Source organism: Scyliorhinus canicula, chromosome 19 (assembly GCF_902713615.1).
Source record: "Scyliorhinus canicula chromosome 19, sScyCan1.1, whole genome shotgun sequence".
NCBI lineage: Eukaryota > Metazoa > Chordata > Chondrichthyes > Carcharhiniformes > Scyliorhinidae > Scyliorhinus > Scyliorhinus canicula.
This window is the reverse complement of record NC_052164.1, coordinates 105,098,662-105,170,750: the sequence shown is the minus strand read 5'-3', so window position 1 is coordinate 105,170,750 and position 72,089 is coordinate 105,098,662. Positions and strand designations below refer to the sequence as shown.

The window sequence follows — 72,089 nt, the reverse complement described above, 5'->3', positions numbered from 1 at the left end:
TCAGGTACCTCCTCTGATAGTGATGCAACACTTCACTAGCCCTATGTACCAGCTTTGTTTGAATCAGTAACACCCACATGTCCTGTGGCCATTTCATTTGTTTAGCTACCTTCTCAAATGAAATAAAAAAGGCTTCTACCTCCTTCTCATCAAACCTTGGCAATGCTTGGACATATTTAAATAGATCCCCACCAAGCCTTTGACTATGGCGCTCTTTCTCACTCTCCTCATCACTATCATCCAACTGTATGTTTCCCTTTACGCCTGCCAATTTTAACTGACTGTTTCATGGCCATTTTCTGAAGTTCAAACTCTCTCTCTTTATCTTTTTCCCTGATCTGTATCTCCCTTTCTCTTTCTTTTTCCTCTCTCTCTTTTTCTTTTTCCTCTCTATCTCTTTCATATTCAAGCTGCTTTAACTCTTTCTCATGTTTCATTTTTTTAATTTGTAATTGAATTTTTGCCATTTCCAATGAGTCAAACAGTATCCCAGCCAACTTTAAATGCTTAGCCACCACCATAATTACCTCATCTTTTCACATTTTGTCAGGTAATGTTAACAGCAATTTTTTTGCCAAATCTAACAGTCTGCTTTTAGTCTCTGTCCGTAAGGTACTGCGTGTGGCCATCTCCACCCCCAAAAACTTCTGAGCCTCTGAAAGAGCCATTGTCACAACACACTCCCTACTTAAACTAAAATACCGCACCTGAAAAGCAACCATAATATGCTCAGCCCTCACTGTCTTTAAGTTCACATAGCCAATCCAATAGATAGACTTTTATCCCCCTTGAGCCTCCAATTTGTTGTGGTCCAGGGTTAGAGAACCCTAAAGTGTACCATGGAGTTCACCTGACCCACAACTTTTAATAGATTGTGGCTTGTGATGTAATATTCAGTATATATTAAACGTATCTTATTCATAGTCATAGTTAATGAAAAGGCCCAATTTCACCCTTGTAGCCCCCTCAGCTGAAGGAGGGTCTGTCATGCGACCCACTCACAGGACAGGATTCTCCGGTTGCCGACACCGAAATCGTGGTCGGCGATTGGCCGGAGAATCTCAGTTCCCGACCAAATCGGGGGCGGCGCCGCTTTCACGATGCTCCGCCTCCTCCAAAGTGGCGTCCCCAGAAAGTATCCCGTTCGATGTATCGACGGCTCAGGACACTGCCTGAGCGCCCCCCCCCCCCCCCCCACCATGCTCCGCCCCCGACCCACCGAGTTCCCGATGGTGTCGCTCTCTCATGGTCTCATCCATTGGGAACTTGGCGTGGTGGCTGCGGACTCAGTCCAGCACCACCACAGTTGGGGGAGGGCCAATCCTCGGGCGGGGGGGGGGGGACTTTATTAGGAGCTGGGGGCACTGTGGGGGGGTGGTCTGGGCGCGCAAGCCAGTCAAAGGGGGTGGCGTGTTTTGCAGGCCGGGTCCGTAAGTGGCCGTCACCATGTTGCACAATGCGGCCACTGCAGGCTGCCACCATGCACGTGAGCGGCCATGGACCCGGCAATTCTCCGGGCGTATCGGCAGCTGGAGCCGGGTGCTTTACGCTGCCGGCCTGCTACCCCCCAGCAAAACAGGGAATCGGTGGAGACAGAGCCCCAGAATCGGAGAATCCAGCCCACGATCCTAGATTGGCCATCACTGGAATAGAGAGAGAGAGATGGGGGGATGTCTGTGTGGAGTTTAAACATCGCTGCTGCGGAGCACATATGATTTGTCTAAAGTCATAATGAAAACAGCTTCTGGGAGTTGACTGTGCAAAACTGAAAAGGAGCAATGGTGGAGGAGGACGAGGAAGAACAGACAGGAGAGAGAGCGTCTACGTGCCGGGCAGAACGGAGAGTGTCTGAGACGGGAGAATCAGCAACTAGAATATTTCTAAAATAAATAAAGGGCCAGCAACGTTCATACAAAATCCTCCATCAATAAAATCCCTCAATAACAAAAGAGGGATTGTGTCAAATCATCCATGCAAGTTCACCTACTAGGTTATCCATCAATTTGTAATCTCTCAATCTAAACTGTGCCAGCAAACATTGTGTTCCTAATCTCCGGCTGCTGGCAATGCTCCCTGAGTCAGAAAGTGTTGGTTGGTGAGTTGCTAAGAGTGGCTCTCAGATCAGAACAGCTACTCTCCAGGGGGTCAGCTTCTGGCGAGGAGAACCAAGCCCACATCCAGAGTCTCTCCTTCCAGATCAGGCCGCATGACCCGAAACTCAATAGCGTTCCCTGGAGAGTCAACCATATTTGTCCCACTGGACTCAGGAGTGACACAAATTGGCTCCAATGTAGACCGATTATTCCCAATTGGATTCTAGAAGGTTCATGACAGGGTTCAGCTCAAGGTCCAGTAACTGCGGCCGCAGATACCTCCTGATGTTGTTTCCTGCTTTCTCACTTTTTCTGTCTCTCTCTCACTCTCTTTCTCCCTCTATCTTTCCTGCAAGAGCTTTGTTTGTTTTGTGTTTGACCCAGTGTAACTCTCACAGGGTTTTTGCCCAATCTGAAGCGGTTAATGCGAGCAGTCAGCTGTTGAGTTTGTGATTTGAAATGGAGAAGTTGTGACCTCTTCCTGAAAATGCTCAAATGCAAATTGTGACACTTCCTTTTGAAGGCACTTGCGACAGTTAAGGTTTGCAACATTCTCATCTCTGAGTTGGAAACTTGAGTGTTTAAATTATGGAGACCGTGGCTGGGATTCTCCGATCCCGCGGCCAAGTTCTGACGCCGGAGTGAAAAGCAGCGGGAGCGACTCCGGAGTCAAAGGGCCTCCAGGCCCTGGCATTCACCCCTTCCTAGGGGGCTAGTACGGTGCCGGAGTGGTGTCCGCTGCTCCGGCTCTCGAAAACCGGCGCGCCACAGCAGGCGCGGGTCCGGGTTGCCGTCTCCATGCCGGCCCCCGGGGAAACATGATGGACCCCGACAGGGGCCCGGCGCGGAGGAACATAGGCCCCCCACGGAATTAGCCCGCACGCCGATCGGTAGGCCCCGATCACGGGCCTGGCCACAGTGGAGGACCCCCCCCCCCCCCCCCCCAGAGTCGGATCCCTACGTGCAACCCCGCCCCCCCCCCCCCCCCCCACCATACGTAACCCACGGCAGTGGGACTCGGCCAAACTAGGCGGGCACTCGGCCCATTGAGGCGCGGAGAATCAATGGGGGGGGGGGGGCGGGGGCGCTTTCAACGGCCGCCGATTCTCCAGTCGCCGGAGAATCGGCGGCCCGGCATTGAGCGGCGTGGTGCGATTCACACGCCCCACCCCTCCAGCGATTCTCTGACCCACCACGGGATCAGAGAAACCCGGCCCAGGATTGTGCTGAGGGCTGTGACTGTGGTCCTAATTGAGCTTCTATCAGGTTTAAGTCCACCCCTCCGCCCTCTCCCAGGTACCATCATTAATCGCAGGCTAGCTGGTCAATTAGCTTCAGTACCTTGGAGATCTTTAGTTCTGAGTCACCATTCTGTCCCAGATTATAGTCCCTGGACTCTCATCACCAGGCTCGAGACCCGTCTTTCTTCCATCTCGAAAAGACAGAAGGAAAGGGACAGATGTGGACATCAGAACAGGCAAGGGAGCTTCCCGGAAACTTCCTGGGAGTCTCCCCCTCCACCTCACTTCTCATTTAACAGATTGAAAAGAATTCAACTCCAAATGGAGAGGAACATTTGCCAGATTACCTCGACATCCCAAAGTCACCCCTTGTTGCACTGAAGGAACAGCAGCAGTGGGGATTGTAAAGATGTTGGTAAACGGGGGCCAATCAGTTCTTGTTTAGGAGGAATTGTCGTTTCCAGAGGAGAGATCAGAATAATAAATAGTCATAGAATTGACAGTGCAGAAGCTGTGATCCAGTGTTTCTGAGAGCTTCGCTGCTTCACTGTAAATGGGTCCAGGTGAAGATGCGAAGGTTTCTGTTGTCACCCTCTCGGGAGGGGGCGGAGGGGGGGGGATATTTGCGACTTTGCCCTTCCTCCCAACTCTGAAACAACGCTGTCTGGTTTATAAGGACAGAACCATGTCAAAAATAACATGCACTGATTTAGCACAGAAGGAAGCCATTCAGCCCGTGCTCGACATTTGAAAGATCTATTCAATTAAATGCACTTATATTAGGATGCAGCCCAGACAATGGGTGAGTTGCTATTTTTTTAATATAAATTTAGAGTAGCGAATTCTATTTCTTTCCAATTAAGGGGCAATTTAGCGCGGCCAATCCACCTACCCTGCACTTCTTTGGGTTGTGGGGGTGAAACCCACGCAGACACGGGGAGAATGTGCAAACTCCACACGGACAGTGACCCAGAGCCGGGATTGAACCTGGGACCTCAGCACCGTGAGGCTCTTACCACTGGTTGAAGAGGTGCAGATGGGGCTGCTTGTTTACATGTAGAATTGTTCTGTGGCGGTTGGAGGGTGGGTAGAGGATGGGTGGAGGATGGATGGGGGGTGGGTCTTGTTCACTGTTAATATTGATCTCTTTTGGAATTAATAAAGTTGGTTTGGGCGGGGAGCTGGTTTGGTGTTTTGGAATTTTGGGATTATGAATGGTTGTGTGTGTGGGGCCATCCCGCTAGCTAGATTAGTTAGTCAACGGGAGTGAAAGCATGGGGTTATCCGCAGCTCACACAGTGGGGCGGGGGGGGGGGCTCATTCGGCATGAGTTTAGGGGTTACAGTTATTGGGTGGTTGGGGTTTGGTGAATTTGGGGACCTGATTGTGGTTTACTTGGTTGTTTGGGTATGATGTTGGTGGGTGGTGCTGGTGGGGGGTGGGGGGGGGGGGGGGGGGTGATGCTGTGAGGGTGGGTAGCTTTCTGACGGTGACTGGGGACTTCTCTTTGTCGTGTTGTGTGGGGTTGCCTGGTGGCCATCTTGGGTGGACCTGGTGCCGACCCTTCTCCGGGGAGTTGCTGGGCTACCTAACTAGGCAGGAATGGCTGACTCTGCGAATAGTGGGGGATCAGCCCCTCCCAAAATAATCTGGCTGGTCACATGGAATGTAAGGGGGCTGATAAAGAGATCACCAGGAGATCCATTTCCAGGTTAGAGATCAGATAAGGTTCTGGAAAGACTGGATGGGACAGGGGTTTGATAGTAGGAGCCGGGGGGGGGGGGGGGGGGGGGGGGGGGGGGGGCAGTGATCCTGATTAATAAGAAGGTAGATTTTGGTGGTGACGATTTTGATGGATCTGACTGGAGGTCAGTGGGTTGTTAGCAGATGCACCAATGATGCTGGTCAATGTATACGCCCCAAATTCGGACAATGTTGTTGTCCTTTATCCCGGATTCGGATTTGCGCTAGCTAATAATGGGTGGGGACTTTAAATGCAGATTGGATCCCTGACTGGATAAAGCAGGGTGGGGGGGAACGGGGAAGTTTGCCCTTTCCACGTTGTGGGAGGTGTTGAGAGCAGTTGTTTGAGGGAAGATTATTTATTTTAAGGCGCACAAGGAGAAGAGTGAAAGAGTGGCGAGGCAGAGGCAGAAGCCATTTTGGAGGTGGACCGTCGATACTCAAATCAACCAGACACGGAGTTACTGACTAATAGGAAGAAGCTACAGTTGGAGTTTGGGCTGCTGTCAATGGATGGGGGCGATGGGGGCAATGGGGGGCGATGGGGGCGATGGGGGCGATGGGGAGATGGGGGCGATGGGGAGATGGGGCGATGGGGGCGATGGGGGCGATGGGGCGATGGGGCGATGGGGGCGATGGGGCGATGGGGGCGATGGGGCGATGGGGCGATGGGGGCGATGGGGGCGATGGGGCGATGGGGGCGATGGGGCGATGGGGCGATGGGGGCGATGGGGCGATGGGGCGATGGGGGGCGATGGGGGCGAGGGGGCGATGGGGGCGATGGGGGCGATGGGGAGATGGGGGGCGATGGGGAGATGGGGGCGATGGGGCGATGGGGGCGATGGGGCGATGGGGGCGATGGGGCGATGGGGGCGATGGGGGCGATGGGGCGATGGGGCGATGGGGGCGATGGGGCGATGGGGGCGATGGGGGCGATGGGGCGATGGGGGCGATGGGGAGATGGGGGCGATGGGGAGATGGGGGCGATGGGGCGATGGGGGCGATGGGGGGCGAGGCGATGGGGGCGATGGGGCGATGGGGCGGATGGGGCGAGGCGATGGGGGCGATGGGGGCGATGGGGCGATGGGGGCGATGGGGGCGATGGGGGCGAGGGGGCGATGGGGCGATGGGGGCGATGGGGGGGGCGATGGGGCGATGGGGGCGATGGGGGCGATGGGGCGATGGGGGCGATGGGGCGATGGGGCGATGGGGGCGATGGGGCGATGGGGCGATGGGGGCGATGGGGCGATGGGGGGCGATGGGGGCGATGGGGGCGATGGGGGCGATGGGGGCGATGGGGCGATGGGGGCGATGGGGCGATGGGGCGATGGGGGCGATGGGGGCGATGGGGCGATGGGGGCGATGGGGGCGATGGGGCGATGGGGGGGGTGGGGGCGATGGGGCGATGGGGCGATGGGGGCGATGGGGCAATGGGGCGATGGGGGCGATGGGGGCGATGGGGCGATGGGGGCGATGGGGGCGATGGGGGCGATGGGGCGATGGGGAGGGGGGCGATGGGGCGATGGGGGCGATGGGGCGATGGGGGCGATGGGGCGATGGGGGCGATGGGGGCGATGGGGGCGATGGGGGCGATGGGGCGATGGGGGCGATGGGGGCGATGGGGGCGATGGGGGCGATGGGGGCGATGGGGCGATGGGGCGCTGGGGGCGATGGGGAGATGGGGGCGATGGGGCGATGGGGGCGATGGGGGCGATGGGGGGATGGGGGCGATGTGCCTGTTGTGATGTTCAAAGGGAGCGTTTTATAAGCATGGATAAAAGCTAGTCACTTATTGGCGCCAACAGGTAGCATCTTGGGAAATTGTGCAGGTTAGGGATGGGGGATGGGGGCAGGGGCGGACATGGTGGGGGTTGCCGGCCAAGGTTAATGTTTGCGGTGTTTTATCGGAATCTTTACAAGTCAGATCCACTGGAGGATGGGTTGTCAATGTTGGAGTTTTGGACGGTTTGGTTACTCTGATGGTGGAACAGGAGAGGAGGGAAGGATTGGAGGCGCCTGTGACTTTGGAGGAGGTTATGGAGGGAATGGGTCTTATGCAGTCGGGGAAGGTGTCAGAGCTCCTGATTCAAATTGGTAAAATGTTTGTCGGGTTGCTGGCCCCAGAGCATCTTGGGATGTTTGAGGATTCAATGGCTCGGTGGACGTTGCCGGCCTCATTAGCGCAGGCAATGATCTCCTGGATATTACAGAAGGATAAGGATTGGAGGGAGTGTGGGTCGTACCGTCCCATTTCATTACTGAACACAGATATTAAGCTGTTGCCGAAGATCTTGGCTTGGTGTATGGACCCTTGCCCCCCCAGGAGTCATATCGGAGGAGCAGCCGGGCTGTGTTAAGAGAAGACAATTGTTGGCCAATGATCAGAAGATGTTTCATGTGATTTGTTCCCCTCTCCATCTCTTGACACAGAGGTGATTATCTCACTGGATGTAGAGAAGATGTTTGAGAGGGTGGAGCGGGAATATTTGTTGGGGAGGTTTGGCTTTAGGCTGAGATTTATATCTTGGATCTGGCTCTTGTATTGGCCCCAACCACAAACTGTCCAAAATACTTCCAACTGAGTAGAGGCACAAGGCACGGGTGTCCGCTCTCCCCACTATTGTTTGCCTTGGCAATTGAACCTCTGGCATTTAGGTCATCCCCGAAGTGGAGGGGGCAGAGTGAGCGGGCAGAGAACATTGGGTGTCATTGTATGCGGACGATCTGTTGCTGTATGTGACGGACCCTCTCTCCAACACAATGAAGCTGCTCTCGGGGTTCAGATTGAACCTGGGTAAAAGTGAATAGTCTCCTGTGAATCTGTCAGGAATGCGAGCAAACCAGGCAAAGTTGCCTTTTCACCTGGTCAGTTTGCTGGAAGCCGGGAAGGGGTTGGCGGGGGGGGGGTGGTTGGGGGGTTTGGGGGGTTGGGTGGCTGGCGGGGGGGTTGGTGGGGTTGGTGGGGTTGGTGGGGATGGGGGGCTGGCGGGGGTTTGGGGGGTTGGGGTGTTGGGTGGCTGGCGGGGGGGGTTGGTGCGGATGGGGGGGTTGGTGTGGATGGGGGGCTGGCGGGGGGTTGGGGGGGTTGGGGGGTTGGGGGAGGTTGGTGGGGGGGTTGGGGGGGTTGGGGGGTTGGTGGGATTGGGGGTGGGGGGGGTGGGGGGGTGTTGGGGGGCTGGTGGGGGGTTGGGGGGGTTGGGAGGGTTGGGGGAGGTTGGTGGGGGGGTTGGGGGGGTTGGGGGGTTGGTGGGATTGGGGGTGGGGGGGTTGGGGGGGTTGGGGGGAGGTTGGGGGGGTTGGGGGGTTGGGAGGGGTTGGGGGGCTGGCGGGGGGTTTGGGGGGTTGTGGGGATTGGGGGGGGTTGGGGGCTGGCGGGGGGTTGGGGGGTTGGGGGGTTGGTGGGTTTGGGGGGGTTGGGGGGGTTGGGGGGGTTGGCGGGGGGTTGGGGGATTGGGGGTTGGGGGTATGGCAGGGGGGTTGGGGGTGTTGGGGGGTTGGGGGGTTTGGGGGGGTTAGGGGGGGTTGGGGGGTTGAGGGGATGGCGGGGGGGGTTGGGGGCGGTTGGGGGGATTGGGGGGATGGCGGGGGGTTGGGGGGTTGGGGGGTTGGGGGGGGTTGGGGGGCTGGCGAGGGGGTTGGGGGGGTTGGGGGGGTTGGGGGGATGGCGGGGGGGTTGGGGGGGCTGGGGGGATGGCGGGGGGTTGGGGGGGTTGGGGGGGTTTTGGGGGGCTGGTGAGGGGGTTGGGGGGGTTGGGGAGCAGGAGGGGGGTTGGGGGGCTGGCGGGGGGGGTTGGGGGGTTGGGGGGTTGGGGGGATGGCAGGGGGGGTTGAGGGGGGTTGGGGGACTGGCGGGGGGTTGGGGGGGTTGGGGGGCTGGCGGGGGGTTGGGGGGGTTGGGGGGGTTGGGGGGCTGGCGGGGGTTGGGGGGGTTGGGGGCAGGCGGGGGGGTTGGTGGGGTTGGGGGGTTGGGGGGCAGGCGGGGGGGTTGGGGGTTGGGGGGTTGGGGGGAAGGCGGGGGGTTGGGGGTTGGGGGGGTTGGGGGGCAGGCGGGGGGGGTTGGGGGTTGGGGGGGTTGGGGGGCAGGCGGGGGGTTGGGGGTTGGGGGTTGGGGGGGGTTGGGGGGCTGGCGTGGGGTTGGGGGGTTGGGGAGGCTGGCGGGGGGTTGGGGGGTTTGGGGGGGTTGGGGGGTTGGGGGGTTGGTGGGGTTGGGGGGTTGGGGGGGTTGGGGGGCTGGCGGGGGGTTGGGGGGTTGGGGGAGGTTGGTGGGGGGGTTGAGGGGGTTGGGGGACTGGCGGGGGGTTGGCGGGTTGGGGGAGGTTGGTGGGGGGGTTGAGGGGGTTGGGGGGGTTGGTGGGATTGGGGGGTTGGGGGGTTGGCGGGGTTGGGGGGCTGGCGGGGGGTTTGGGGGATTGGGGGGTGTTGGGGGGTTGGGGGGGTTGGTGGGGGGGCTGGCAGGGGGGTTGGGGAGGTTGGGGGGATTGGGGGGGTTGGGGGGCTGGCGGGGGGTTGGGGGGGGTTGGGGGGATTGGGGGGGTTGGTGGGGGTTGGGGGGATTGGGGGGGTTGGTGGGGGTTGGGGGGCTGGGGGGGGTTGGGGGGTGTTGGGGGGTTGGGGGGTTGGGGGTGTTGGTGGGGGTTGGGGGTTTGGGGGGGTTGGTGGGGGTTGGGGGGGTTGGGGGGTTGGTGGGGGTTGGTGGGGTTGGTGGGGGTTGGGGGGGGTTGGGGGGGATTGGGGGGTTGGGGGGATTGGGGGGTTGGGGGATTGGGGGGGTTGGGGGGTTGGGGTGATTGGTGGGGGTTGGGGTGATTGGGGGGTTGGGGGGTTGGGGGGGTTGGGGGGTTTGGGGGGTTGGGGGGTTTGGGGGGGTTGGGGGGTTTGGGGGGGTTGGGGGGTTGGGGGGGTTGGGGGGTTGGGGGGTTTGGGGGGGTTGGGGGTTTGGGGGGGTTGTGGGGTTGGGGGTTTGGGGAGGTTGTGGAGTTGGGGGGCTGGCTGGGTGGTTGGGGGGGTTGGGGGGTTGGGGGGGTGGTGGGGTTTGGGGGGGTTGGGGGAGTGGTGGCGGGGGGGGGGTTGGGGGGGTTGGGGGGTTGTGGGGTTTGGGGGGGTTGGGGGGTTGGTGGGGGTTGGGGGGGTTGGGGGGGTTGGGGGGCTGGCGGGGGGTTGAGGGGGTTGGTGGGGTTGGGGGGCTGGTGGGGGGGTTGGGGGGCTGGCGGGGGGGTTGGGGGGTGGTGGTCTGGCGAAGGTGGGGGTTTGTGTTGTTTCCTTTGGGTTTGTGGGGGAGTTGGAGTGATTGAAATATTTGTTAACTTTTGTCCACAAATGGATCTAAAGATGTTATGTTAAAAAATTTGTTAATAAAAATATTTTATTTTAAAATGTTCTAACCGCTGAGGTTAGCTTCAGCATGAGCCCATCAATTAGTGATGTTTCAGTGAACAATACCAACGTGTGGCGTAGCCGGCTCTTGGTTGGCTCCACAATGTGGTATTCTAAGAAACTATCCCAAAAACATTCTGGGCGCGATTCTGCGCTCCCCATGCTGGGTGGGGGAATCGCGGAAGGGCCGGGCGAATCACGCCACGCCGCCCTAGCACCCCCCGCGATTCTCCCACCCCCCAAAATGGCGTGTCGTGTTTTGGGACACGCCGCTCGGAGAATCGCCGCTCGCCGTTTCTCACAGTGACCGGCGATTTTCCGGCCGGATGGGCCGAGCGTCCTGACGAACCCGACCGGTTCACGCCGGCGCCAACCACACCTGGTCGCTGCCGGCGTGAACATCGCGTGACTGGTGAGTGTGGGGCCTGTGGGGGGGCGGAGGGAGGATCGAGCACCACGGGCGTGCTCAGCAGATGTCTGGCCCACGATCAGTGCCCACCGATCATCGGGCCGGCGTCTGTAAACGACGCACTCTTTTCCCTCCGCCAATCAAGCAGCCATGTCTTGCGGGGCAGCGGAGGGGAAGACAGCAACTGCGCATGCGCGGCTGATGTCACTTTGGCGCCGCCGGCCGCGTCATTCCCGGTGCGCCGCTTTGACGCAAGCGTCAATGCCGGGCGCTCGGGGTTCACACGCTGCCGCTCCTAGCCCCCCCGGGGGGGGGGCAGAATAGGGGGCGAGGAGTGGCCTCCGATGCCGGAGTGAAACACTCCGGGTTTCAATCCGGCGTCGGCTGTTTCTCTCCATTTCGGAGAATCGCACCCTCTATGTTCGTTATCAATCTTTTGCACTAGCAATTTATCTCCTGTACTCCACAATCTCCTGTGCTCCAGGAAATCCAAGCATAGTCCAGGCAACTTGTCTTCACAACTGAACTCCTTTAGCCCCGGTATGATTCCGTCAATCTACACGTCACCCTCTCCAAGGTTAATCCCTGCAGTTCCTGAAACCAAACACAGTGACCCTGTAGCCACCGAAGTTGGCCATTCCCTCAATACAAAATGGAGGAACGCAAAGCTTGCAGGTTAAAATGGACAATGTTTGCAGCACCAGCAGGCTGCAACAAGCCACTGTGTATTCTGTCTGCTAAGAGAGCAGACAGCACCGAAACGAACATTCCGCATACTAATGAGGCAATCTCCGGGATAGTTGACATAGTAATGGAACGATCCCAGGGACAATGGACACAAATAGGGAAGTGATTGCAACAGTGTATGGAAAACCAGACACCCCGGCACCAGCGGGGTCCGAAAACAAAGCACCTGAAGGCCCGCCCAGTAGCCGAGAGACAGCCTCAGTATTGGGGGGATTCAAACAAATCGATTGGAAAGAGACCCAATCAATTCCCAGCAGATAGAGGGTCCGTCCAAAAGGGCGCGAGGCCCTGGGACCTATAAAAGACAGGTCCCAAACTTAGTTCGTTCTCCTTAACCAGCCCTCCTCTCTGGACCAGCATTTCGACCAGCTTTGCCAAGAAGACCTTGAACGAGAGAGAGGAGAGGTTTGGGACAGCAGCCGCCAGCAAGTAAGTGTCTCACAACGATCGCTACCAGAGATAGACACTCCTAACCCCTTTTTAACCCGTACCAACCTGAAGTCTGCGGACCAGTGCAGAGCAAGAGACCTTGTCCCCTGATCCGGCAGTTCCTTTTGAGATATGTATTGGTTTATTTAGTGGTAGGAATAGTTTAATCATCTTAGCGTGTGCATGGGTAGTATTATAATTGTAATATAATAAACTCAGTTGTTTGAACTTACTAATTGGTGTATGGTTTTATTGCTTTGAACTTAACCTTGTGGCGGTATCTTAACGATACTTGGCGACTCCAGAGCTAAGTAACGAAACAGATCCAAATTGAGTGTTAAGCACACTCACCCAGAACGAGCAACAACCCAGAGCCGGGATCGAACCTGGGACCTCGGCGCCGTGAGGCAGCAGTGCTAACCACTGTGCCATCGTGCTGCCTCTGAAACCAAACACAGTGACTCCAGATGGATAAAGACTCTGTACAACTGAAGGTCACTTTTGTTTATTCAGTCACAGGATGTGGGTGCCATTGGCTAGGCCAGCATTTATTGCCCATCTCTAATTGGTCATGAGCTGCCTTCTTGAACCGCTGCATGTGGTGTAGGTACACCCACAGTGCTGTTAGGGAGGGATTTCCAGGATGTTTCCCCAGTGAGGGTGAAGGAAAGGCGATATATTTCCAAGTCAGGGCGGTCAGTGACTTGGAGGGGAACCTCCAGGTGGTGGGGTTCCCAGGTATCTGCTGCTCTTGGCCTTCTAGATGGTAGTGGCCATGGGTTTGGAAGGTGCTGTCTAAGGAACCTTGGTGAGTTCCTGCAGTGCATCTTGTAGATGGTACACACGGCTGCTACTGTTTGTCAGTGGTGAAGGGTTTGAATGTTTGTGGAAGGGGAGCAATCAAGCGGCTGCTTTGTCCTGGATGGTGTTGAGCTTCTTGAGTGTTGTTGGAGCTGCACTCAACCAGGCAAGTGGAGAGTATTCCATCACACTCCTGACTTGTGTCTTGTAGATGGTGGACAGGCTTTGGGGGGTCAGGAGGTGAGTTACTCGCCATAGGATTCCCAGCCTCTGACCTGCCCTGGTAGCCACAGTATTAATATGGCTGGGTCCAGTTCAGTTTCTGATCAATGGTAACCCCCAGAATGTTGACTTGTGGGGATTCAGTGATGGTAATGCCGTTGACTGTCATGGGCAGTGGTTAGATCCTCTCTTGTAGGAGATGGTCATTGCTTGGCACTTGTGTGGCACGAAAGTAACTTGCCACTTGCCAGCCCGAGCCTGGATATTGTCTGGGTCTTGCTGCATTTGGACATGGACTGCTTCATTAACTGAGGAGTTGTGAATAATGCTGAACATTGCACAGTCTCCACAAACATCCCCACTCCTGACCTTCCTGACTGGGAAATATATCGCTGCTCCTTCACTGTTGCTGGGGCAACATCCTGGAACTCCCTCCCTAACAGCATTGTGGGTTTACCTACACCTCAAGGACGGCAGCGGTTCAAGAAGGCAGCTCACCCCCACCCTCTGAAGGGCAACTGGGGATGGGCAATAAATGCCCTAACCAGCCACCCCCACATCCTTAAATTAATTTGAAAAATCTCCTTTACTCTGTCTCTATTGCCTTGTAGAAATAAAAGTAACCCTCTCTTTACCCAGTTAGCTCAGGCAGTGCTGCTGCAAGTCATGATCAGCACAGGGGAAGGAATAGATATAGTCTCGCCCTGTGTGTGTTGGGGGGTCCCCAGATGCACCCCTACCCCACCCACCGCCAAGCTGGAACCTCCTTTATTGATGCAAACAGACTGTGTAAAGCAGGGGACCCCCAGCCCTGGAGCTCAGGCTGTGAGCCAGTGGAGAGGCTGTTTCACATTGCGGCTGAGGGCGGTGTTGTGTCAGGAGGAGTTTATCAGTTGATATTCCGCAGTCAGTGCTGTAGGGAGGGACTGTTCCAGCAGCTCGCAGAGTCTCACAGCCTCCCAATCACTCTCAATCCACAATAAAGCGACAAGGAGAGAAAGTGCAGCCAGATCAGCAGCTAGAGCGGCACAGGTAAGGACTGAAGGAAGGGAATAGAGAGAGAGAGAGTGAGAAAGCATCAGATGGAGAGGAGGAAAGGGCAGAGAGAGCAGTGAGAGAGAAAAGATTCAAATTAAAACAGAGGCAATGGAAAGAGGGGCAGATTGAGAATAAAGAGAGAGAAGTTTGGACAGTTTTTGAACTGGTTTTTGTACAATGTGCAGCAAAGATTGTTTCTGGTCAGATTGACGGAAAGGGCGAAGAATCTTTAAAAAAGAAACTGGAAATAGGCGGAGATGAGACAGAAAGAAATCCCGGGTGGATGATTTAAACATTCTGCCCATTTGCTGCGGTTAGTATCAGCGGATTGCAAGGTTTGGGCTGGAGTTACAAAGCGGAATTGCGGATGGTCAGAGGCTGCAGGAAAAGAGGGAATGTGGGATGGGGAGAATGTGGGATGGGGAGAATGTGGGATGGGGAGAATGTGGGATGGGGGAATGTGGGATGGGAGAATGTGGGATGGGGAGAATGTGGGATGGGGGAGAATGTGGGATGGGGGAGAATGTGGGATGGGGAGAATGTTGGGATGGGGGAGAATGTGGGATGGGGGAGAATGGGGATGGGGGAGAATGTGGGATGGGGAGAATGTGGGATGGGGAGAATGTGGGATGGGGAGAATGTGGGATGGGGGAGAATGTGGGATGGGGAGAATGTGGGAGGGGGAGAATGTGGGATGGGGGAGAATGTGGGATGGGGAGAATGTGGGATGGGGAGAATGTGGGATGGGGGAGAATGTGGGATGGGGAGAATGTGGGATGGGGGGAATGTGGGATGGGGAGAATGTGGAATAGGAGAGAATGTGGGATGGGGGAGAATGTGGGATGGGGAGAATGTGGGAGGGGGAGAATGTGGGATGGGGAGAATGTGGGATGGGGAGAATGTGGGATGGGGGGAGAATGTTGGGATGGGGAGAATGTGGGATGGGGAGACTGTGGGATGGGGGAGAATGTGGGATGGGGAGAATGTGGGATGGGGAGAATGTGGGATGGGGAGAATGTGGGATGGGGGGAATGTGGGATGGGGAGAATGTGGAATAGGAGAGAATGTGGGATGGGGGAGAATGTGGGATGGGGAGAATGTGGGATGGGGGAGAATGTGGGATGGGGGAGAATGTGGATGGGAGAGAATGTGGGATGGGGGAGAATGTGGGATGGGGAGAATGTTGGGATGGGGGAGAATGTGGGATGGGGAGAATGTGGGATGGGGAGAATGTGGGATGGGGAGAATGTGGGATGGGGGAGAATGTGGGATGGGGAGAATGTGGGAAGGGAGAGAATGTGGGATGGGGGAGAATGTGGGATGGGGAGAATGTGGGATGGGGGAGAATGTGGGATGGGGGAGAATGTGGGATGGGGGAGAATGTGGGATGGGGGAGAATGTGGGATGGGGGAGAATGTGGGATGGGGAGAATGTGGGAAGGGGGAGGAATGTGGGATGGGGAGAATGTGGGATGGGGAGAATGTGGGATGGGGAGAATGTGGGATGGGGGAGAATGTGGGATGGGGGAGAATGTGGGATGGGGAGAATGTGGGATGGGAGAGAATGTGGGATGGGGAGAATGTGGGAAGGGGAGAATGTGGGATGGGGGAGAATGTGGGATGGGGGAGAATGTGGGATGGGGGAGAATGTGGGCAGTCAGTGCCCGGAGCAACTTCAGACCCCAATCTGCCTTTCAACACGGATAATGCAGCAAAGTTTCAAAGCAACCACAGCTTTGCACTGGGCGAGAGGAAGAGACTTCAGTGTCAGACCAATTAGCACGAGGAGTGGCCACTCGGCCCCTCCAGCCTGCTCTATCATTCTATAAGATGCTGGTTGATCTGTTCGACCCCACATTGCTGCCTCTTACCTTCTGCTGCTTGGCTGGTTGGAGTAAAGAATGGCGAGTTCTGGCCTAGTTAAAGTTTTATTGTTCAACAATAGCGTGGGTAAGATGGCCATAAGAATATTATCGAAAACTACTAACTATTATAAATTAACCAGAAGCTACTACAAATAGTGACTATCTCTGAGGTAACAGTGTCCTGTGGTGTTTTCTACAGCCACCTGCTGTTTGGAGGTCTTGGCTATGGCTACATGACGCTGCTCTCCCCCAATAACCTTTCACCCTTACAAATATTCCCAATTTCTGGGTGTGATGCTCCGGCCACGCTGTGCCGGGAAAGCAGCTCGCGCACCACAATGCAGCATTGCCCGTTGAAAGCCAGAAAGTGGTGATGGGGTGTGAGGGGGGTGGGGGTGAAGGGGGGTGGAGATGTGAGGGAGGGGGTGGTGGGGGTGGAGATGTGGGGGTGGGGGTGGGGGGTTGGTGATGGGGGTGGAGATGTGAGGGAGGGGGAGTGGAGATGTGAGGGAGGGGGTGGGGGTGTTGGTGGTGGGGGTGGAGATGGGGGGGGTGGGGGGGTGGAGGTGTGAGGGAGGAGGGGTGGAGATGTGAGGGAGGGGGGGTGGAGATGTGAGGGAGGGGGTGGGGGTGTTGGTGGTGGGGTGGAGATGGGGGGGTGGAGGTGTGAGGGAGGAGGGGTGGTGGTGGTGGAGGTGTGAGGGAGGGGGTGGGGGGGTGGAGATGTGGGGGTGGGGGTGGGGGTGGGGGGGGTTGGTGATGGGGTGGAGATGTGAGGGAGGGGGGTGGAGATGTGAGGGAGGGGGTGGGGGTGTTGGTGGTGGGGGTGGGGGGGTGGGGGGGGGGAGGTGTGAGGGAGGAGGGGTGGTGGGGGTGGAGGTGTGAGGGGGTGGGGGTGGAAGTGTGGGGGGGGTGGGGGTTTGGTGGTGGTGGTGGAGGTGTGAGGGAGGGGGTGGTGGGTGGAGGGGGGTGGGGAGGTGGAAGTGTGAGGGAGGGGGTGGGGGTGGAGGGGGGTGGGGAGGTGGAAGTGTGAGGGAGGGAGGTGGGGGTGAGAGGTGTGGGAGTGGGTGTGATGGAGGTGTGAGGGGGTTGGGGGTGAGGGTGGTGGAGGGGGAGGTGTGAGGGAGGGGGTGGGGTGGTGAGGGTGGTGGAGGTGTGAGGGAAGGGGTTGGGGTGGTGGTGGTGTGAAGATGGGGGTGGGGGGGTGGGGTTGAGGGTGGTGGAGGTGTGAGGGAGGGGGTGGGGGGGGTTGGTGATGGGGGTGGAGATGTGAGGGAGGGGGGGGTGGAGATGTGAGGGGGGTGGAGATGTGAGGGAGGGGTGGGGGGGTTGGTGGTGGGGGTGGAGATGTGGAGGGGTGGGGGGGGTGGAGGTGTGAGGGAGGAGGGGTGGAGGTGTGAGGGGGTGGGAGGTGGAGGGGTGGGGGTTTGGTGGTGGTGGTGGAGGTGTGAGGGAGGGGGTGGGGGTGGAGGGGGGTGGGGAGGTGGAAGTGTGAGGGAGGGGGTGGGGGGTGAGGGGGGGTGGGGGAGGTGTGTGGGGGTGGTGGGGTGACACGCGTTCTGTGGTAAACGGCAACTCAATGGGGTCTCACTTCCTCGCCGGGTAACGGCTTCCATCCCGGCGATTGCCCTTTTCTGGACCCTCTGACCACGTCCAGTGCCCTGTGCTCTGTGCTCTGTGCTCTGTGCCCTGTGCTCTGTGCCCTGTGCTCTGTGCCCTGTGCCCTGTGCTCTGTGCTCTGTGCTCTGTGCTCTGTGCCCTGTGCCCTGTGCTCTGTGCTCTGTGCTCTGTGCTCTGTGCTCTGTGCCCTGTGCTCTGTGCCCTGTGCTCTGTGCCCTGTGCCCTGTGCTCTGTGCTCTGTGCTCTGTGCTCTGTGCCCTGTGCCCTGTGCTCTGTGCTCTGTGCTCTGTGCTCTGTGCTCTGTGCTCTGTGCCCTGTGCTCTGTGCTCTGTGCCCTGTGCTCTGTGCCCTGTGCCCTGTGCTCTGTGCTCTGTGCTCTGTGCTCTGTGCTCTGCTGCGGGCCAGAGCCGCAGATCAGGCTGTCCCCCTCCAGTCTTCTCCCACTCTCGGCGGTGAGTTGGGGGGACAGAAAACACATCTTGTGACCATTAAGGATCAATCAAGTTGCCCGTTAATCTTCTAAAACATCTGGTGGATACAAATTTGAGTAAGGAGACCGATACTGGCCACAATACTCCAGATATGGTCTCAGTAACGCCCTGTACAACTGAAGCATAACCTCCTTACTTTGGTAATCAATCCCCTCACAATAACAGTGACTGTTGCTTCACAGCTCCAGGGTCTCTGGATCGATTCCCGGCTTGGGTCACTGTCTGTGATCTTAACTCACTCGCTAACCTACTGATGCCCCCTTGTAGCCTTCTTATGTCCTCTTCACAATTTACTTTCTTGTCTATGTACTGACCCTCTGACAGTGCAGCACTCCCTCAGTACTGACCCTCTGACAGTGCAGCACTCCCTCAGTACTGACCCTCTGACAGTGCGGCACTCCCTCAGTACTGACCCTCTGACAGTGCGGCACTCCCTCAGTACTGACCCTCTGACAGTGCAGCACTCCCTCAGTACTGACCCTCTGACAGTGCGGCACTCCCTCAGTACTGACCCTCTGACAGTGCGGCACTCCCTCAGTACTGACCCTCTGACAGTGCGGCACTCCCTCAGTACTGACCCTCTGACAGTTCAGCACTCCCTCAGTACTGACCCTCTGACAGTGCGGCACTCCCTCAGTACTGACCGTCTGACAGTGCGGCACTCCCTCAGCACTGACCCTCTGACAGTGCGAGGCTCCCTCATTACTGACCCTCTGACAGTGCGGCACTCCCTCAGTACTGACCCTCTGACAGTGCAGCACTCCCTCAGTACTGACCCTCTGACAGTGCGGCACTCCCTCAGTACTGACCCTCTGACAGTGCAGCACTCCCTCAGTACTGACCCTCTGACAGTGCAGCACTCCCTCAGTACTGACCCTCTGACAGTGCGGCACTCCCTCAGTACTGACCCTCTGACAGTGCGGCGCTCCCTCAGTACTGACCCTCTGTCAGTGCAGCACTCCCTCAGTACTGACCCTCTGACAGTGCTGCACTCCCTCAGTACTGACCCTCTGACAGTGCAGCACTCCCTCAGTACTGACCCCTCTGACAGTGCAGCACTCCCTCAGTACTGACCCTCTGACAGTGCGGCACTCCCTCAGTACTGACCCTCTGACAGTGCGGCACTCCCTCAGTACTGACCCTCTGACAGTGCGGCACTCCCTCAGTGCTGACCCTCTGACAGTGCGGCACTCCCTCAGTACTGACCCTCTGACAGTGCGGCACTCCCTCAGTACTGACCCTCTGACAGTGCGGCGCTCACTCAGTACTGACCCTCTGACAGTGTGGCGCTCCCTCAGTACTGACCCTCTGACAGTGCAGCACTCCCTCAGTACTGACCCTCTGACAGTGCGGCACTCCCTCAGTACTGACCCTCTGACAGTGCGGCGCTCACTCAGTACTGACCCTCTGACAGTGCGGCACTCCCTCAGTACTGACCCTCTGACAGTGCGGCACTCCCTCAGTACTGACCCTCTGACAGTGCAGCGCTCCCTCAGTACTGACCCTCTGTCAGTGCAGCCCTCCCTCAGTACTGACCCCCTGACAGTGCAGCACTCCCTCAGTACTGACCCTCTGACAGCGCAGCGCTCCCCCAGTACTGACCCTCTGACAGTGCAGCCCTCCCTCAGTACTGACCCTCTGACAGTGCAGCACTCCCTCAGTACTGACCCTCTGACAGTGTGGCACTCCCTCAGTACTGACCCTCTGACAGTGTGGCACTCCCTCAGTACTGACCCTCTGACAGTGCAGCACTCCCTCAGTACTGACCCTCTGACAGTGCAGCACTCACTCAGTACTGACCCTCTGACAATGCGGCACTCCCTCAGTACTGACCCTCTGACAGTGCGGCACTCCCTCAGTACTGACCCTCTGACAGTGCGTCACTCCCTCAGTACTGACCCTCTGACAATGCGGCACTCGCTCAGTACTGACCCTCTGTCAGTGCAGCACTCCCTCAGTACTGACCCTCTGACAGTGCGGCACTTCCTCAGTACTGACCCTCTGTCAGTGCAGCACCCCCTCAGTACTGACCCTCTGACAGAGCAGCACTCCCTCAGTACTGACCCTCTGACAGTGTAGCACTCCCTCAGTACTGACCCTCTGACAGTGCGGCGCTCCTCAGTACTGACCCTCTGACAGTGCGGCACTCCCTCAGTACTGACCCTCTGACAATTTCAGGGCATCCGGGCCAAATTCATCCGATTTGCTTATTGTAGTTTTGACTGTTTTGGTTGTGTCTTCTGGGAACCAATGGCTGTGGGGTGTTGGATGCACAACAACCTAATGCAGCTGGCTGGAGATGTCCCTGACTATATCCTCCTTTATTTCTCAGCTGCAGGTATTGGATTGTGGAAAATATTTGGTCTTTACTGAAGATGATCCAGCTGCTGATACTGTCTGTCATGGCAGGTATGAGCTGTTTATTAACTGTAGAATATTAGTCACGTGCTTGGGAGAATTCTGCCACCTCTGAATGTTTTGCTGCTAATTAAACCATCAACTCATCCAGTCTGGTTAGAAATATGTCGAATGTCGGGGGGTCTACCAAGATTATTGAAATCAAAATCAAGGGGCAGCAGGGTAGCATGGTGGTTAGCATAAATGCTTCACAGCTCCAGGGTCCCAGGTTCGATTCCAGGCTGGGTCACTGTCTGTGTGGAGTCTGCACGTCCTCCCCGTGTGTGCGTGGGTTTCCTCCGGGTGCTCCGGTTTCCTCCCACAGTCCAAAGATGTGCGGGTTAGGTGGATTGGCTATGCTAAATTGCCCGTAGTGTCCTAATAAAAGTAAGGTTAAGGGGGGGGTTGTTGGGTTACGGGTATAGGGTGGATATGTGGGTTTGAGTAGGGTGATCATGGCTCGGCACAACATTGAGGGCCGAAGGGCCTGTTCTGTGCTGTACTGTTCTATGTTCTATGTTCTAAAATGAAATCTCAATCTTCTCCTGCCTTAGTCCAACATAAAAAGGTAATAATTTGAAAAACGATGGAATAAGGTGACTACATTGACAATTTCCATAATAACACGTGATCACCACAGAGAAAACATGACTGGATCTGCTAACACGGAGAATGTTAGTTTATTGATGTGGGTGGAGAACTGTAGCTTGTTATTGTGATGATGTGGAGATGCCGGCGTTGGACTGGGGTGAGCACAGTAAGAAGTCTTACAACACCAGGTTAAAGTCCAACAGGTTTGATTCAAACACGAGCTTTCGGAGCACTACTCCTTCCTCAGGTGAATGGCGAGGCGCCTCGCCATTCACCTGAGGAAGGAGCTGCGCTCCGAAAGCTAGTGTTTGAATCAAACCTGTTGGACTTTAACCTGGTGTTGTAAGACTTCTTACTGTTATTGTGATGACATCACTTCACAATCCAATTCCAGACATTGACCGTCTCCAACAAGAGCAATTCCAACCAACCCCTATTGACATTTCATGGCATTTTCATCACTAAATCCCCCACTTTCAACACCCAAGAGAGCAGGGGAAGGGGGTGGCAGTGGTTAACATTGACTTAACTGGACCAACCACATAAACAACGGGTGGGATTTTCCACCACCCCATGGCAGCGGCAGCCCACCTGGCTGGCAGTGGATCTTCCCAACCTGAGAGGGTTTTCCTGGTGTTTGCAGCCGGGGGGAGGGGGGGGGGGGGGGGGTTGAATCCCACTGGCTGGAAACCTTTGGCCAATCATTAAGTCAGAAGTTGGGAATTCTGCAATGATTAACTCATTCCAGGACTCCCCGAAGCTTGTCCACCATTTACACCTCGTCAAGAAACTCACCATCACCCTGGCCAATACAACCACTTAATCAGCACCCCACCCACTTCCTCCTCCACTGATGCACAGTAGCAGCAGCGTGGACCATACACAAGGTGTTCTGCAGGAACTCACCAAGTGTCCTTTGACAATACCTTCAATATCCACCACCTCTATCGTCTAGAAGGACAAGGGCAGCAGATACAAGGGAACAGGCCACCTGCAAGTTCCCCTCCAAATCATTCCGTTCCTTCACTGTCACTGGATCAAAATCCAGTAACTCCCTCCCTAACAGCACTGTGGGTGTACCTACACCATATGGGCTGCAGGGTTAGGGTATAAAGTGTAAACTATTCTATTCCTATTTTGCAGTGTTGCCTATGGCTGAAGGCCTGGAGATCACAAAGATGGCCGCCTGCACCACAAAAAACAACAATCTGCGTGTGGATTGCAACTACAAAATGGCAGGCTCGACTTTGGCTGACATCAAGTATGAATGGAGTCTGTATAGAAAAGTGAATGAAACTGTTGTGATCAAGAGCACGATCAACCCTCGCAAAGAAAACCCATCTTTCAAGAATCGCGCAGATGTGAATTTGACAGACATGTTGCTGCGTCTGACCATTACTGGGTTTGGGACCCCGGAGATGGGGACGTACATGTGTAAGCTTAATTCAAAAACTGAAGTCAAGAATGATACAACTTCAGTTCAGCGTGGTAAGAATATTGTTCCCAAGGTCTAGGTACTATTTGAACCTAAATTAAAAATGTGTTAATTTGAGACTTTAACCAGACACGTAACAGGAGACAGTTTGGTGAATTAACTCAGGAAATGTTTAATAAGCTACCGATTAATACTTATCAATAACAGTCATGATGTGGAGATGCCGGCGTTGGACTGGGGTGAGCACAGTAAGAAGTCTTACAACACCAGGTTAAAGTCCAACAGGTTTGTTTCAAACACGAGCTTTCGGAGCACGGCTCCTTCTTCAGGTGAATCACCTGAAGAAGGAGCCGTGCTCCGAAAGCTCGTGTTTGAAACAAACCTGTTGGACTTTAACCTGGTGTTGTAAGACTTCTTACTGTATCAATAACAGGGCAGGGCTGAATGAGTGTACTGCAGCCTTGTGGAGCCCAGTTTGTCACTTGGCCTTTATTCTCTCCCAACAACCTTTGCTTCCCTGTGGCCGGCCAGATCCACAAACTTCAGTTTCAAACTTGCTGTGCAATTTGCTCAGTGACAGACACTGCTTATTAACCCTTTCCAAGCCACAACCCACAGCACCATCAATTAGATTATTGCATTCTGATTGGCCAAAATGAGGCAATGCTATTTCCAAATTGACTTGAGGCATGATTAGTCTCTGATTGGTCTAGATGGTACATGATCAGTCTCTGATTGGCTTAGGTGGTCCATGATCAGTCTCTGATTGGTCTAGATGGTACATGATCAGTCTCTGATTGGTCTAGATGGTACATGATCAGTCTCTGATTGGCTTAGGTGGTCCATGATCAGTCTCTGATTGGTCTAGGTGGTCCATGATCAGTCTCTGATTGGTCTAGGTGGTCCATTATCAGTCTCTGATTAGTCTAGGTGGTCCATGATCAGTCTCTGATTGGTCTAGGTGGTACATGATCAGTCTCTGATTGGTCTAGGTGGTACATGATCAGTCTCTGATTGGTCTAGGTGCTACACGATCAGTCTCTGATTGGTCTAGGTGCTACAGGATCAGTCTCTGATTGGTCTAGGTGCTACATGATCAGTCTCTGATTGGTCTAGGTGCTACAGGATCAGTCTCTGATTGGTCTAGGTGGTATATGATCAGTCTCTGATTGGTCTAGGTAATACATGATCAGTCTCTGATTGGTCTAGGTGGTACATGATCAGTCTCTGATTGGTCTAGGTAATACATGATCAGTCTCTGATTGGTCTAGGTAATACATGATCAGTCTCTGATTGGTCTAGGTAATACATGATCAGTCTCTGATTGGTCTAGGTAATACATGATCAGTCTCTGATTGGTCTAGGTGGTACATGATCAGTCTCTGATTGGTCTAGGTAATACATGATCAGTCTCTGATTGGTCTAGGTGGTACATGATCAGTCTCTGATTGGCCTAGGTGGTCCATGATCAGTCTCTGATTGGTCTAGGTGCTACATGATCAGTCTCTGATTGGTCTAGGTGGTACATGATCAGTCTCTGATTGGCCTAGGTGGTACATGATCAGTCTCTGATTGGTCTAGGTGCTACATGATCAGTCTCTGATTGGTCTAGGTGCTACAGGATCAGTCTCTGATTGGTCTAGGTGGTATATGATCAGTCTCTGATTGGTCTAGGTGGTACATGATCAGTCTCTGATTGGTCTAGGTGGTACATGATAAGTCTCTGATTGGTTTCTCCATGGTGATGGTCAGCTATTGATTTCATTTCCAAAGTCCCTGACTGCCCCCCTAATGCATCAATCACTTGTGGGACCATATCTCTCATTAAAGTTTATTTCTGTTACTTCTCATTAAAAGAACATTTTATGATGGGTGGGATTTACCAACCTCCCTGCCGTGTGTTTTTTGGTGGTGGAGGCAGACTGCCATCAGAATCTACCAGTCCCACCAATGCTAACGGGGTAGTGTGGCTGAGGACAGAGCAGTCACCAACGTGGAGGCTGGCTGACGTCGCAGAGATGAGGAACCACTGGGCTCCACCCAGGACTCCTGTCAAACATGAGTTGTTATTGCCTCACAGACTGACCCATCCCTCCCACTGACCACATGTCCATTCTCCCGCACGCCCTCCTGCCGCCGGTGCCGGCCCACCCTGGGCGGCTCCTCGGGGGAGAGCTTTGAAAAAGACACGATCGAGGCGGCACAGCTGTCACCCCCGCCCCCCACCAGCGCTGAGACACGCACCCTGGTGGGAAATGTTAGTGGACAGGCTCCTGGGGCACAATCTGGTGAGCACCACACCGTTGATGATGTACATCAGGTGGAGGCAGGAACCCCCCGGGCGAGGCAGCAGTCGGAGGGCTGCTGGATCCCAGGACCCAGCTGGGTCCCTGCCTGATGCTGAGCCTGTGGTACAGGGTTACCCGGAGCTGTTGGAGACGATAGGGAGCGGCTGGGACATTCAGAGGGAGATGTCAGCAACACTCCAGCAGATTCATAGCCGCTTGGAGGAGTCCCAGAGGCTACGGCCACAGGAAATGTCGCCGGCAATGCGTGACACTGAGGCCAACACTGCTAGGGTGGCGACCGCAGTGGACAGCCTGGTGCACGACGTCGGCACCATGAGTGAAGGTGTCCAAGGCGTTGTGCAATCGGTGACGGTCACGGCTGAGGGTCTCGGCAGAATGTACGCCTCACTGAGGGATGTCACCCAGTACCAGGCCGACCTTGATGAGGTTCTGCGGGGCATGTCCCGCTCACAGAGGGGAATGGCTGTGAGCAGCGATGGCTACTCACCTCCTTGACTCCCCACAGAAGCCCTTCCACCAGGTTCACATTGAATAGGGGGGGAGGGGGGCGGGGGGCTCTCATTAATTGTTATGGAAATGGGGTTAAATGGTGATAATTGGTTTCTCGCCTTGCCACAACGAGGTTCTGAATTCATCTATGAGAGCGGGCCGGTTACATCGCAAACTGTTTGGCGCTTGGCACGGTTGTCTTTTTTGGCACTTCCCGCTATTCACCGGCCTCGTTTCACTCGAGGGAGTGCGCAATGGGGCTGGAGATTCGCGCCCTCAGTGTAGTTTTGTCGGTACAGATTCAAAGGGCCAAAGGGCCTCTTCTGTACTGTATGCACTGTATGCACAGTGTGCACTGTATGCACTGTGTGCACTGTATGCACTGTGTGCACTGTATGCACTGTGTGCACTGCATGTACTGTGTGCACTGTATGCACTGTGTGCACTGCATGTACTGTATGCACTGTGTACTGTATGTACTGTGTTATGTATGCACTGTGTACTGTATGTACTGTATGCATGGTATGCACTGTATGTACTGTGTGCACTGTGCACTGTATGTACTGTATGCACTGTGTACTGTATGTACTTTATGTACTGTATGCACTGTATGTACCGTATGTACTGTATGCACTGTGTACTGTATGCACTGTGTACTGTATGTACTGTATTCACTGTGTACTGTATGCACTGTATGTACTGTATGCACTGTATGTACCGTATGCACTGTATGCACTATGTACTGTATGTACTGTATGTACTGTGTACTGTATGCACTGTGTACTGTATGTACTGTATGTACTGTATTCACTGTGTACTGTATGCACTATGTACTGTATGTACTGTATGCACTGTATGTACCGTATGCACTGTATGCACTATGTACTGTATGTACTGTATGTACTGTATGCACTGTGTACTGTATGTACTTTATGTACTGTATGCACTGTATGTACCGTATGTACTGTATGCACTGTGTACTGTATGCACTGTGTACTGTATGTACTGTATTCACTGTGTACTGTATGCACTGTATGTACTGTATGCACTGTATGTACCGTATGCACTGTATGCACTATGTACTGTATGTACTGTATGTACTGTGTACTGTATGCACTGTGTACTGTATGTACTGTATGTACTGTATTCACTGTGTACTGTATGCACTATGTACTGTATGTTCTGTATGCACTGTATGTACCGTATGCACTGTATGCACTATGTACTGTATGTACTGTATGTACTGTATGCACTGTGTACTGTATGCACTGTATGTACTGTATGCACTGTATGTACCGTATGCACTGTATGCACTATGTACTGTATGTACTGTATGTACTGTGTACTGTATGCACTGTGTACTGTATGTACTGTATGTACTGTATGCACTGTGTACTGTATGTACTGTATGTACTGTATGCACTGTGTACTGTATGTACTGTATGTACTGTATGCACTGTGTACTGTATGCACCGTGTACTGTATGTACCGTATGCACTGTATGCACAATGTACTGTATGTACTGTATGTACTGTATGTACCGTATGCACTGTATGTACCATATGCACTGTATGCACTGTGTACTGTATGCACTGTGTACTGTATGTACTGTATGTACTGTATGCACTGTGTACTGTATGCACTGTGTACTGTATGTACTGTATGCACTGTATGCACTGTATGCACTGTGTACTGTATGCACTATGTACTGTATGTACTGTATGTACTGTATGCACTGTATGTACTGTATGCACTGTATGTACCGTATGCACTGTATGTACTGTATGCACTGTGTACTGTATGCACTGTGTACTGTATGTACTGTATGCACTGTGTACTGTATGCACTGTGTACTGTATGTACTGTATGTACTGTATGCACTGTATGCACTATGTAATGTATGTACTGTATGCACTGTATGCACTATGTACTGTATGTACCGTATGCACTGTATGTACTGTATGCACTGTATACTGTATGCACAGTGTACTGTATGTACTGTGTGTACTGTATGCACTGTGTACTGTATGCACTGTGTACTGTATGTACTGTATGCACTGTATGCACTGTATGCACTATGTACTGTATGTACTGTATGCACTGTATGCACTATGTACTGTATGTACTGTATGCACTGTATGCACTATGTACTGTATGTACTGTATGTACCGTATGCACTGTGTGCGCTGTATGCACTGTGTACTGTATGCACTGTATACTGTATGTACTGTGTACTGTATGTATTGTATGACTCGATGATTCGATAAAAATTCAGAGTACCTTTACAAAACTTACAAAATTACATAAATTGCACAAGGTCCATCAGTGAGAGAATGTAGAGTGAGCTTTACTCTCTATCTAACCCCGTGCTGTAGCTGTCCTGGGAGTGTTTGATGGGGACAGTGTAGAGTGAGCTTAACTCTCTATCTAACCCCGTGCTGTACCTGTCCTGGGAGTGTTTGATGGGGACAGTGTAGAGGGAGCTTTACTCTCTATCTAACCCCGTGCTGTAGCTGTCCTGGGAGTGTTTGATGGGGACAGTGTAGAGTGAGCTTTACTCTCTATCTAACCCCGTGCTGTACCTGTCCTGGGAGTGTTTGATGGGGACAGTGTAGAGGGAGCTTACTCTGTATCTAACCCCATGCTGTACCTGTCCTGGGAGTGTTTGATGGGGACAGTGTAGAGGGAGCTTTACTCTGTATCTAACCCCATGCTGTACCTGTCCTGGGAGTGTTTGATGGGGACAGTGTAGAGGGAGCTTTACTCTGTATCTAACCCCGTGCTGTACCTGTCCTTGGTGTGTTTGATGGGGTCAGTGCAGAGGGAGCTTTACTCTCTATCTAACCCCGTGCTGTACCTGTCCTGGGAGTGTTTGATGGGGACAGTGTAGAGGGAGCTTTACTTTGTACCTAACCCCGTGCTGTACCTGTCCTGGGAGTGTTTGATGGGAACAGTGTAGATGGAGCTTTACTCTGTATCTAACCCCGTGCTGTACCTGTCCTGGGAGTGTTTGATGGGGACAGTGAAGAGGAGCTTTACTCTGTATCTAACCCCGTGCTGTATCTGTCCTGGGAGTGTTTGATGGGGACAGTGTAGATGGAGCTTTACTCTGTATCTAACCCCGTGCAGTACCTGTCCTGGGAGTGTTTGATGGGAACAGTGTAGAGGGAGCTTTACCTCTGTATCTAACCCTGTGCTGTACCTGTCCTGGGAGTGTTTGATGGGGACAGTGTAGAGGGAGCTTTACTCTGTATCTAACCCTGTGCTGTACCTGTCCTGGGAGTGTTTGATGGGGACAGTGTAGAGGGAGCTTTACCCTGTATCTAACCCCGTGCTGTACCTGTCCTGGGGGTGTTTGATGGTGACAGTGTATTGGAAGCTTTACTCTGTACCTAACCACGTGCTGAACCTGTCCTGGGAGTGTTTGATGGAGACAATGTAGAGGAAGCTTTACTCTATATCTGACACCGTGCTGTACCTGTACTGGGAGTGTTTGATGGGGACAGTGTAGAGGGGGCTTTACTCTGTATCTAACCCTGTGCTGTACCTTTCCTGGGAGTGTTTGATGAGGACAGTGTAGAGGGAGCTTTACTCAGTATCTAACCCCATGCTGTACCTGTCCTGTGAGTGTTTGATGGGGACAGTGTAGAGGGAGCTTTACTTAGTATCTAACCCCGTGCTGTACCTGAGCTGTGAGTTTTTGATGGGGACAGTGTAGAGGGAGCTTTACTCTGTATCTAACCCTGTGCTGTACCTGTCCTGGGAGTGTTTGATGGGGACAGTGTAGAGGGAGCTTTACTTAGTATCTAACCCTGTGCTGTACCTTTCCTGGGAGTGTTTGATGAGGACAGTGTAGAGGGAGCTTTACTCAGTATCTAACCCCATGCTGTACCTGTCCTGTGAGTGTTTGATGGGGACAGTGTAGAGGGAGCTTTACTCAGTATCTAACCCCATGCTGTACCTGTCCTGGGAGTGTTTGATGGGGACAGTGTAGAGGGAGCTTTACTCTGTATCTAACCCCATGCTGTACCTGTCCTGTGAGTGTTTGATGGGGACAGTGTAGAGGGAGCTTTACTCTCTATCTAACCCCGTGCTGTACCTGTCCTGGGAGTGTTTGATGGGGACAGTGTAGAGGAAGCTTTACTCTGTATCTAACCCTGTGCTGTACCTGTCCTGGAAGTGTTTGATGGGGACAGTGTAGAGGGAGCTTTACACTGCATCTAACCCCGTGCTGTACCTGTCCTGTGAGTGTTTGATGGGGACAGTGTAGAGGGAGCTTTACTCTGTATCTAACCCCGTGCTGTACCTGTCCTGGGGGTGTTTGATGGGGACAGTGTAGAGGGAGCTTTACTCTGTATCTAACCCCGTGCTGTACCTGTCCTGGGAGTGTTTGATGGGGACAGTGTAGAGGGAGCTTTACACTGTATCTAACCCCGTGCTGTACCTGTCCTGGAGTGGTTTGATGGGGACAGTGTAGAGGGAGCTTTACTCTGTATCTAACCCCGTGCTGTACCTGTCCTGGGAGTGTTTGATGGGGACTGTGTAGAGGGAGCTTTACACTGCATCTAACCCCGTGCTGTACCTGTCCTGGGAGTGTTTGATGGGGACAGTGTAGAGGGAGCTTTACACTGTATCTAACTCCGTGCTGTACCTGTCCTGGGAGCGTTTAATGCTGGTGTGAGTAGTTATAGTAGTTATGTCATTCAGGTTTTACCTCCACTTTGCTTTTGAATTTGGAATGGAAAACAATGTTTCCTGACTGTTTTAATATCCTCTTCTCCTCTATCACAGAAGTTTATTGTTAAGGTCAGGTTTTGCACTGTCTCTGGCCAATGAGGACTTGGTTTTCTCTGCAAGTGTGGACAGATTCTGCTGGCCTGTATATATTGAGGTGCGGATCTAACTAACCAATCAAGTAACCAAGTAACCAATGAACCAATCAACAAACCAACAAACTAACTAACCATCTGACATGTTTAGGGTACTAACCAACCTGCAACCATTGCTTTCCTTTTAAGTGAATATCGATTAAATCGGTAGAATATTGCTGGTTCTACATTGTTGGGTCTGCTCCCCGATATGCTTCTGGCTCTCGTGTTATTGTCGGAGACAGGGTCAGTTTAACAGCAGGAAATCAGTTAGGGTAATATAGGGACTGATTGAGCAAATATGTCCCAGATGCTGCAAGGATCTTTCTGACATCGTACAGGCTTCCTGCTGTGGCTGAATAGTGAAGCTGGCAGCTGGCCAGGAAACCGTCGGTGCCTCTAAATCGCCCCAAAGCCGCATCCACAGGCAGTTTGTAGAAAGATTTTCCCTCCACGTTTCAATTTTCAGACGTCTCTGACTCCATCTTGAACCATCCTCACGGCCCCTTGCTTTCTTCAGCAACGCCCACGCAGGGTGGGGGTGGGGGGGGGGGGACTCTACCCCCTTAACCAGGGACCTCTGGGACATAAATACCCTGACCCAAGTGTGGGTCGGGTGCGGGAAACCCTTTGGGGAGCAGGAGGTGTGAATATAATAGGTATAATAAATATTTGAGTTTTCTTACAGCCATCGCTTCTGAGTGGTCGCTTGTCTGGGACTTTACTAACATAAAACTGCCAAATGTATATCTGGCCGACCTGGCAAACTCTTCTTTCTGTTGAAGAATACAAACGATTCAGGTGCTCAAAGCCATTTAATTTCTGCACAAAGCCACTCGTCAACAAACAGAGGTAACATCGCAGGGTCTTTGCTGAAGGAGGCCCTTTGCTGAAGGAGGCCCTTTGCTGAAGGAGACCCTTTGCTGAAGGAGGCCCTTTGCTGAAGGAGGCCCTTTGCTGAAGGAGACCCTTTGCTGAAGGAGGCCCTTTGCTGAAGGAGGCCATACTGCCCATTGAGTCCGCACTGTCTCTTATTCTACCTCATCACTTGCCTGCCTTATAGCCAGAATCTTACACATTCTTTCTTTTCACATTAAAATCCAATTCCATTTTTTATAAAATATTTCTGTTTTTATAAAATAATATTTTATTAAGGTATTTGAAAATTTTTACAACAGTAATGAAAACAATGACATCAACATGGTAAAATAAATATTCCCCTCCCCAGCCCAATCTTCACGCACCTCAACCATCCCCCCCAGCCCAATCTTCACGCACCTCAACCAATCCCCCCCCCAGCCCAATCTTCACGCACCTCAACCAATCCCCCCCCAGCCCAATTTTCACGCACCTCAACCAATACCCGCCCAGCCCAATCTTAACGCACCTCAACCATCCCCCCCAGCCCAATCTTCACGCACCTCAACCAATCCCCCCCCCCAGCCCAATCTTCACGCACCTCAACCATCCCCCCCCCAGCCCAATCTTCACGCACCTCAACCATTCCCCCCCAGCCCAATCTTCACGCACCTCAACCATCCCCCCCCCTCCCCCCTCCTCCCCCCCCTCCCCCCCCCTCCCCCCTCCCCCCCTCCTCCCCCTCCCCCCCTCCCCCTCCCCCCCTCCTCCCCCCCTCCCCCTCCCCCCCCCCCTCCCCCCCCTCCTCCCCCCCTCCTCCCCCCTCCCCCCCCCTCCCCCTCCCCCCTCCCCCCTCCCCCCCTCCCTCCCTCCCTCCCCCTCCCCCTCCCCCTCCCCCCCCCGCCAGCGATTTAGCCCAGTGTGCTAAACCAGCTCCTACATTTTGCCTTAAGAGGGTCACTTTATTTTCTCAAGACTGAGAAACCCAGCCATGTCACTAACCCAGGTCTCTACACTCGGGGACTTCGATTCCCTCCACATTAACAAGATCCGTCTCCGGGCTACCAGAGAGGCAAAGGCCAAGACGTCGGCCTCTTTCGCCCCCTGAACTCCCGGGTCTTCCGCCACTCCAAAGATCGTTACCTCCGGACTTGGCACCATCCGTGTTTTTAGTACTGTGGACATTGCCTTAGCAAAATCCTGCCAAAATCCTCTAAGCTTCGGGCATGCCCAAAACATGTGGACATGTTTTGTTGGGCTTCCCACACACCTCACACACCTATCCTCAACCCCGAAGAACTTACTCATCCTGTCATGTGTGCCCGGTGGACTACCTTAAATTGTATCAGGCTAAGCCTGGCGCACAATGAGGAGGTATTAATCCGGCTTAGGGCATCCGCCCATAGTCCTGCCTCTCTATCTCCTCCTAGTTTGTCCTCCCACTTGCCCGTAACCTCCTCCACCGGAGTTTCCTCTGCCTCCGAAAGCTCCTGGTAAATATCCAATACCTTCCCCTCTCCCACCCAGGTACTGGAAACTACTCTATCCTGTATCCCCCGTGGCGGCAGCAGCAGGAAGGCCGGAACCTGCTTTCTCAGGAAGTCTCGCACCTGCAAATATCTAAACACATTCCCTGCTGGCAATTTAAATTTATCCTCCAAGGCTTTCAAGCTGGGAAAGCTCCAATCTTTAAATAGATCCCCCATCCTTCTAATTCCTGCCCTTTGCCATCTCCAGATCCCACCATCCAGCCTACCCAGTACAAACCTGTGGTTGCTATAAATCGGGGTCCAAACCGATGCTCCCTCCACTGCCCCCAGATCCTCAGAGCCACCGGACTTGCGGCCTATCGGGCCAGCAAGAATGGCAGAGGTGCCGTTACCAATGCTCCCAGACTGGTGTCTTTACCCGACGCCGCCTCCATCCGCTCCCACACCGACCCCTCTCCCACTACCCACTTCCTGATCATGGCTATGTTAGCCGCCCAGTAGTAATTGCAGAAGTTTGGCAGCGCCAACCCACCATCCCCCCGACTGCGCTCCAGCAACACTTTCTTGACTCACAGGGTTTTACCCGCCCACACAATGCCCAAAATAATCTTATTCACCCGCTTGAAAAAGGCCTTAGGGATGAAGATGGGGAGGCACTGAAAGAAAAACAGAAATCTGGGGAGGACCGTCATTTTCACGGTCTGTACCCTCCCCGCCAGTGACATTTGTTCAACCAACCGGAATAGGTTTAACTTGTGTAGTACCTCCCATATCCGAGCCACCTGGATTCCCAGGTATCAAAAGCTCTTCCCTACTATTCCTAGTGGCAGCTCTCCCAGTCTCTTGGGAAATTTCCTCTGTACTCTCTCTAATGTCTTCACATCTTCCTCAAGTATGGTGCCCAGAACTGGACACAGTCTTCAGATGAGGCCTAACTAGCATTCTACTCATTGCTGTATTAATACAATCTCGGATACTATCGGCTTTATTAACGGTTCTCTCAACATGTCCTGCCACTTCAGTGACCTGTGTACATATAGACCAAGGCCCCTCTGTTCCTGCACCTCCTTTGGAGTTTCTCTCTTATTTTATTCTGTCCACATTCTTCCTGCTGAAATGAATCACTTCACACTTCTCTACATTTAACTTCATCTGCCTCTTGTCTGCCCAATCCACCAATATGCCTTTGTCCTTTTGAAGTTCAAGACTATCATCATCACAGTTGATGACGCTTCCAATCTTCGTATTCGATACAAATTTTAAAACCATGCTCTGTACACCACAGTCTAGACCATGAACATATATCGCAAAGAGCAAGGGTCCCAACACCAACCCTTGAGAAACTTCATCACAAACCTTCCTCCAATCTGAAATACAAATATTTATAACTATATTTCCTGTCATTCAACCAATTTCTTACCCAAGTGCCGACTCTCCCGTTTATTCCATGAGCTACAATTTTGCTCACAAGCCTGTCGTGTGGCACTTTATCAAATGCCTTTTAAAAATCCACATATATCACATCAACAGCATTTCCCTTATCAACCTCTACCTCCTCAAAAAACTGCAACGTGTTAGTTAAACATGGTTTTCCTTTAATCCATGCTGGCATTCCTTAATTATCCTGCACTTGTCGAAGTGAATCTTAATTTTGTCCCGAACTATAGTTTTGAGAAGTTTCCCTATCGCTGAGGTCGGACGGACTGGTCTGCAGTTGCTGCCATTATCTTTGCAGCCCTTTTAGAAGAAGGCTGTTACGTTTACAATTCTCCAGTCCTCCAACACCACCCGTGTCCCAGGAAAGATGGGAAGATTATCACCAGTGTCTCTACAATTCCCACTTTCACTTCCCTCAGTATCCTTGGATGCATCTCATCTGGTCCTGGCACTTTATCAAATTTTCTGACCTTCTCCTCTGCTCCATTGCTTCCACCCCCTTTTCTACAGGAAATAATCCCTCACATTGTTCCCTTTCCTCAGCTCTGCAGAAACATCATACGGACTTGAAACATTAAACTCTGTTCCTCTACCGACTCGATGGGCAGAAGATCAGATTTCCAGCATCCGCAGGATTTTCCTTTTATTAAGTAAAGATAACCTTTCTAATACCTCCTCAGTTATAAACCCCCCGAGTTACCAGTTACCACCTCGCTCACTTCAACCTGTGTAACATCCCCCTTCTTTGCAAAGCTTGGTACAAAGTACTTGTTGTACTCCAGGGCTGGTTTAGCACACTGGGCTAAATCGCTGGCTTTTAAAGCAGACCAAGGCAGGCCAGCAGCACGGTTCAATTCCCGTATCAGCCTCCCCGAACAGGCGCTGGAATGTGGCGACTAGGGGCTTTTCACATTAACTTCATTGAAGCCTACTCGTGACAATAAGCGATATTCATTTCATTGATTAATATCTCCGCTATTTATCCTGCCTCCTCTTGCAAGTCTCCCTTTTAATCCCTAATCAGCCCAACTCTTTCTTTTCCCACCAGTTTATTATTTCTACATTTATAGGAGTCCTCGGGATTCCCTATTATACCAGCTGCAGAGTGTACTCGGGATTGCCTATTATACCAGCCGCAGAGTGTACTCGGGATTCCCCATTATACCAGCTGCAGAGTGTACTCGGGGTTGCCCATTATACCAGCTGCAGAGTGTACTCGGGATTCCCCATTATACCAGCTGCAGCGTGTACTCGGGGTTGCCCATTATACCAGCTGCAGAGTGTACTCGGAATTGCCCATTATACCAGCTGCAGAGTGTACTCGGGATTCCCTATTATACCATCTGCAGAGTGTACTCGGGATTGCCTATTATACCAGCTGCAGAGTGTACTCGGGATTCCCTATTATACCAGCTGCAGAGTGTACTCGGAATTGCCCATTATACCATCTGCAGAGTGTACTCGGGGTTGCCCATTATACCAGCTGCAGAGTGTACTCGGAATTGCCCATTATACCATCTGCAGAGTGTACTCGGGGTTGCCCATTATACCATCTGCAGAGTGTACTCGGGATTCCCTATTATACCAGCTGCAGAGTGTACTCGGGATTCCCCATTATACCAGCTGCAGAGTGTACTCGGAATTGCCCATTATACCAGCTGCAGAGTGTACTCGGGATTCCCTATTATACCAGCTGCAGAGTGTACTCGGAATTGCCCATTATACCATCTGCAGAGTGTACTCGGGGTTGCCCATTATACCAGCTGCAGAGTGTACTCGGAATTGCCCATTATACCATCTGCAGAGTGTACTCGGGGTTGCCCATTATACCAGCTGCAGAGTGTACTCGGGATTCCCTATTATACCAGCTGCAGAGTGTACTCGGGATTCCCTATTATACCAGCTGCAGAGTGTACTCGGAATTGCCCATTATACCATCTGCAGAGTGTACTCGGGGTTGCCCATTATACCAGCTGCAGAGTGTACTCGGGATTCCCTATTATACCAGCTGCAGAGTGTACTCGGAATTGCCCATTATACCATCTGCAGAGTGTACTCGGAATTGCCCATTATACCAGCTGCAGAGTGTACTCGGGATTCCCTATTATACCAGCTGCAGAGTGTACTCGGGATTCCCTATTATACCAGCTGCAGAGTGTACTCGGGATTCCCTATTATATCAGCTGCAGAGTGTACTCGGGATTCCCCATTATACCAGCTGCAGAGTGTACTCGGGATTCCCTATTATACCAGCTGCAGAGTGTACTCGGAATTGCCCATTATACCAGCTGCAGAGTGTACTCGGGATTCCCTATTATATCAGCTGCAGAGTGTACTCGGGATTCCCCATTATACCAGCTGCAGAGTGTACTCGGGGTTGCCCATTATACCAGCTGCAGAGTGTACTCGGAATTGCCCATTATACCAGCTGCAGAGTGTACTCGGGATTCCCTATTATACCAGCTGCAGAGTGTACTCGGAATTGCCCATTATACCAGCTGCAGAGTGTACTCGGGATTCCCTATTATACCAGCTGCAGAGTGTACTCGGGATTCCCTATTATACCAGCTGCAGAGTGTACTCGGGATTCCCTATTATGAAGCAACAAGTGGTCTGAATTTCGGATGCACTGCCTGATGTGGCAGAAATACACCCAATCTTGCCCTTCAAAAGACAATTGGATAAAAACTTGAAGAAAAACACAGGGATAAGTTTGAGAAGAGAGGAGTGGAACTCTGTACTGTACCCGTTCAGTTATTCTGTCCAGAGGAACATATATGGAACCTGGTATCAGAGGTCAGGAACTGTTGACAATCTTGCTGCTTGCTGGCACCTGGGAGTAGAAGATCAGCTTTCTAATGCTTTATCGGTTTTTTTTACAGATGTTGCAGAATGTGATGCTGCTGGATGTGTGCTGGGCTCGTGGATGTTGAGTCTCGTCCTCGCACTGACTGTTCTCCAGGCCCTGGATATCCTGCCTTGCAGAGCATTCAACTAACATCCATCAACTGGAACAGAACAGGCAATGACTGAATCTCCTCGTGGAATGAGCGATTGTTCTGTGTTAGTATTCCCCCTCCACCACTCTTGCCCCTGCCTCTCTTTCTTCCTCTCGCATTTTTTTAAGTTTCCCGTTATTAGGTCAGTGGCTTCACTGAGCAGAGATGAAATTTCGACAAGTTGCCACCACAGGAGCAAATCCTCTCCACCTCTGATCCCTCCAGTTGTTACAGAGTGGGTTCCCTTTCAGGCAGAGGGTTTGCATAGCCACTAGAGGTAGAATTGGCAGCGGTAATACTGGGGTGAAGGGGCTCTCATTGTTAAGGCTGATGATGCAGAGGAACGGAGCCAAGGGAGAGAAGAGAGTGAGATATACAGAGAGAGAGTTGTCTGGAATTGAGCCCCTACATACTCTCCAATCCAGGCACGGTAGCAAAGTGATTAGCACTGTTGCTTCACAGCTCCAGGGTCCGAAGTTTGATTCCTGGCTTGGATCACTGTGCGGAGTCTGCACGTTCTCCCCGAGTCTGAGTGGGTTTCCTCCGGGAGCTCCGGTTTCCTCCCACAAGTCCCGAAAGACGTTCTGTGAGGTAATTTAGACATTCTGAATTCTCTCTCTGTTTACCCGAACAGGCGCCGGAATGTGGCGACTAGGGGATTTTCACAGTAACTTCATTGCAGTGTTAATGTAAGCCTACTTGTGACAATAAAGATTATTATTATTACTCCTCCGATACCTGTGTTCCAAAACTGTGATCGTAACTTTTGAATAACACAAAGGAATGAATTAATGCAAGTGCTTTCGCCCCTAATCAATGTAACGCTGACCTGCTCAAATATGTGGCTGTATATATCGGGATATCCAAGTTGAATTGAATGTATTTTATATTTCGGCTGAATGCTGTGTGGTGGTATTTTTGATTGCCAAATATCCAATGAGTTTACAATAAAATGTATAATAATGATATCAATAAATATCAGCTATTTCCTTTTCTTCAAATAAAAATATGGAACATCCCGTTTTTTATAAAATTTGAATCTTCACTTCCCTGTCTAACTCTGCCCCCTCTAATTTCCTGTCCCCTCCCCTCACCCCCTCCTCTCCCCACATCCTAATCTTCTCCTGCCAAGCTTAAACCAAACTGAATTGAGGGGGTGAATGGAAACCAACAGCCTGCCCTGCTCAGTGTCTCCACCCTGTGCCTGCTTCGTGGTTTGAACGTCACGCGAGTGGAAACTGGATATTTGGAGTGGATTTGTTCATTGCTATATGCCCTGAGGGACGGTGAAAAGTATTGTTCTGCGTGCAGTCCAGACAGATCATACCACACATGAAAAAACATAGGACATACATAAATACACAATGTAAATACATTGACACAGGTACCGGGTGAAGCATACAGAAGTGTAGTACTGCTCAGTAGAGAAAATGTGTGAAGAGAACAGATCAGTTCCTTCGGCCCTCGATGTTGGACAAGGCACAGCACAACATCGAGGGCTGAAGGGCCTGTTCTGTGCTGTACTGTTCTGTTCTATGTTCTATCAGTCCATAAGAGGGTCGTTTAGGAGTCTGGTAACAGCAGGGAAGAAGCTGTTTTTGAGTCTGTTCGTGCGTGTTCTCAGACTTCTGTATCTCCTGCCCGATGGATGAAGTTGGAAGATTGAATAAAATGAGTGGGAGGGGTCTTTGATTATGCTGCCCGCTTTCCCCAGGCAGCGGGAGGTGTAGATGGAGTCAGTGGATGGGAGGCAGGTTCGTGTGATGGACTGGGCGGTGTTCACAACTCTCTGAGGTTCCTTGCGGTCCTGGGCCGAGCAGTTGCCCTACCAGGCTGTGATGCTACCAGATAGGAAGCTTTCAATGGTGCATCTGTAAAACTTAGTCAGAGTCAGTGTGGACATGCGGAAGTTTCTTAGTTTCCTGAGGAAGTATAGGCGCTGTTGTGCTTTCTTGGTAGTAGTGGTGACATGGGTGGACCAGGACAGATTTTTGGAGATGTGCACACCTAGGAATTTGAAGCTGTCAACCATCTCCACCTCAGCCCCGTTGATGCTGACAGGGGTGTGTACGATGACCAGCTCCTTAGTTTTACTGATGTTGAGGGATAGATTGTTGTTCTTACACCACTCCACTTGGTTCTCAATCTCCCTCCTGTATTCTGATGCACCGTTATTCGAGATCTGGCCCATTACGGTCATGTCATCAGCAAACTTGTAGATGGAATTGGAACCAAAGTTTGCCACGCAGTTGTGTGTGCACAGGGAGTATAGTAGGGGGCTAAGTACGCAGCCTTGTGGAGCCTCCGTATTGAGGACTTCCATGGAGGAGGTGTTGTTGTTTATCCTTACTGATTGTGGTCTATGGGTCAGGAAGTTGAGGATCCAGTTGCAGAGTGTGGTAGTCACCACTGTTGTATGTATATCACATACGAGATGTAATACGGTAAGGCTCCTGTACTACAGGTACGGGGGTAGATCCCTACCTGCTGGCTCCGCCCAGTAGGCGGAGTATAAATGTGTGTGCTCACCGAGCTGCAGCCATTTTGGCAACAGCTGCGGGAGGCTCCACATCTCTGCGCAATACAGCCTCGATTACTCTCTACTCTCGTCTCATCGTAATTGATAGAGCGTCAATTTATTAAGCAGAGATTTTAAAACGATGGATCTCTGCATCAAGCCTGATCGCCTGCAGCTGCCCCTCAAGCAGACAACGTCATGTCGGCCTTTACCCATTGGCTAGCTGCTTTGAAGCCTTCATCGGATCTGAGACTGACCCATCCTCAGAGGCACAGAAGCTGCAGATCCTGAACACGCGGCTGAGCTCCGATATCTTTCCCTTCATCCGGGACGCGCCTACCTACGCTGAGGCCATGGCGCTACTGAAGGAGAACTACACGCAGCAGACCAACAAACTCTACGCCAGGCGCCTCCTGTCCACGCGGCATCAGCTCCCCGGTGAGTCTGTGGAATATTTCTGGTGTGCCCTGCACGCCCTGGCGAGGGACTGCGATTGCCAGGCCGTTTCGGCCGTTGAACATTCCGAACTCCTAATCAGGGATGCTTTCGTTACGGGCATAGGGTCGGCGTAAATCCGCCAGCGCCTCTTAGAAGGGGCTACCCTCGACCTTGCGGAGACCAAGAAACTCACAATCTCACTAACGGCCGCCTCCCGTAATGTACAAGCGTATACGCCCCCACTGCACGGTGCCCCCCTCCTGGACATCACGGACCCCACCAGCGACCGTCCCCAGCCTGCGCCGCGCGGCAGCCAACTAACCCCGGGGGACCCAAGTGCTACTTCTGCGGACAGACAAAGCCCCCCCGGCAGCGCTGCCCGGCACGGAGAGCGTTCTGCAAGGCCTGCGGGAACAAAGGACATTTCGCTGCTCTGTGCCAGGCCTGCCCGATTGCTGCTGTAACCAGGCCCATTGTTGCTGCACCCCCCACGTGCGACCCATGGGCGCTGCCATCTTCCTCGCCTCAGGACACGTGCAGCCCGTGGGCGCTGCCATCTTCCTCGCCTCAGAACACGTGCGGCCCACGGGTGCTGCCATCTTTAACGCCACCCGCCACGTGCGCCCCTTGGCACCGTCATCTTCCCCCGTGTCTGGCGGAGTTGTTGCACTGCTTCCTTGGGGACAGCAGGTTAAAGTCCATTTGTAACGTTTTCCTCTCTGCCAGAACCTCTACAGTTGGGGCCTCGGAGTATCTTCTGTCGACCTCCAGCAAGGAGTCGATCAGTTGCTGCCCACATGTTCCCTCTTCTCTATCTCTACGTTGAGTGAACCTCCTTTAACCGCTTGAAAGGCAATTCTATATTTTTTCAAAAAAGGAAACCAAACTCGTACCCGGTGCTCAAGGTTCATCTGACGGGAAACTCCTCCACTTCTATATTCACACAATCACACAAATACACAGAGCACAAGAGGCCCTTCGGCCCCTCGAGTGTACACCAACATATGAAAAACAGCTGACCTGCCTACCCAATCCCATTGGCCAGCAACTTGGCCCATAGCTCTGAATGTTATGACATGCCGAGTACTCATCCAGGTACCTTTCAAGGGTGTGAGGCAACCCGTCTCTACCACCCTCCCAGGCAGTGTAATCCCATTATTCACATCCCATTTCCCTTTGAACAAACCGCTGTGCCTGCAGACTACCCCCTAGCTTATCCCTCCTTTCCTTACCCCTGCTCCCCTTTGCTTCCCCCTTCCCCTCACCCCACATCTCCATCTGTCACACTTTAGCCTCGGATGTTAGTTTCTCTGCTGTCTGGCCTTTCACACCGTTTGTTCTCTCTGGGGACTGCCATTAACACTCTGTTCCCTCCGATTCTGTGGCTATTAGCATCCCGTTTCCCTGGGTTTCTGTGGCCATGACTCATCTTTCATTCTCACTCCACAGTATAAATATTTCCCACTTTCTAATTCTTTCAGCTTTCAAAGGGTCATCTGGAGTCAAAACATTAGCCGGTTTCTCTGCCGACAGCCGCTGCCAAACCAACTGGCATTTTCCAGCATTTTCTCTTTGGGAACCTGCGGACAATCCTTCTGTGATTCACATAGCCGGATTCTCTGTCCTTCCCAGTTCTGCAATCTCTCTCCATCTAAATAATCCATTGACTTTCTATTCTTCATTCCACCATGGAAAATGCAACACAGCAGCAGCTGATTATTTCCCCATTGTGTCTGCACCAGCCTCCAACTGAATTGTGTCTTAGTGCCGTTTTCCGAAGCCCTCTACATTGTTCATATTCAAGTCACCATCCAATGTCTGATACAGAGGGAGTGCTGCACTGTCAGAGGGTCAGTACTGAGGGAGTGCTGCACTGTCAGAGGGTCAGTACTGAGGGAGTGCCGCACTGTCAGAGGGTCAGTACTGAGGGAGTGCCGCACTGTCAGAGGGTCAGTACTGAGGGAGTGCTGCACTGTCAGAGGGTCAGTACTGAGGGAGTGCCGCACTGTCAGAGGGTCAGTGCTGAGGGAGTGCTGCACTGTCAGAGGGTCAGTACTGAGGGAGTGCCGCACTGTCAGAGGGTCAGTACTGAGGTAGTGCTTCACTGTCAGAGGGTCAGTACTGAGGGAGTGCTGCACTGTCAGAGGGTCAGTACTGAGGGAGTGCCGCACTGTCAGAGGGTCAGTACTGAGGGAGTGCCGCACTGTCAGAGGGTCAGTACTGAGGGAGTGCTGCACTGTCAGAGGGTCAGTACTGAGGGAGTGCCGCACTGTCAGAGGGTCAGTACTGAGGGAGTGCTGCACTGTCAGAGGGTCAGTACTGAGGGAGTGCCGCACTGTCAGAGGGTCAGTACTGAGGGAGTGCCGCACTGTCAGAGGGTCAGTACTGAGGGAGTGCTGCACTGTCAGAGGGTCAGTACTGAGGGAGTGCTGCAGTGTCAGAGGGTCAGTACTGAGGGAGTGCTGCACTGTCAGAGGGTCAGTACTGAGGGAGTGCTGCACTGTCAGAGGGTCAGTACTGAGGGAGTGCCGCACTGTCAGAGGGTCAGTACTGAGGGAGTGCCGCACTGTCAGAGGGTCAGTACTGAGGGAGTGCTGCACTGTCAGAGGGTCAGTACTGAGGGAGTGCCGCACTGTCAGAGGGTCAGTACTGAGGGAGTGCTGCACTGTCAGAGGGTCAGTACTGAGGGAGTGCAGCACTGTCAGAGGGTCAGTACTGAGGGAGTGCCACACTGTCAGAGGATCAGTACTGAGGGAGTGCCGCACTGTCAGAGGGTCAGTACTGAGGGAGTGCTGCACTGTCAGAGGGTCAGTACTGAGGGAGTGCCGCACTGTCAGAGGGTCAGTACTGAGGGAGTGCCGCACTGTCAGAGGGTCAGTACTGAGGGAGTGCCGCACTGTCAGAGGGTCAGTACTGAGGGAGTGCCGCACTGTCAGAGGGTCAGTACTGAGTGAGTGCTGCACTGTCAGAGGGTCAGTACTGAGTGAGTGCCGCACTGTCAGAGAGTCAGTACTGAGGGAGTGCCGCACTGTCAGAGGGTCAGTACTGAGGGAGTGCCACACTGTCAGAGGGTCAGTACTGAGGGAGTGCTGCACTGTCAGAGGGTCAGTACTGAGGGAGTGCCGCACTGTCAGAGGGTCAGTACTGAGGGAGCGCCGCACTGTCAGAGGGTCAGTACTGAGGGAGTGCCGCACTGTCAGAGGGCCAGTACTGAGGGAGTGCCGCACTGTCAGAGTTTCAGAACTGAGGGAATGCCGCACTGTCAGAGGGTCAGTACTGAGGGAGTGCCACACTGTCAGAGGGTCAGTACTGAGGGAGTGCTGCACTGTCAGAGGGTCAGTACTGAGGGAGTTCTGCACTGTCAGAGGGTCAGTACTGAGAGAGCGCCGCACTGTCAGAGGGTCAGTATTGAGGGAGTGCTGCACTGTCAGCGGGTCAGTACTGAGGGAGTGCCGCACTGTCAGAGGGTCAGTACTGAGGGAGTGCCGCACTGTCAGAGGGTCAGTACTGAGGGAGTGCCGCACTGTCAGAGGGTCGGTAATGAGGGAATGCTGCACTGTCAGAGGGTCAGTACTGAGGGAGTGCTGCACTGTCAGAGGGTCAGTGATGAGGGAGTACAGCACTGTCAGAGGGTCAGTACTGAGGGAGTGCCGCACTGTCAGAGGGTCAGTACTGAGGGAGTGCTGCACTGTCAGAGGGTCAGTACTGAGGGAGTGCTGCACTGACAGAGGATCAGTACTGAGGGAGTGCCGCACACTCAAGAGGGTCAGTACTGAGGGAGTGCTGCACTGTCAGAGGGTCAGTACTGAGGGAGTGCCGCACTGTCAGAGGGTCAGTACTGAGGGAGTGCTGCACTGTCAGATGGTCAGTACTGAGGGAGTGCCGTACTGTCAGAGGGTCAGTACTGAGGGAGTGCTGCACTGTCAAAGGGTCAGTACTGAGGGAGTGCTGCACTGTCAGAGGGTCAGTACTGAGGGAGTGCCGCACTGTCAGAGGGTCAGTACTGAGGGAGTGCTGCACTGTCAGAGGGTCAGTACTGAGGGAGTGCTGCACTGTCAGAGGGTCAGTTCTGAGGGAGTGCTGCACCGTCAGAGGGTCAGTACTGAGGGAGTGCTGCTCTGTCAGAGGGTCAGTACTGAGGGAGTGCCGCACTGTCAGAGGGTCAGTACTGAGGGAGTGCCGCACTGTCAGAGGGTCAGTACTGAGGGAGTGCTGCACTGTCAGAGGGTCAGTACTGTGGGAGTGCCGCACTGTCAGAGGGTCAGTACTGAGGGAGTGCTGCACTGTCAGAGGGTCAGTACTGAGGGAGCGCCGCACTATCAGAGGATCAGTACTGAGGGAGCGCTGCACTGTCAGAGGGTCAGTACTGAGGGAGTGCTGCACTGTCAGAGGGTCAGTACTGAGGGAGTGCCGCACTGTCAGAGGGTCAGTACTGAGGGAGTGCCGCACTGTCAGAGGGTCAGTACTGAGGGAGTGCTGCGCTGTCCGAGGGTCAGTACTGAGGGAGTGCCGCACTGTCAGAGGGTCAGTACTGAGGGAGCGCCGCACTGTCAGAGGGTCAGTACTGAGGGAGTGCCGCACTGTCAGAGGGTCAGTACTGAGGGAGTGCCGCACTGTCAGAGGGTCAGTACTGAGGGAATGCTGCACTGTCAGAGGGTCAGTACTGAGGGAATGCTGCACTGTCAGAGGGTCAGTACTGAGGGAATGCTGCACTGTCAGAGGGTCAGTACTGAGGGAATGCTGCACTGTCAGAGGGTCAGTACTGAGGGAGTGCCGCACTGTCAGAGGGTCAGTACTGAGGGAGTGCTGCACTGTCAGAGGGTCAGTACTGAGGGAATGCTGCACTGTCAGAGGGTCAGTACTGAGGGAATGCTGCACTGTCAGAGGGTCAGTACTGAGGGAGTGCTGCACTGTCAGAGGGTCAGTACTGAGGGAGTGCTGCACTGTCAGAGGGTCAGTACTGAGGGAGTGCTGCACTGTCAGAGGGTCAGTACTGAGGGAATGCTCTGGTCGCTCTGGTGAAGAATATAAGACAGGTGGGACAGTGGCTGAACTTTGTCTCGAGTAGGCCCTCCTCGCCCCGTGCAAGAAGCAAAATCTCCAACACCCTCAGTGCAATGAAGCCTCTGGGCTGTTGCCCGACATTCTCGGCCCACAATCCACCTCAAGAAATGTGTTAGAATGGATCTGTGGGTCAGGGGTCAAACACAATTGTGAAGTGAGCGTCATCATCAAACTCCAGTCACAATCTCACAATTAACATCGCCCTTTGACCCTCGGGTTTGCTGGCCACCCATGGAAACAGGTGGAAAGCACTCGTTGAGTTGAATCACCTGACTCCAGGTAGGGGATTTTAAACAGTAAGCGACACCAATCCAGGATTGCAATCATTGGGGAGTGGTTAGGTTATCAGATACCCAGGAGTGAGTGACAGACTGGAATCTAATCGAGGGGTTCGGGATGGTTTATATATAGAATAACAGATACCCGGGAGTGAGTTACAGACTGGAATCTAATCAAGGGGTTCGGGATGGTTTATATATAGAATAACAGATACCCGGGAGTGAGTGACAGACTGGAATCTAATCGAGGGGTTCGGGATGGTTTATATATAGAATAACAGATACCCGGGAGTGAGTGACAGACTGGAATCTAATTGAGGGGTTCGGGGTGGTTTATATAGAATAACAGATAACCGGGAGTGAGTATCAGACTGGAATCTAATCGAGGGGTTTGGGGTGGTTTATATATAGAATAACAGATACCCGGGAGTGTGTTACAGACTGGAATCTAATCGAGGGATTCGGGGTGGTTTATATATAGAATAACAGATACCCGGGAATGAGTTACAGACTGGAATCTAATCGAAGGGTTCCGGGTGGTTTATATATAGAATAACAGATACCCGGGAGTGAGTTACAGACTGGAATCTAATCAAGGGGTTCGGTGTGGTTTATATGTAGATTAACAGATACCCGGGAGTGAGTTACAGACTGGAATCTAATCGAGGGGTTCGGAGTGTTTTATATAGAGAATAACAGAGACCCGGGAGTGAGTTAGACTGGAATCTAATCGAGGGATTCGGGGTGGTTTATATATAGAATAACAGATACCCGGGAGTGAGTTAGAGACTGGAATCTAATCGAGGGATTCGGGGTGGTCTATATATAGAATAACAGATACCCGGGAGTGAGTTACAGACTGGAATCTAATTGAGGGATTCGGGGTGGTTTATATATAGAATAACAGATACCCGGGGGTGAGTTACAGACTGGAATCTAATCAAGGGGGTTCGGGGTGGTTTATATATAGAATAACAGATACCCGGGAGTGAGTTACAGACTGGAATCTAATCGAGGGGTTCGGGGTGGTTTATATAAAGAATAGCAGATACCCGGGAGTGAGTTACAGACTGGAATCTAATCGAGGGGTTCGGGGTGGTTTATATATAGAACAACAGATTCCCGGGAGTGAGTTACAGACTGGAATCTAATCGAGGGGTTCAGGATGGTTTATATGAAGAATAACAGGTACCCCGGAGTGAGTTACAGACTGCAATCTAATCGAGGGGTTCGGGGTGGTTTATATATAGAATAACAAATACCCAGGAGTGAGTTACAGACTGGAATCTAATTGAGAGGTTCGGGGTTGTTTATATATAGAATAACAGATACCCGGGAGTAAGTTACAGACTGGAATCTAATCGAGGGGTTCGGGGTGGTTTATATATAGAATAACAGAGACCCGGGAGTGAGTTACAGACTGGAATCTAATCGAAGGGTTCGGGGTGGTTTATATATAGAATAACAGATACCGGGGATTGAGTTACAGACTGGAATCTAATCGAGGGGTTCGGGATGGTTTATATATAGAATAACAGATACCCGGGAGTGAGTTACAGACTGGAATCTAATCGAAGGGTTCGGGGTGGTTTATATATAGAATAACAGATACCTGTGAGTTACAGACTGGAATCTAATCGAGGGGTTCGGTGTGGTTTATATATAGAATAACAGATACCCGGGAGTGAGTTACAGACTGGAATCTAATTGAGAGGTTCGGGAGTGTTTATATACAGTATAACAGATACCCGGGCGTGAGTTACAGACTGGAATCTAATCGAGGGGTTCGGGATTGTTTATATATAGAATAACAGATACCCGGGAGTAAGTTACAGACTGGAATCTAATTGAGGGGTTCGGGGTGGTTTATATATAGAATAACAGATAACCGGGAGTGAGTATCAGACTGGAATCTAATCGAGGGGTTTGGTGTGGTTTGTATATAGAATAACAGATACCCGGGAGTGTGTTACAGACTGGAATCTAATCGAGGGATTCGGGGTGGTTTATATATAGAATAACAGATACCCGGGAATGAGTTACAGACTGGAATCTAATCGAAGGGTTCCGGGTGGTTTATATATAGAATAACAGATACCCGGGAGTGAGTTACAGACTGGAATCTAATCAAGGGGTTCGGTGTGGTTTATATGTAGATTAACAGATACCCGGGAGTGAGTTACAGGCTAAAATCTAATCGAGGGGTTCGGAGTGTTTTATATAGAGAATAACAGAGACCCGGGAGTGAGTTAGACTGGAATCTAATCGAGGGATTCGGGGTGGTTTATATATAGAATAACAGATACCCGGGAGTGAGTTAGAGACTGGAATCTAATCGAGGGATTCGGGGTGGTTTATATATAGAATAACAGATACCCGGGAGTGAGTTACAGACTGGAATCTAATCGAGGGATTCGGGGTGGTTTATATATAGAATAACAGATACCCGGGGGTGAGTTACAGACTGGAATCTAATCAAGGGGGTTCGGGGTGGTTTATATATAGAATAACAGATACCCGGGAGTGAGTTACAGACTGGAATCTAATCGAGGGGTTCGGGGTGGTTTATATAAAGAATAGCAGATACCCGGGAGTGAGTTACAGACTGGAATCTAATCGAGGGGTTCGGGGTGGTTTATATATAGAACAACAGATTCCCGGGAGTGAGTTACAGACTGGAATCTAATCGAGGGGTTCAGGATGGTTTATATGAAGAATAACAGGTACCCCGGAGTGAGTTACAGACTGCAATCTAATCGAGGGGTTCGGGGTGGTTTATATATAGAATAACAAATACCCAGGAGTGAGTTACAGACTGGAATCTAATTGAGAGGTTCGGGGTTGTTTATATATAGAATAACAGATACCCGGGAGTAAGTTACAGACTGGAATCTAATCGAGGGGTTCGGGGTGGTTTATATATAGAATAACAGAGACCCGGGAGTGAGTTACAGACTGGAATCTAATCGAAGGGTTCGGGGTGGTTTATATATAGAATAACAGATACCGGGGATTGAGTTACAGACTGGAATCTAATCGAGGGGTTCGGGATGGTTTATATATAGAATAACAGATACCCGGGAGTGAGTTACAGACTGGAATCTAATCGAAGGGTTCGGGGTGGTTTATATATAGAATAACAGATACCTGTGAGTTACAGACTGGAATCTAATCGAGGGGTTCGGTGTGGTTTATATATAGAATAACAGATACCCGGGAGTGAGTTACAGACTGGAATCTAATTGAGAGGTTCGGGAGTGTTTATATACAGTATAACAGATACCCGGGCGTGAGTTACAGACTGGAATCTAATCGAGGGGTTCGGGATGGTTTATATATAGAATAACAGATACCCGGGAGTAAGTTACAGACTGGAATCTAATTGAGGGGTTCGGGGTGGTTTATATATAGAATAACAGATAACCGGGAGTGAGTATCAGACTGGAATCTAATCGAGGGGTTTGGTGTGGTTTGTATATAGAATAACAGATACCCGGGAGTGTGTTACAGACTGGAATCTAATTGAGAGGTTCGGGAGTGTTTATATACAGTATAACAGATACCCGGGCGTGAGTTACAGACTGGAATCTAATTGAGAGGTTCGGGAGTGTTTATATACAGTATAACAGATACCCGGGCGTGAGTTACAGACTGGAATCTAATCGAGGGGTTCGGTGTGGTTTATATATAGAATAACAGATACCCGGGAGTGAGTTACAGACTGGAATCTAATTGAGAGGTTCGGGAGTGTTTATATACAGTATAACAGATACCCGGGCGTGAGTTACAGACTGGAATCTAATCGAGGGGTTCGGGATGGTTTATATATAGAATAACAGATACCCGGGAATGAGTTACAGACTGGAATCTAATCGAAGGGTTCTGGGTGGTTTATATATAGAATAACAGATACCCGGGAGTGAGTTACAGACTGGAATCTAATCGAGGGGTTTCGGTGTGGTTTATATGTAGATTATCAGATACCCGGGAGTGAGTTACAGACTGGAATCTAATCGAGGGGTTCGGAGTGTTTTATATATAGAATAACAGAGACCCGGGAGTGAGTTAGACTGGAATCTAATCGAGGGATTCGGGGTGGTTTATATATAGAATAACAGATACCCGGGAGTGAGTTACAGACTGGAATCTAATCGAGGGATTCGGGGTGGTTTATGTATAGAATAACAGATTCCCGGGAGTGAGTTACAGACTGGAATCTAATCGAGGGGTTTGGGGTGGTTTATATATAGAATAACAGATACTCGGGAGTGAGATACAGACTGGAATCTAATCGAGGGGTTCGGGGTGGTTTATATATAGAATAACAGATACCCGGGAGTGAGATACAGTCTGGAATCTAATCGAGGGGTTCGGGATGGTTTATATATAGAATAACAGATACCCAGAAGTGAGTTACAGACTGGAATCTAATCGAGGGGTTCGGGATGGTTTATATATAGAATAACACATACCCGGGAGTGAGATACAGACTGGAATCTAATCGAGGGGTTCGGTGTGGTTTATATATAGAATAACAGATACCCGGGAGTGAGATACAGACTGGAATCTAATCGAGGGGTTCGGGGTGGTTTATCTCTAGAATAACAGATACCCGGGAGTGAGTTACAGACTGGAATCTAATCGAGGGGTTCGGGCTGGTTTATATATAGAATAACAGATACCCGGGAGTGAGTTACAGACTGGAATCTAATTGAGGGGTTCGGGGTGGTTTATATATAGAATAACAGACACCCGGGAGTGAGTTACAGACTGGAATCTAATCGAGGGGTTCGGGATGGTTTATATATAGAATAACAGATACCCGGGAGTGAGTTACAGACTGGAATCTAATCGAGGGGTTCGGGGTAGTTTATATATAGAATAACAGATACCCGGGAGTGAGTTACAGACTGGAATCTAATCGAGGGGTTCGGGATGGTTTACATATAGAATAACAGATACCCGGGGGTGAGTTACAGACTGGAATCTAATCGAGGGATTCGGGGTGGTTTATATATAGAATAACAGATACCCGGGAGTGAGTTACAGACTGGAATCTAATCGAGGGGTTCGGGGTGGTTTATATATAGAGTAACAGATACCCGGGAGTGAGTTACAGACTGGAATCTAATCGAGGGGTTCGGGGTGGTTTATATATAGAATAACAGATACCCAGGAGTGAGTTACAGACTGGAATCTAATCGAGGGGTTCGGGGTGGTTTATATATAGAATAACAGATACCCGGGAGTGAGTTACAGACTGCAATCTAATCGAGGGGTTCAGGGTGGTTTATATATATAATAACAGATACCCGGGAGTGAGTTACAGGCTGGAATCTAATCGAGGGGTTCGGGGTGGTTTATATATAGAATAACAGATACCGGGGATTGAGTTACAGACTGGAATCTAATCGAGGGGTTCGGGATGGTTTATATATAGAATAACAGATCCCCGGGAGTGAGTTACAGACTGGAATCTAATCGAAGGGTTCGGGGTGGTTTATATATAGAATAACAGATACCTGTGAGTTACAGACTGGAATCTAATCGAGGGGTTCGGTGTGGTTTATATATAGAATAACAGATACCCGGGAGTGAGTTACAGACTGGAATCTAATCGAGGGGTTCGGGGTGGTTTATACATAGAATAACAGATACCCGGGAGTGAGTTACAGACTGGAATCTAATCGAGGGGTTCAGGGTGGTTTATATATAGAATAACAGATACCGGGGATTGAGTTACAGACTGGAATCTAATCGAGGGGTTCGGGATGGTTTATATATAGAATAACAGAGACCCGGGAGTGAGTTACAGACTGGAATCTAATCGAGGGGTTCAGGGTGATTTATATATAGAATAACAGATACCTGGGAGTGAGTTACAGACTGGAATCTAATCGAGAGGTTCGGGATGGTTTATATATAGAATAACAGATACCCGGGAGTGAGTTACAGACTGGAATCTAATCGAGGGGTTCGGGGTGGTTTATATATAGAATAACAGATACCCGGGAGTGAGTTACAGACTGGAATCTAATCGAGGGGTTCGGGTTGGTTTACATATAGAATAACAGATACCCGGGGGTGAGTTACAGACTGGAATCTAATCGAGGGATTCGGGGTGGTTTATATATAGAATAACAGATACCCGGGAGTGAGTTGCAGACTGGAATCTAATCGAGGGGTTCGGGGTGGTTTATATATAGAGTAACAGATACCCGGGAGTGAGTTACAGACTGGAATCTAATCGAGGGGTTCGGGGTGGTTTATATATAGAATAACAGATACCCAGGAGTGAGTTACAGACTGGAATCTAATCGAGGGGTTCGGGGTGGTTTATATATAGAATAACAGATACCCGGGAGTGAGTTACAGACTGCAATCTAATCGAGGGGTTCAGGGTGGTTTATATATAGAATAACAGATACCCGGGAGTGAGTTACAGGCTGGAATCTAATCGAGGGGTTCGGGGTGGTTTATCTATAGAATAACAGATACCGGGGATTGAGTTACAGACTGGAATCTAATCGAGGGGTTCGGGATGGTTTATATATAGAATAACAGATCCCCGGGAGTGAGTTACAGACTGGAATCTAATCGAACGGTTCGGGGTGGTTTATATATAGAATAACAGATACCCGGGAGTGAGATACAGACTGGAATCTAATCGAGGGGTTCGGGATGGTTTATATATAGAATAACAGATACCCGGGAGTGAGTTACAGACTGGAATCTAATCGAGGGGTTCGGGGTGGTTTATATATAGAATAACAGATACCAGGGAGTGAGTTACAGACTGGAATCTAATCGAGGGGTTCAGGGTGGTTTATATATAGAATAACAGATACCCGGGAGTGAGTTACAGACTGGAATCTAATCGAGGGGTTCGGGGTGGTTTATATATAGATTAACAGATACCCGGGAGTGAGTTACAGACTGGAATCTAATCGAGGGGTTCAGGGTGGTTTATGTATAGAATAACAGATACCCAGGAGTGAGTTACAGACTGGAATCTAATTGAGGGATTCGGGGTGGTTATATATAGAATAACAGATACCCGGGAGTGAGTTACAGACTGGAATCTAATCGAGGGGTTCGGGGTGGTTTATATATAGAATAACAGATACCCGGGAGTGAGTGACAGACTGGAATCTAATCGAGGGGTTCGGGGTGGTTTATATATAGAATAACAGATACCCGGGAGTGAGTTACAGACTGGAATCTAATCGAGGGGTTCGGGGTGGTTTATATATAGAATAACAGATACCTGTGAGTTACAGACTGGAATCTAATCGAGGGGTTCGGGGTGGTTTATATATAGATTAACAGATACCCGGGAGTGAGTTACAGACTGGAATCTAATCGAACGGTTCGGGGTGGTTTATATATAGAATAACAGATACCCGGGAGTGAGTTACAGACTGGAATCTAATCGAACGGTTCGGGGTGGTTTATATATAGAATAACAGATACCTGTGAGTTACAGACTGGAATCTAATCGAGGGGTTCAGGGTTGTTTATATATAGAATAACAGATATCCGGGAGTGAGTTACAGACTGGAAAATAATGGTACCTCAGCACATAAAGATTCCTACAATCTGGCATTTCAGCCAGGTCGCCTATACAGAGCCTCTACCTAAACACTGCACCAATATTTTTGACTTGTGTCCAGTCACCTTCCTGCTGTGGTGCAAATCCGCAGGAATGTAATCCTTGCTGAAGCTGCGGTAGATCAATAATCGTTAATCACGTGATCTGGGTGTACAGGGTCTGTGGATGTTTAGTGAGTCACTGGTTTATCAGCAGGAAGGTGCTGTCCAGAGATGGAGGTTTGTTAGTGTTTGGCACCTCCCTGTGGCTGCGAAGGGCATTGCAGGCTATTATGACTGGAAAATGGCCAATCGGTTGCCTCCCTCTTCCTGTTAAACCGATAACACTAATAATAATCTTTATTAGTGTCACAAGTAGGCTTACATTAACACTGCAATGATGTTACTGTGAAAGGCGCCATATCTTGCCACATTCCGGTACACCAGAGGAGAATTCAGAATGACCAATCCACCTAACCCACACGTCTTTGGGCTGTGGGAGGAAACCGGAGCACCCGGATGAAACCCACGCAGACACGGGGAGAATGTGCAGACTCCACACAGACAGTGACCCAGCAGGGAATCGAACCTGGGAACTTGGTGCTGTGAAGCAACAGTGCTAGCCACTGTGCTACCGTGCTCCCCATTTGAACTAATCACAAAAATAAATCAATAATTCACACGCAGCCCAGTGGGTTTGACTCTCATATCTGAATCTGAAAGTTGTATGTTCTGGTTTAACTGCAGCTTTGGTGAAATAGTGTCCCTTTATTTTGGAAAGTCACCCAGAGCCTGGCTGGGAATAACATCCCCAATTTATGCCGTTCTTGTACAGAGCCAACTTTGCGTGGTTAAACTCTGCCCTGCTCTTTACCAGGTCTGCTCCATGTCCTGATACATCCTTATTCTATGTCCTTCCCGGCTACTTGCCTTTGCTTGCTGAGCCCAGCACCAGATCCTCTCCCGATCCTGGTACCTGTGCAGCTTGGCTATTATTGCCTCCGGCTGCTCCCTGGCTTTGGGCTTTGGTTGGAGTGGGCCATGTCGATTCGGCAGCTTGGGGAAGCTGTCCCTTCCAACCAAGTTGCCCAGCATCTGGGCCATGTAATCGACTGGTCTCTGCTCTCAATCCCCTCTGGCAGGCCCACTATTCCGTTCTCTTGGTCTTAGATCTTCCCCTTCAGGCTCCCATGGATCACCACCAACTTTTTATCTCTCCTCCAGGGCGATGAACCTGCCACTCTGGTCGGTTGATGTCTTTTCGAGCTCCTGAATTGTTCTTCCTTGAGCCGCCAGCTTCTTCCCCATCCCATTGAGCGCTGTCTGCATGGCGACCACCACGGTGACCACCACTTGGATCTCCACTTCCATCTCTTCCTCCAATGCGGTCAGCTCCGTGGTTAGGAATGTCTTCCATCCCTCTCCAGATGGGGGCCAGCCTGTCCCCTGGATTGCCGGTCTTCCTCTCTCGGGATTGCTTGGGATCCCTCGCTTTGTGGGCCCGTTGACTCGCTCACTCGCTGCTGCTGTTCTTTTCTGCTGCTTCTGGCTTCCCTGCGGCCTCTCGAGCTGCTGCTTGTTGGCATATTACTCTTCTCTACCTTTTTTGTTTCAGAGTTGAATAAGTTCAGATTTTCAGGCTACATTCGTCCAAAAGTGTCTATTTTGCTGTGTTCTGGAGAAGAGCCACAGAATGTGTGGCTACTCAGCACATTCCCGACACTGGAAGTCATCCAGATACTTTTTAAAGGATGTGAGGCAACCTGCCTCTACCACCCTCCCAGGCAGCGCATTCCAGACCCTCACTACCCTCCCAGGCAGTGCATTCCAGACCCTCACTACCCTCCCAGGCAGTGCATTCCAGACCCTCACTACCCTCCCAGGCTGTGCATTCCAGACCCTCACTACCCTCCCAGGCTGTACGTTCCAGACCCTCACCACCCTCCCAGGCAGCGCATTCCAGACCCTCACTACCCTCTGGGGTTTTTCCTCAAATCTGCCCGAAACCTCCCAGCCCTCACCTTGAACTTGTGCCCCCTTGTAACTGACCCTTAAACTAAGGGGAACAGTTACTCCTTGTCCATGCCCCTCATAATCTTGTCCACCTCGATCAGGTCGCCCCTCAGTCTTCTCTGCTCCAGCGAAACCACCCCAAGTCTATCCAACCTCTCTTTGTAACTTAATTGTTCCGTCCCAGGCAGCAACTTGGTGAATCGCCTCTGCACCCCCTCCACATCCGTCCTATAATGTGGTGAACAGAACTGAGAAGAGGAGGAACTACTTCTCGCAGAGGGTGGCAAATTTGTGGAACTCGCAGCCCCATAGTGCGGTGGAATCTGAGTCATTAAATGGTTTCAAGAAGGAGATAGAAATATTTCTGATTTTAGAAATGGGTTAAAGGTATTTGGGTACAGGGAGGGAGGTGGATTAAGGCCAGAAAGAGATCAGCCATGATCTGATTGAATGGCGGAGCAGGCCTGAGGAGCACAAGGGCCTGGCCTTCCGGTGTTATTCAACAGAGGACTTAAGCACTTTTAATTAAAAACAAAGTTAATTCTACAAATTCAGTTAACATTTTTAAAAACACACAGAGTAAGCATTTTTATCAACTACCAACATAAATACCCCACACAGCTACAGTACTCTATATATAACCCTCAATAAATTTCCCCCTTAAACTGTTCCAATTTAATAACAAGATCCCAGAAACCAGAAATCCCTTTTCTAAGGTGTAGCCCAGCACACGGCACTCAGACCGGGTACGGATGCCCTTGTGTCCTTTCCAAAACAACAGGCTTGAATTCCTTCCAGAAAAAAATTATTTATTTTCAAGTTATCAAGCAGTCTGGAAACAGCTATTAAAATGCAGATGTAGGAAAAAAAACCTTCTTTCAACCTGTGCTGTACAAATCAGTAAACTCAAAGAGAAAATAAAACCCAGAGCCACAGCCCAACTCCACCCATACAATGACATCACTGAAGCCATGTGATAAGACAAAAACCTTTCTTAAATGGACACTCCCTTGACACCTCCCCCCAGAAAATAAATAAACCATCAACTTCAAAGATGGTTTCATTTTTCACCTTTTCACTTTTCCAATAAGAACAATTGATAATAGAAGTCCAAGTATGGCCAAGGAAAGTGACTTGGGCTATTCCAAATTCACTTTTGGCTAGGTTTATCACCAAACCCACCTCCTGACGTTGATCGAATAACTCCATCAGCTGCTTCAAATGTTCTTTCCACATGTCTGACAAAAAAATCACCAGATCGTCGATGTTTACCGCACAATTGGATAATCCTGGAGCTTTTTTCATGCCAAATGGCATAACTTTGAATTGGTATATACCACCTGGGCCGAAATTCTCCGACCCCACGCAGGGTCGGAGAATTGCCCGGGGCCGCTGAAACTCCCGCCCCCGCCGTGGCAGAAATTCTCCGCCAACCGGGAATTGGCGGGGGCGGGAATCGCGCCACGTCAAGCGGCGAGCCCCCTGCGGCGATTCTCCGGCCCGCGATGGGCCGAAGTCCCGCCGCTGGGAGGCCTCTTCCGCCGCCGTGGTTTCAACCACCTCAGGTGGTGGCGGGATCGACGGCGCGAGCGGGCCCCTGGGGTCCGGGGGGGGGCGATCAGACCCCGGGGGCGCCCCCACAGTGGCCAGGCCCGCGATCGGGGCCCACCGATCGGCGGGCGGGCCAGTGCCGTGGGGGGACTCTTTCTCTTCTGCCGCCGCCACGGCCAACACCATGGCGGAGGCGGAAGAGAATCCCCCAGCGTGCATGCGCTGGTGGTGACGTCAGCACCGGCGCATGCGCGAACCGGCGAAGGCCTTTTGGCCAGACCCGGCGCCTGGCGACAGCCGTCAAAGGCCATTGGTGCCGGTTTTGGCGCCAGTCGATGTGATGACAACCGCTCCGGCGTGGGCCTAGCCCCCAAAGGTGCGGACAATTCCGCTACGCCGGGACCCCCCGCCCCGCCGGGTAGGGGAGAATCCCGCCCCAGGAGTCACAAAAGCTGAAATCTCTTTTGCCCTTTTGGATAAAGGTATCTTTAAGTAAATCCAGTTTGGAAATAAAATCTGATTGTCCCACCTTCTCAATGCAATCCTCCAAGCGTAGGATAGGATAAAAGTCCGTTCTTGTAACTGCACTAACCTTTCTACAGTTCACACACAATCATCGGGCACCGACCGGTTTTGGTACCGTCACTATGGGTGAGCTCCATTGGCTGCAACCCACTTGAATTATGCCATTTTTAAGCATACTCTCAATCTCTTTGTTAACCTGTGCCAATTTTATAGGGTTACGTGTATATAGATGTTGTTTGCTCGGAACAGCATTTCCCACATCTACATCATGTATAGCCATTTTAGTACTTCCCAATTTATCTCTACAAACGTGCCCATGTGATATCAATAACTCTTTCAGGTCAATCTGTTTTTCCTCTGGAGAGTAACTCAATAATTTATCCCAATTTTTAAGAATACCCTCATTATCCAATTTAATTTGAGGAATGTCAAATTCACAGTCATCTGGATTTGGTTCTTCACTTCGAGTTAGAATCACTAAAACCTCCTTTTTCTCTCCTTCCCTTTCAAAATACCTCTTAAACATATTAACATGGCAGAGGTGAAGGGGGATGAAGGGAACTGGAGTGATGGGAGGGGGAGGGTGAGGGAGGCAGTCAGGGGAGCGAAAGGAAAAGGAGAGTTTTTAAAATTCACTTCTGGATTGTGGGTGTCGCTGGTGAGGCCGGTGTTCATTGCCCTTCAGCGTGTGGTGGTCAGCTGCCTTCTTGAACCGGCGATATAGTTCCAAGTCAGGGTGGTGAGTGACTGGGAGGGGAACCTCCAGGTGGTGGGGTTCCCAGGTATCTGCTGCCCTTGTCCTTCTAGATGGTAATGGGCGTGGGTTTGGAAGGTGTTGCCTAAGGAACCTTGGTGAGTTCCTGCAGTGCATCTTGTAGATGGTACACACGGCTGTCACTGTGCGTCGGTGGTCGAGGGTTTGAATGTTTGTGGAAGGGGAGCAATCAAGCGGGGCGGCTTTGTCCTGGATGGTGTGGAGCTTCTTGAGTGTTGTTGGAGCTGCGCTCATCCAGGCAAGTGGAGAGTCCATCACACTCCTGACTTGTGTCTTGTAGATGGTGGACAGGCTTTGGGGAGCCAGGGGAGGTGTTACCACCGCAGGATTCCCAGCCTCTGACCTGCCCTGGTAGCCACAGCATTAGTGTGACTAGTCCAGTTCAGTTTCTGATCAATAGTAACCCCCAGGATGTTGATTGTGGGGGATTCAGTGATGGGAAATCCATTGAATGTCAAGGGGCGATGGTATAATTAGATTCCCACTTGTAGGAGATGGTCATTGCCTGGCATTTGTGTGGTGTGAATGTAACTTGCCGCTTGTCAGCCCCGAGCCTGGATATTGTCCAGGTCTCGCTGCTTTTGGACATGGACTGCTTCGGTCTCCGCCCTGTGTTGACATTCAGCACAGTCAGGGCTGCCCTGGGCAGTAGGCTCAGTGTTTTGTGTGTCACAGTAGCTGATCATGGTGTTACACAGGGTAGATGCCTGAATCTTGTGTAGACTATGTGTAACCAATGCAGAAAATGATTGGACGCCAGAGGAATTGTAATAATTGGATTTCTTGTGAAATACACATTTCTGTTTTCAAATCGGAGTGTTCTCCGTCCCCAAAAAACCCTTCACTATCTCAGAATGTTCTGGAGCATTTTACATTCTTGCTGCCCCCAAATGATAGAGTGTCTGCCCCTTTCCACCCCACATGAAGTATTGTTGAAGTGCAGTTCCTGTTGTAATGTAGGAAACATATTTGCCAATTTACACAGTAAGATCCCACAAACAGCAATGTGATAAAGACCAGATCATCTGTTTTAGTGATATGAGTTGAGGGATACAGGGAGGCCTTCTCTGCTTCCTTTGATCTTTTATATTTGCCTGAGAGGGCATTTGGTACCTTGGGTTGTGCCTCATCACAAGAATGTGTGGGTAACAAAATATACAGGGTTTCAATTATTGAATTTGCTGGGTGAAGCTCAGGAACTGGCACTGATCACCGAGGCTTGTCACTGTTACAGACAGCATGTAAAGGGTTAACCTCCCAGACCTGTGCAGTGTAATTGGCTCCTGTAACTGGACCCAGGGTACGAGGCCTATATAAACTCAGAAGCAAAGGCTGAAAATTTCTGATAAAACCATTAGATCCTAAAAATAATATTTCAAATGGTTTCCACAAAGTCTCTCGGTTTTAATTTAAAGATTGAGGAACAATCTTTATTTGTTTTCTAACTGGTACCTTTGTACAGTTCCTGTATATAACAGACCAGGGGCACGGGCTCCCCACGTGGCGTGGGAGAATCGCGGGAGGGCCCCCCCCCCCGACAAAATTCATGCCCCCCTCGCGCCCCCCGCGATTCTCCCCCCCACCCCCCGCCCCCCGGCTCGGAAGAATCGCCGCTCACTGTTTTTCACGGCGAACGGCGATTCTCTGACCCGGATGGGCCGAGTGGCCTGCCGTTCACGGCCGTTTCACGCCGGCGGCAACCACACCTGGTCGCTGCCGTTGTGAAACGGGAGTGAGAAGCCCGTTTGGGGCTTGTAGGGGGCCTAGAAAGGAAAGAGCAGCACAACTGTGCTCGGGAGGGGACAGGCCCATCGGTGCCCATCGATCGTCGGGCCGGCGTCCAAATCGGACGCACTCTTTCCCCTCCGCCGCCCGGCAAGATCCAGCCGCCACGTCTTGCGGGGCGCCTGAGGGGAAAGACGGCCACCGGGCATGCGTGGGTTTGTGCCGTCAGCGTCATGACGTCAGCCACGCATGCGCGGGTTGGAGCCGGCCAACCTGCGCATGCACGGCTGATGTCATTAGGCGGGCCGGCCGCGTCATCCTCGGCGCAACGCCCTGCAGCTGAGATTTACGGAGCGCCGCTCCTAGCCCCGCCGGGAGGGGAGAATAGGGGGCGAGGAGCGGCCTCTGAGGCCGTCGTGAATCTCGGCCGAGTTCACGATGGCCGTCCCGATTCCGCCCCGGGTATCTTGCAGTATCTCAGTCTCATCTATAACTAGATTGGGAAACATTATGGGCGGAATTCTTCGTTGCCCGACCTGGAAATCAGGATCGGCAATCGGGCGGAGAATGGCTTCCGATGCCGGATCCGAGGCAGGCGGCGGTTTGATGCTGGTTGGCGATGCTCCGCCTCCTCCAAATCGGCATCATTGGGACACACGCCGCCCGCAGTCGCAAGGCCATTGGCGCATCATCAGCCGGCACACCTGCGATGCTCCGCCCCCGATGTGCCGAGTTCTCGATGGCACGGGCGACGTGTGGTCCCAGCAGTCGGGAACCCAGCGTACCAGCTGCAGACGGTGTCCAGCACCACCACACTCAGCCGGAAGCTGTGCCGCTGGCCGGGGGGCTTCTGCTAGTGCCAGGGGAAGTGGTGGGGGGTGGACAGGGGGTGGGCTGTGGGATTGGGGTGGGCGGGTTAGGGCTCCAGCACGGCTGGCGCCATGTTTTCTGGCATGACCGGTACTGGTTGTCAGGCCTGCGCATGCGCGGACCGGGACCCGGCGATTCTCTGGCCGTTTTCCACACGATCTGCGGGCGGTTCATACGGCTCCGCTGCCCATCACCGGTACCGGAATCAGTGAGGGGTTCGCCCCGATTTTCCTGATGTGCTCCACCCGCGGATTCTCCGTTGGGGCCGGCACTTAGCCGCTGGAACGGAGAATTCTGCCCCTATGATTACATAACGAGGGGGAGATAATGACACTAAATGCTAACTTTGGTATTCTCATGTTTTATATTTTGGGTTTTAACTATCTCATTTCTCTCCCTTGTCCCTTTTCTAATAAAAAGGGTGATCCATATTTTTAAGTGAAAGCTATGGATTCTCCGCTTTGCTGGTACCTGGGGGTTTCCCGACGGTGCCCCACACTGGGAAACCCCATTGACCGGCCGGCAAGACGAAGAATCCCACCTAGCGGGTCAGGGCCGGTGGGGTGGATAATCCAGCCAGGGGGTTGGGGCCGGCGGGGTGGTGGGCCGGTGGGGAGGATAATCCAGCCAGGGGGTCGGGGCCGGCGGGGTGGCGGGGTGGATAATCCAGCCAGGGGGTCGGGGCCGGCGGGGTGGTGGGGTGGATAATCCAGCCAGGGGATTGGGGCCGGCGGGGTGGTGGGCCGGTGGGGAGGATAATCCAGCCAGGGGGTCGGGGCCGAAATGTGGCGGATAATCCAGTCCGTAAACTTTGAAAAGCTACTCTTCCAGCTTTGAATACTATTGAATGATCTGAATGACCCATAACCTCAGGGCAGTCCATACTGCCCCTGAATTACAGACTGGTATATTCTAGGGTGTTCATTGAGAGCTGGGTGTGTTCGTAGAGGTATCATAAAATATACAGTGCACAAGGAGGCCATTTGGCCCATCGAGTCTGCACCGGCCCTTGAAAAGAGCGCTTTATACCTAAGCCCACACCTCCACCCTATCCCCGTAACCCAGTAACTCCACCAAACCCAACTTTTGTGGACACTAAGCGCAATTTAGCATGGCCAATCCACCTAACTGCACATCTTTAGACTGTGGGATGAAACCGGAGCACCCGGAGGAAACCCACACAGACACGGGGAGAATATGTAGACTCCGTACAGACAGTGACCCAAGCTGGGACTCAAACCTGGGATCCTGGAGTTGTGAAGTAACTGTGCTAACTACTGTGCTGCCAATTGGGAGCTGGGAATGTTCTGGGATGTTCATTGAGAGCTGGGTGCTGCTCACACTATGTGTGTGGTGGGGGTGTTATAGTCTGGGGTTTTCACAGTGGGGGCTATTTTCTGCTGGTGCTCACTGTGGGGGTGGGGGAGTGGGGGTGACGTTTTGGGGTTTTCCCTGATTTAACTGCTCGGTGTTCTATTTTTTAGATTCCTGGACTAGGCATGGAGTAAACATAACCAACTAACACCAGAAGAGAGTTTCCAATCCTGTGCCTGCTGTAAATCACCAAGGAAGGTAAAGTGAGCAATGCAACTCATTAGTAAGAACCTGGCCATGATGAATATTTACATTGTTCACAATGAAGTGTTTCTAAAGTGTAGTCATTGTTCGAATGGAGGAGGCACAGCAGCTAGTTTGAGAATGACCAGCTAATGAGGTTTAGTGATGCAGAGAATTCCTCTGCTCTCCAAGTAGAATCATGGGATTGTCTATGTCGACCTGAGAGAGTTTTAAACCTGTCAATGGTTTCTACTGGGTTAGCCTCTGCTTAATTTGAGAGGCGAGATGGGGAAAGTTTAAGGGAGATGTGCGTGGAAAGTTTTTACGCAGAGGGTGGTGGGTGCCTGGAACGCTTTGCCAGCGGAGGTGGTAGAGGCGGGCACGATAGCATCATTTAAGATGCATCTAGACAGGTATATGAACGGGCCGGAACAGAGGGAAGTAGACCTTGGAAAATAGGAGACAGGTTTAGATAAAGGATCTGGATCGGCGCAGGCTGGGAGGGCCGAAGGGCCTGTTCCTGTGCTGTAATTTTCTTTGTTCTCTGTTCTAATTTGGCTTTGCAAGGATGACCAGTAGAATTTAATTCAGTCAGGTTCTTTCTCCCCGATGGTCCACATGCACATAGCTAATGTTGTGTTATGTACTCTGGGATAACACAGGCTGCAACTGGATGCAGCTTTAACCAAAAGATACTCCAGACCTTGAAGTTAGTTCAATCTGATTTATTGAACCAGTAGCACAGTTAGCACAGTTCTCTATGAGTTTGACTCTCTGCTAACCCAAATGTGGTTACTCTGTCTGAATTCCAGTTGCTGCTCTGTGCACTGATTCCGAGGCTGTGTGTGTTTCTCTGGGAACGGGCCATCTGTTTTTCACATAATAATACAAAGCATCCAGAGCACGAGGGGAACTTCCTTCACCTGGGATCTGACACTCTCACATTTCACCTGGTTTCGCCTTTTTGGATGTTGTGGCCTGGGGACTGAATCAGAGGGTGTGGTGTGGCTGACAGTCCCGCCCTGGCCTGTTTAAATCAAGACTCAGCGTGAGTTGTTTCTACATCTCAGAAGAAGCTGAAAGAGACCTTAGCACGAAACAGAAGAAGCAGCAATGATCGTAAATCCTTCCAGAAGAATCCTCTGTCCTGCGGATCTGGCTGGCTCGAGTTGGGCAGTTGTTGGCCGAGCTGAGCTGTATCACGGTGAGCTGCGCAAATCTCTGAGTTTGGGGAGAGAGGGGGCGTGTCTCATACTCCAATCGCCCACTGACTGCTAGTTACAGGAGCACTTGAGGGCATTTTATTATGTTTAAAGTGTTTGAAAGTCATTTATAGATAACACTTGGACTGGCTTTAATATGGAACATTATGGGATGATCTAATTGTTTAAGATAGGGTCAATAGAGAGGGGGAGTTCAGAACCTTCAAATTTGAACCTGGCTGTTCTGGGAACATTTCCTCAAACCAGGATATTGGAAATCGAGAGCTGGGTGTGTCCAGCTGCTGTTGAGGCAGGATTTAAATGGGAAATTTGGAAACTGTGACTGCTGAGAGTTTTAACAATATAGAATCTAACTGAATGGTGAGACAGTCTCAAAGGGTCAAATGGTCTCCGTTTCTTTTAATCAGATATATGCAAGATGCTGTCAGTTTAATGGAGTCAGTGAGGGTGAGGCAATCTTGCAAGAATTGTGACCTTTATCCAAGAATATACAGAATGTGTTTGCAAATGGATCATGAATGCAGTTGAGAAAAAATTTTATACCATAAAATACAAAATTACGAACAACAGCAAACTAAAAAAAGAAAACAATAATGGCAAACAGGCTCCCCCACCCCACCCCCTATTGCTTTCCCCCCACCCCTGTCTAGCCGCAAACAGTGATCAATTCCGATAAACAGTCACCATCTCCAGTAGAATCGACAATTGACCCCCTCATGGTGTTGACATTCCCGAGGTGCAAAAACTCCATAAAGTCAGCCAGCCACACTGAGGCACGAGGAGGTATCAACATCCTCCAACTCCTCAGGATTAGCCTCCGTACCACAGCGAGGCGAAGACGGGGACATTGCCAACACAAACAAGAGGTAGACATCGGACACCCCCTGCCTCGTCCCCCTGTGCAGCCAAAAACATCCAAACTCATGGCGGGGGTATGGACGCTCGTACAACAGCCGCATCCACAACACAAACCCAGGGCCCAACCCAAACATCTCCAAAACTGCCAAGAGGTACCTCCACTTGGCCCAATCGAACCCTTTTTCTGCATCCAACATGATTATCTCAGGTTCTGGCCCAGCCACTGGGGTGGGAACCACACTGAGCAGTGGCCCCACAGTGAAAAACACATTCTGCCCATCACAAACCCTGGCTGGTCCTCCCCAACCACCTCTGGGAGGCCGGATTGCAACCTCTACACCAGGATCTTGACCAGACGTTTTGGGTCTACATTGAGCAATGAAATTGGGCGTTAGACCTGCACTCTGTGGGATCCTTATCCTTTCTCAGGAGAAGGGAGAATGATGCTGTCCAGGCGTCTTGGGGAGAGAACCTCATGCCAGAGAATCATTAAACATCCTCATCAATCAGGAATCAACCAATCGGCAACTCTCTTGTAGAATTCCACCGGGAACCCATCCAGCCCCGGTGCTTTCCCCGTCTGCACCTTTCCCAATGCTGTTGGAACCTTCTCCAAACCGATCGGTGCATCCTGATCTTCCCGCATTCCTCCCCCACCTTGGGCAATACCAGTCCCACTAAAAGCTCTGCCATTCTCAGCTCCTCCTCTGGTGGCTCCAACCCACAAAGCCTCTCAAAGGAGGCAAAATGCCCCATTCACCTTGTCTGCTGCGGAGACCAGGCTAACCTCCAAATCCATCACCTGAATGATCTCCCTGGCAGCCTCCTGCCACCTTAGCTGGTGAGCCACCAGACGACTGGTCTTCTCCCCGTACTCATACACACCCCCCTCAAACACCCCAGCTGGCACTGCCCTCTCTCCATACACAGCGGCCACCCCAGCTGGCACTGCCCTCCATACACAGCAGCCACCCCAGCTGGCACTGCCCTCCATAGACAGCAGGTCAAACTGTCTTTGCAGCTTTTTCCTGCCTGCCAATAGTTCCGGAGTGTAGTCACTCACATACCCTGGGTCCACTCCCAGGATCTCATCCACTAACCTCTGCCGTCCCTTCTTGGCTTCCCCGTCCATATGTGCCTCATGTGATATGATTCCCCCTCCAATCACCGCAACACCTTGCACGGAGCAGAGAGCGATCCCAACCCATTCTCATTCACACCACAGAGTCCCTTCTGGGCTCCCGACACTTACCCACAGAACCCAGTGTCTGACAAACCCCCTTGTCTAACCTCCATCCGTGCTCTACATCCGGCCCACCTCCAACATCAGATCTTCCAAATACGGAGTGTGGTCAGCAATGCCCCCCCCCCACGCAGAAACAGTTGGTGAGTGTCGAGATCCAGTATTGAGTCCAACAACCATGTTATGAATCTTACAATTTCGAGACATACACGTTCACTGAGACCAGGGACATCCCCTCCAGTGTGTCTATAACCATCACATCGCAACCTCCCTGAGCAGCCAGGACCCTCCCCGCCTGGAAACGGGCCATTTTATTGATTAAAATCGCCACCCCCCCCCCGGGCCCCCTATCAAAGCCTGGCTCACCCAGGCCTCCCGCAGCCTGGTCTGGTCACACAGGCGCCACGTGGAACACACTCAATTCCAATGAGAAACGCTGCGGGATTGGCCGGGTCGGTGATTGACACTCAGGAGGCTGACAAGCTGCAACCGCACAGACACATTACCCCCCCCCCCCCCCCACACACACACTCATCCCAGCCAACACACTCCCCACACACACTCATCCCAGCCAACACACTCCCCACACACACACTCCCCACACACACTCATCCCAGCCAACACACTCCCCACACACACACTCCCCACACACACTCATCCCAGCCAACACACTCCCCACACACACACTCCCCACACACACTCATCCCAGCCAACACACTCCCCACACACACACTCCCCACACACACTCATCCCAGCCAACACACTCCCCACACACACACTCCCCCACACACACTCATCCCAGCCAACACACTCCCCACACACACTCATCCCAGCCAACACACTCCCCACACACACTCACCCCAGCCAACACACTCCCCACACACACTCATCCCAGCCAACTCCCCTCCCCACACACACTCATCCCAGCCAACACACTCCCCACACACACTCATCCCAGCCAACACACTCCCCACACACACTCATCCCAGCCAACTCCCCTCCCCACACACACTCATCCCAGCCACACACTCCCCACACACACTCATCCCAGCCAACTCCCCTCCCCACACACACTCATCCCAGCCAACACACTCCCCACACACACTCATCCCAGCCAACACACTCCCCACACACACTCATCCCAGCCAACACACTCCCCACACACACTCATCCCAGCCAACACACTCCCCACACACACTCATCCCAGCCAACTCCCCTCCCCACACACACTCATCCCAGCCAACACACTCCCCACACACACTCATCCCAGCCAACACACTCCCCACACACACTCATCCCAGCCAACACACTCCCCACACACACTCATCCCAGCCAACACACTCCCCACACACACTCATCCCAGCCAACTCCCCTCCCCACACACACTCATCCCAGCCAACACACTCCCCACACACACTCATCCCAGCCAACTCCCCTCCCCACACACACTCATCCCAGCCAACACACTCCCCACACACACTCCCCACACACACTCATCCCAGCCAACACACTCCCCGCACACTCTCATCCCAGCCAACACACTCCCCACACACACTCATCCCAGCCAACTCCCCTCCCCACACACACTCCCCACACACACTCATCCCAGCCAACACTCTCCCCACACACACTCATCCCAGCCAACACACTCCCCACACACACTCATCCCAGCCAACACACTCCCCACACACACTCATCCCAGCCAACTCCCCTCCCCACACACACTCATCCCAGCCAACACACTCCCCACACACACTCATCCCAGCCAACACACTCCCCACACACACTCATCCCAGCCAACATACTCCCCACACACACTCATCCCAGTCAACACACTCCCCACACACACTCATCCCAGCCACACACTCCCCACACACACTCATCCCAGCCAACACACTCCCCACATACACATCCCAGCCAACACACTCCCCACACACACACATCCCAGCCAACACACTCCCCACACACACTCATCCCAGCCACACACTCCCCACACACACTCATCCCAGCCAACACACTCCCCACACACACTCATCCCAGCCAACATACTCCCCACACACACTCATCCCAGTCAACACACTCCCCACACACACTCATCCCAGCCACACACTCCCCACACACACTCATCCCAGCCAACACACTCCCCACACACACATCCCAGCCAACACACTCCCCACACACACACATCCCAGCCAACACACTCCCCACACACACTCATTCCAGCCAACACACTCCCCACACACACATCCCAGCCAACACCCTCCCCACACACACTCATCCCAGCCAACACACTCCCCACACACACTCATCCCAGCCAACACACTCCCCACACACACTCCCCACACACACTCATCCCAGTCAACACACTCTCCACACACACTCATCCCAGCCACACACTCCCCACACACACTCATCCCAGCCAACACACTCCCCACACACACATCCCAGCCAACACACTCCCCACACACACACATCCCAGCCAACACACTCCCCACACACACTCATCCCAGCCACACACTCCCCACACACTCATCCCAGCCAACACACTCCCCACACACACTCATTCCAGCCAACACCCTCCCCACACACACACATCCCAGCCAACACACTCCCCACACACACTCATTCCAGCCAACACACTCCCCACACACACATCCCAGCCAACTCCCCACCCCACACACACTCCCCACACACACTCATTCCAGCCAACACACTCCCCACACACACTCATCCCAGCCAACACACTCCCCACACACACTCATCCCAGCCAACAAGATGGCACTGGTTGTGCTTGAGTGCGTCCATCCCGCTGGCGTGTCGGCTGGGGCCAGAGTGCACCGGGGTGGGGGGGGTGGGAGGGGGGAACCTGTACAGCCCGTGGCCCTAAGTTCACCGTGGGTAGTCAGCGGCGGCATGCGCAGCTGCAATGCCGTGCGGCAGTGGTGGCTCCGTGCCCCATCCACCCCGACCCCACAGCCCACCTCCTGGCCACCCCTCGCTACCCCCTCCAGCCCTGGCGCCGTGGGCATTCACCCCAGTGGAGGCGAAGGCCCCGGAGAATCCTGGGTCAGGCTCGTTAATGATATGTCAATGGCATCAATCCAGCACCTGCTACGATTTCGGCGCCAAAACCAGTTCTCCGCCCAATTCCATTTCCCGATTCCAGCGACGGATAATCCCGCTTATTGTCTTTCACATCCACCATGACTCTCAATCGTGCCGGATACACCACCCTGAATCGTTAGTCTAATACCACCTACGCCTCATTGAAGGCCGCAAGCCTCTTTGCCAGCTTGGTTCCAATGTTTTGGTAGATTTGCACTCTGTGCCTATGCCAGTCAATGTTGTGGCTCTGCCTCTCCAGGACCGGCTCCTTCGCCTGGAAGCTATGAAAGTGAATAATCATCGCCGGCGATGGCTTTTCCACTGTGTCTCCTGCCAGAGTTCCCAATGAGCCTATCCAACTCTGGGCGGTGATGCACGATCAATTACACAAAGGCGAAAGTTTAATGCAATTGAGGCTTTATTACACTGAGATGTGTGGCCTCCCACAGCAGCTGGCGAAATGGCTGCTGTACGGGGAGCACACATATTTATACTCCGCCTACTGGGCGGAGCCAGCAGGCAGGGAACTACCCCCGTACCTGTAGTACAGGGGCCTTACCGCAAATCACCTAATATATACATCAGTCCTGACTACCACAGGGGGCAAACACTTCATTACCACACTCCCACCCCGCGGGTTAACACTGCTCTCTGATCAGCCTCAATACCTTCTCAATGGTGGCTTGAAAAGACTTTCATCTCTTTGCCTTGCCACTCAAACTGCCCGTCCATCCTGCTTCCCAAACATTTCTAGTTCCTGCACCATCACCACAGCGAGTGTGTCAGCCGTGATGGGCAAGACCGCCTCTGACATCTTCTCTCCTGCACCATCACCACAGCGAGTGTGTCAGCCGTGATGGGCAAGGCCGCCTCTGACATCTTCTCTCCTACAGATTCCCTCACCAGGCCACCAGCCTGCGGTTTCTTCCCAGTCGGCCTTTCCGACGACACCTTCCACATAGCTCTGCTGGGAACTGTAACCTCATTCGGCCAGCTGGGTTTGAACCCCAAAACCCCCTGAGAACGGGCAAAAGGGATCGAAAAACAACGACCCGCGCCGGGCCACCTTTCTTGCGATTTGCTCCCACATGACATCACTGAAGACATCCATATATTCAGTTCTAAGGGATGCTTCATTGTCGGTGAAAATTATTAGAATTTGTGTCCAAAAATCCACATAAGGGAAAAAACGACTTTTAAAATAAACGACTTTGTGTGTCTGTCTGGTTTACAATTTAAATATTTACAGGCAACCCATTTTAAAATTCTACAGCCGGGTTCAAAACTAAAGAAGTGGTGACGGAATGTTGGGAGCTTCTGTCTCGATATTGGAGTTGTAAACTTTGGTTTGGTGTTTTGAGAAAGATCATGCTGCATGTTCATTATTCTGGGTGAGTCCCGACGTTGGAGGAAAGTGTTTGGCATTTTGTTATCAAACCGTGAGCCACTTTGACATTCACAGCTCTGTGATTCTTCTGTCCAGCCAAGTGCAGACGGCGATTGGAGACTAAGGGCTGGATTTCCTGGGCTGGGGTGAGGTCAGCTGCAGGCATTCTTTGAAAATAGCTCTCCCAGATAGTGTGTCAGTCTTCAAAACCTCAGAGTGGCAATAGAATTTTGAAAGAGAGGGCAGGAGGGCAGCAGTGACACACCTCCCTCTAATTAACTGGCGGTTATGCTGATTGAAGAACAGGCTGGAGAGGGACAGAATCACATTTTCAAAGGTAAGGACAGAAAGAGTGAATGGTCTGGAGTATATTGAGCACAGCTGCAGAAAGCACAGCAGGAAACCATTAATTATTGTTGCTGCTGTTTTAAAATCTTAAAAAAACATTATCAAACTGAGGTGTTTGTGGCGGGGCCCAAACTTTGTTTGAACCATAAGACATAGGAGCAGAATTAGGCCACTCGGCCCATCGAGTCTGCTCCGACATTCAATCATGGCTGATATTTTTCTCATCCCCATTCTCCTGCCTTCTTCCCAGAACCCCGATCGCCTTACCAGTGTGGATTAAGTGTTTGATTGAGTGTTTGGCTACTTTTTAGTCCTTTCCTGCCTGTTCCATCCCTTTGGGCAATAGCATACCCAGTCGTGTCTGCCAATTGCCTTCCAGATCTCATGTCTACCTTCAGGTAGCGCCGAGAAACACAAATTGGCTCCAATTTACTTCTGGTCCAATGATGACCTCTGCATTTAAAAATCATGTGATCACCGTGGGTTGGGACCCAGAAATGATCTGGGTGTCAGCTTCTCAAACCTGGATTAAACGTCCTGCTCAAAGGGTTCAGCTGTTGGCCCTGGAATGTCCCAGGGTTGTACCACTGCACCAACTGGCCGTGTCTGTCATTGCTTTCCTTATCAGGAAATGAAGAAAGAGGATAATTTTAGCTGGCATTCGGTCCTGCACTAAGATAGCTCAGCCTGTGGTAACGCTTTCTCATCCTGTCAACTGGGGCTTTGGAACCGAGAGTTAAACAGCAGAATGTGTGAGGAGCTGGAAAGATGGGCAGTGGAGGTTGGAAGAGTGACTGAGCTTTCGATAATCTGACTATTGTGGTTTGTGTTGTCACCTGAATGCTGAGATTTGGATTTGGATCTCTGACGCTGTTGGGAATTTATCCTGGCCCGGGACAGTGAATATTGTTACTGCTGAAAGCACAGTTAGTTGATGAACATCGGATCGAAGCTGGTGAAAGCTTTCTGTGTCTTTTCATGAAGATTCTCAATGGCCGTGAATTTAGAATAGATTGGAGTTGGTAAGTTTATAAACAATACACCATATACTGGAATTGAAAACTATTTATACAGAAAGTATTTATGCTTTTATATGATATATTTCGTGCCAGGGACCATGGTTAGCACTGCTGCCTCACAGTGCCAGGGACCCGGGTTAACACTGCTGCCTCACAGTGCCAGGGACCCGGGTTAACACTGCTGCCTCACAGTGCCAGGGACCCGGGTTAACACTGCTGTCTCACAGAGCCAGGGACCCGGGTTAACACTGCTGTCTCACAGTGCCAGGGACACGGGTTAACACTGCTGTCTCACAGTGCCAGGGACCCGGGTTAACACTGCTGTCTCACAGTGCCATGGACCCGGTTTAACACTGCTGCCTCACAGTGCCAGGGACCCGGGTTAACACTGCTGCCTCACAGTGCCAGTGACCCGGGATAACACTGCTGTCTCAGTGCCAGGCACCCGGGTTAGCACTGCTGTCTCACAGTGCCAGGGATCCGGGTTAACACTGCTGTCTCACAGTGTCAGGGACCCGGGGTTAACACTGCTGCCTCACAGTGCCATGGACCCGGTTTAACACTGCTGTCTCACAGTGCCAGGGACCCGGGTTAACACTGCTGTCTCACAGAACCAGGAACCGGGGTAACACTGCTGCCTCACAGTGCCATGGACCCGGGTTAACACTGCTCTCTCACAGTGCCAGGGACCCGGGTTAACACTGCTGTCTCACAGTGCCAGGGACCCGGTTAACATTGCTGTCTCACAGTGCCAGGGACCCGGGTTAGCACTGCTGCCTCACAGTGCCAGGGACCCGGGTTAGCACTGCTGTCTCACAGTGCCAGGGATCCGGGTTAACACTGCTGTCTCACAGTGCCAGGGATCCGGGTTAGCACTGCTGTCTCACAGTGCCAGGGACCCGGGTTAACACTGCTGCCTCACAGTGCCAGGGACCCGGGTTAACACTGCTGCCTCACAGTGCCAGGGACCCGGGTTAACACTGCTGTCTCACAGAGCCAGGGACCCGGGTTAACACTGCTGTCTCACAGTGCCAGGGACACGGGTTAGCACTGCTGTC

At 52.0% G+C, this 72,089-nt stretch overlaps 2 protein-coding genes across 2 annotated transcripts in view; both read left to right on the top strand.

Moving 5' to 3' along the window:
- Nucleotides 1-13,887: 13,887 nt before the first annotated feature.
- On the top strand, nucleotides 13,888-37,963 carry LOC119954466 (thy-1 membrane glycoprotein-like). Its single transcript, XM_038779692.1, has 4 exons — nucleotides 13,888-14,090; nucleotides 20,404-20,480; nucleotides 22,203-22,547; nucleotides 36,828-37,963. Exons 2-4 carry the CDS (start codon nucleotides 20,447-20,449, stop codon nucleotides 36,941-36,943), a joined length of 495 nt encoding a protein of 164 aa, XP_038635620.1. The 5' UTR covers nucleotides 13,888-14,090; nucleotides 20,404-20,446; the 3' UTR covers nucleotides 36,944-37,963.
- A 31,986-nt stretch (nucleotides 37,964-69,949) lies between these two features.
- Nucleotides 69,950-72,089, top strand: part of LOC119954464 (ubiquitin carboxyl-terminal hydrolase 2-like) — a 152,433-nt gene continuing 150,293 nt past the window's right edge. Inside the window, 1 exon segment of the mRNA XM_038779690.1 lies at nucleotides 69,950-70,001. Within this exon segment, the coding sequence (XP_038635618.1) occupies nucleotides 69,953-70,001 (49 nt within the window). The 5' untranslated portion in view covers nucleotides 69,950-69,952.

Bases quoted from the DNA above. Each gene is read 5' to 3' on its own strand.
- LOC119954466 (XM_038779692.1), top strand. From the start codon at position 20,447: ATGATCCAGCTGCTGATACTGTCTGTCATGGCAG. The intron at 20,481-22,202 runs GTATGAGCTGTT...CCTATTTTGCAG, and splicing joins GATACTGTCTGTCATGGCAG to TGTTGCCTATGGCTGAAGGC. The intron at 22,548-36,827 runs GTAAGAATATTG...TTTTTTTTACAG, and splicing joins TACAACTTCAGTTCAGCGTG to ATGTTGCAGAATGTGATGCT.